Source organism: Somniosus microcephalus, chromosome 6 (assembly GCF_052327205.1).
Source record: "Somniosus microcephalus isolate GS21.2 chromosome 6, FLI_Smic_1.0, whole genome shotgun sequence".
Lineage (NCBI taxonomy): Eukaryota > Metazoa > Chordata > Chondrichthyes > Squaliformes > Somniosidae > Somniosus > Somniosus microcephalus.
In genome coordinates, this window is record NC_140992.1 from 209,272,803 (window position 1) to 209,333,750 (window position 60,948).

The window sequence follows — 60,948 nt, forward strand, 5'->3', positions numbered from 1 at the left end:
TTAAATAAAGGAAACTACGATGGTCTGAGGAGCGAGTTGGGTAGGATTGATTGGAGAATGTCACTCAAAGGGTTGACGGTGGATAGGCAATGGCAAACATTCAAAGACCAAATGGATGAACTACAGAATTTGTTCATCCCAGTTTGGCATAAAAATAAAACAAAAAAGGTGACTCAACCGTGGCTAACAATGGAAATTAGGAATAGCATAAGATCCAAGGAAAGGACATATAAATTGGCCAGAAAAAGCAATAATCCTGAGGATTGGGAGCAGTTTAGGATTCAACAAAGGAGGACAAAGGGATTAATTAAGAAGGGGAAAATAGAATATGAGAGTAAGCTTGCAGGGAACATAAAAACTGACTGTAAAAGCTTTTATAGATATGTGAAGAGAAAAAGATCGGTGAAGTCAAGCGTAGGTCCCTTGCAGTCAGAATCAGGGGAATTTATAACGGGGAACAAAGAAATGGCGGACCAACTAAATACATATTTTGGTTCTGTCTTCACAAAGGAGGACACAAATAACCTCCCAGAGATGCCGGGGAACATAGGGTCTGATGAAAGGGTGGAACTGAAAGAAATCAGTATTTGTAGGGAAATGGTGTTAGGGAAATTGATGGGACTGAAGACCGATAAATCCCCAGGGCCTGATAATCTACATCCTAGGGTACTTAAGGAAGTGGCCCTAGAAATAGTAGATGCATTGCTGATCATCTTCCAGAACTCGATAGACTCTGGAACAGTACCCATGGATTGGAGGGTAGCTAATGTTACCCCACTATTCAAAAAAGGTGGTAGAGAAAAAGCGGGGAATTATAGACCGGTATGCCTGACATCAGGAGTGGGGAAAATGCTGGAGTCCATTCTAAAAGATGTAATAGCAGAGCACTTGGAAAGCAGCGAGAGGATCGGACAAAGTCAACATGAATTTACAAAAGGTAAATCGTGCTTGACTAACCTACTGGAATTTTTTGAGGATGTAACTGGTAAAATAGATACGGGAGAACCAGTGGATGTGGTGTATTTGGACTTTCAGAAGGCTTTCGATAAGGTCCCGGATAAGAGATTAGCGTGCAAAATTAAGGCACATGGGATTGGGGGCAAGGTATTGACTTGGATAGAGAACTGGTTGGCAGACAGAAAGCAGAGAGTTGGAATAAACGGGTCTTTTTCCGAGTGGCAGGCAGTGACTGGTGGGGTACCGCAAGGATCGGTCCTAGGACCCCAGCTGTTCACAATATACATTAATGATCTGGACGAGGGAATTGGATGTAATATCTCCAAATTTGCAGACGACAGAAAGCTGGGTGGGAGGGTATGCTGTGAGGAGGATGTCATGAAACTCCAGTACGATTTGGACAGGTTGGGTGATTGGGCAGAAACATGGCAAATGCACTATAATGTGGATAAATGTGAGGTTATCCACTTTGGTGGCAAAAACAGGAAGGCAGATTATTATTTGAATGGCAATAGCTTGGGAGAAGGGGAAGTGCAAAGAGACCTGGGTGTTCATTGTGCACCAGTCGCTGCAGGTAAGCATGCAGATGCAGCAGGCGGTTAAAAAGGCAAATGGTATGTTGGCCTTCGTAGCAAGAGGGTTCGAGTACAGGAAGAAGGATGTCTTGCTACAGTTGTACAGGGCCTTGGTGAGACCTCACCCTCAGTATTGTGTGCAGTTTTGGTCGCCTTATCTGAGGAAGGATGTTCTTGCCATGGAAGGAGTGCAGCGAAGATTCACCAGGCTGATACCTGGGATGGCAGGAATGACGTACGAGGAGAGATTGTGTCGATTGGGCTTATACTCACTGGAGTTTAGAAGAATGAGAGGGGATCTCATCGAAACCTATAAAATTCTGTCAGGCCTGGACAGACTAGATGCAGGATGTTTCCGATGGCCGGGGAGTCCAGAACCAGGGGTCATAGTCTAAGGATAAGGGGTAAGCCATTTAGGACTGAAATGATGAGGAATTTCTTCACCCAGAGAGTGGTGAACCTGTGGAATTCTCTGCCACAGAGGGCGGTGGAGGCCAGTTCATTAAATATATTCAAGAAGGAGATGGATATATTTCTTAAGGCTAAAGGGATCAAGGGGTATGGGGAGAAGGCAGGGACAGGGTACTGAATTTGGATGATCAGCCATGATCTCGTTGAATGGCGGAGCAGGCTCGAAGGGCTGAATGGCCTACTCCTGCTCCTATCTTCTATGTTTCTATCCCGCTCGCCCAGACGTGGTGCAGCCACATCCACCATCAATCCTGCTAGACCCTGTATTGGTGCAGCCACGTTCACCATCAATCCAGCCCCTAAATCACACAATTTCTTGGAGATGCAAAAGAAAACTTGTGGCCAATTTAAGAGAAACTCTGGGAAAATCCTCTCTGCTACCCCCCCCCCCCCGCCCCCTCCCAGGTATTCAAGCAGCTCCAGGAGAGCACAGGAGCTCATGACTTTCACTACAAAGTTTTTTTTTAATTCGATCATCGGATGTGGGCGTCGCTGGCAAGGCCAGCATTTATTGGCCATCCCTAGTTGCTCTACTATTTGCACATAAATAACAGTGAACGCGGTTAGCCTCACCTTTACTTTGACAGGAAAATCTGGGTGTAGTATACATTAGAATTAGTGAATGTCTAGTGCGTTACATCTTCCATATAACACATGTTCATGCCTGCACCTATAGCACCACCTTGTGGTAAAGTGTTTCAGCAGCATGTGATAAACAAGCAAGTTGGAAACCCAAACTTACAAATGTGTTCGTGAGAATGGAAGGGTAGTTAACTCACAGTAAATGGACTTTAGCTTCGCAGTTACTGAGCATGAAAATAGTGAAATGTGTACCTTAGCACATGTACTGTATTAAACAGCCTCAAGAGCATGTAAACTACTTGAATAAAATAAAAATATGTACATATTAAAAAAAAAATTTCCTTTATAATGATGAACTATAAAAAGTTTTAACACTATTAAACTGATGCTCTTTCTCCCTAGCGTTTTTGGCAAAGCTGAATCCCACTGAACATCAACCTCCCACCCGTCAAACAGAATGCCACTAACAGAAAGAAATGGGCAGGCTGTTGAAACTAAAGCCAATATTGTATAATTCAAACAACTGTCACGATCTGAATTGACAGGGCCGTCTATTCCATGCAATGTCCACCAGTTGTGGAAATCTTCATGAATTGGTGGCCTTTGCATTTTTTAACTTCATGATCACCTAGGCACATACCAATGCATTGAACATGGGAAAGCAGTCACATCCTGGAATTGTGATAGCCTAATTTAAACAATCCCAAAAGACCTAGCAGGAGGACCAAATTTTTTCCTCTGTAGGCTCATATTATAAACTAGTAACATCAGAATGAAGAAAAAATGTGATTTGCATAGTTCTAAAGCAATTATCAGTTTAGAATGTAGGGATTTGCTTTTTGAAGGGTAAAGTTAACTGCACGATCAAGTGGAAAAGAGTAATGATAAAAAACTTGACAACAAAATGACTGATCTAGATCCATTCACGAATCTGCCTATTCGTACAAGAAGCCGGCTTACAAGATCCATAGATTATACCATGGAACATAGCCACATTACAAAAGTAATTATTAGCCTGCGCCCGTAGTTACAAGAATTACATTGCATACACACAAAACTATTATAGGGCAAAGTACATTAGGGTAGAATTATTTTTTTAAAGTATTTACCCTGTCCAATTGTACTCAATGACATACTTTCTCTTCACATTTCAAGTGTTTTGTGAATTTACAAAGTGACATTTTTCCATGCTCCCCTTACATCATGATATATTTCCCAGTTTTCTTAGCTATGCTGGAAATCTACTAGCCTGCCATCATTTTCTGCATTGGTTTAATTATGTGATCCTACCTTTACTATGGCCATCTGTTCATTCTACCTGAGGCCTGAAGGCCTGAGCTTCATCCCCTTACGCCCCCACCTCAATGAATTTCGAGCTCGGCACGATGTTGAGCTCTTTTTCCGCCGCCTTCATCTCCGTGCCCACTTCTCTGGCCAGGAGTCTTCCCACCGCACGGCTGACCCTTTCTCCCGCTTTCAGAATTCCCGTTCTACCTGGACCTCTCCCCCTGGCCTCTTACCCTCTAGATCTTTTCATCGCTAACTGCCGCCGTGACATCGGCCGTCTCCATTTCTCTGCTCCCCTCACTCACTCCAACCTACCTCCCTCTGAACTCGCAGCACTCCATTCTTAGATCCAACCCTGACATTGTCATTAAGCCTGCTGACAAGGGTGGTGCTGTTGTTTGGCACACCGACCTCTACCTAGCGGAAGCTGAACGCCAACTCTCCGACACCACCTCCTACCTCCACCTGGACTATGACCCCACTACCGAACTTCAAACCGTTTCCAAGACTGTCACTGACCTCATCTCCTCTGGAGATCTTCCCCCCGCAGCCACCAACCTCATAGTTCCCCAACCCCGCACAGCCCGCTTCTACCTCCTTCCCAAGATCCACAAACAGGACTGCCCTGGTAGACCCATCGTTTCAGCCTGTTCTTGCCCCACCGAACTTATCTCTTCCTATCTCAACTATCTTTTCTCCCCTTGTCCAGTCTCTTCCCACCTACATCCGCGACTCTTCGGACGCCCTCCGCCACTTTAACAGTTTCCTGGCACCAACCGCCTCCTTTTCACCATGGACATACAATCCCTCTACACCTCCATCCCCTACCAGGATGGCCTGAGGGCACTCCGCTTCTTCCTTGAACAGAAGCCCGACCAGTCCCCATCCACCACTACCCTCCTCCGCCTGGCTGAACTTGTTCTCACATTGAACAACTTCTCCTTTGACTCCACTCATTTCCTCCAAATCAAAGGTGTTGCTATGGGTACCTGCATGGGTCCTAGCTATGCCTGCCTTTTCGTGGGCTATGTGGAACACTCTTTGTTCCAGTCCTACTCGGGTCCCCTCCCTCACCTCTTTTTCCGGTACATTGATGACTGTATCGGTGCCGTTTCCTGCTCTCACCCTGAACTAGACAATTTCATCACTTTGCCTCCAATTCCCACCCTTCCCTCACCTTCACATGGTCCATCTCAGACTCTTCCCTTCCCTTCCCTTCCTCGACTGCTCCGTCTCCATCTCTGGGGATAGGTTATTGACCAACATTCACTACAAGCCCACTGACTCCCACAGCTACCTGGACTACACTTCCTCCCACCCCACCTCCTGTAAGGACTCTATTCCATTCTCCCAGTTTCTCCGTCCCCGCCGCATCTGCTCCGACAATGCCACCTTCCACACCAATGCTTCCGACATGTCCTTTTTCCTCAACGGAGGATTCCCCTCTACCGTGGTTGACACGGCCCTCGACTATGTCCGTTGTATCTCCTGCACTTCTGCCCTCACCCCTGCCCCTCCCTCCCGGAACCACGATAGGGCTCCCCTTGTCCTCACCTTTCACCCCACCAGCCTCCACATTAAACGGATCATCCCACCACCAAACATCTTCCCCTCCCCTTTCAGCATTCCGTAGGGACCGCTCCCTCCAAGACACCCTAGTCCACTCCTCCATCACCCCCAGCACCCCTTCCCCCGGCACCTTCCCGTGCAAGCGCAGGCGATGCAACACCTACCCTTACACCTCCCCCCTTCCCACTATCCAGGACCCCAAACACCCCTTCCAGATGAAACAGCAATTTACTTGTACTTCTTACAATCTAGTATACTGTATTCGCTGCTCACGATGTGGTCTCCTCTACATTGGGGAGACCAAATGCAGGTTGGGCGACCGCTTTGCGGAACACCTCTGTTCAATCCGTAAGACCGAGCTTCCAGTCGCCTGTCATTTTAATTCACCGCCCCATTCCCACTCAAACCTCACTGTACTCAGGCTCGTGCATTGTTCCACGGAAGCTCAGCGTAAGCTCGAGGAACAGCACCTCATCTTCCAATTAGGCACTTTATAGCCTTCCGCACTCAATATCGAGTTCAACAATTTCCGATCATAACCTCGGCCCCCATTACATTTTTACTTATTTTTTATCCACACCTTTGTTTTGGCCCTTTCCCCCCCCCCTTTTTTTCTCCCACATGGCAGCTGTCTCCCATTCTGCCAGCGCATTTCACACCTAATCTAGAGCCGTCTTTTGTCTCCACTAGTCCTATCACCATCTCGTCTCGTTTTGAATACCTCTTAATGTCTCTTCACTTCTCTTTTGTTCTTTCCCAGCCTGGCCTCTTAATCTATTTCATTTCCTGTGCTTTTCCAGTCTTGACAAAGGGTTGACCCGAAACGTTGACTCTATTTTCTCTCCATGGATGTTGCCTGGCCTGCGAAGTTTTTCCAGCATTTTCTGTTGTTGTTCGTTCTACCTGTTGATTTGCTTTTGCTTTTGAAGGATACCAAAAGGAATCCCTTTATTTTTGCACTTTGAGTGGGGGGGGGGGGGGGGGGGGTGGATGCTCACCCACCCCCCAAAAGAGGAAAAATACAGACACAAATCTATTATTATGCATCAGAGCTAAATAATCATACCAATTTTTTTTAATTTGTAACATTTTGGGGGAAAAAGCACATCATTCTAAAGATGGCAATTTACAAACTAAAATACTGTCTTCAATTGATTACACACTTTACATAAAATTGTCATTTGTTTCCAGAATCAATGAGACCATGTTTCCATCTATAACCAATAAGCTGAGAGTAGACTTCGTACAAAACTAAAATGGTCTCACACACACATCAGGTCAGTTCTTAAAATAGTGTCCCAGACTTTCATAGGTGCAACTATTGGAGCAGGGGGCAAAGAGCAATAACATGTTCATCTCCAAACTTTTGTAGGGCTTTTAAAAACTCTCTCTGTCGGGTAATGCAGCGGTAAGATCAACCAAGGCTTTAAACTTTTAACCAAATTCTGCTCTTTTGAGAAATCCAGGGTTTCTAGATCATCCTTTGTCTTCCAAAATCCTTCAACTTTTTTTTGACACAGCCCGTCTCACTCTCCATTGCTTCCAATCTCAGAACTGGACAGATGCTCTCCTTCGGTTTCTCTCCACCCCCAACTGTACATGGCTTCATTTTTAAACTGGTTAGGACGTGCCGCTCTCCACTTCTGGAGCAAGATGTCCACTTTGTTTGGCATTGATCAAGGACGCCCTCCTGAAGATCCTGAAAGTCAGATTATCAAAGCTTCCATGATTAACTGACAATTTGTATCATCTTGGCTCTTTCCAAAGCGAAGGGGCATCAACTATTGAGAACACTGGGTCCACTGTTGAAGACATTATGGAGGCTACAGGCTTCAAATTGGATCATTCAACTTGGAGACAGCAGGCAAGTTCCAGCTATCATTGCAGTTAAATATTGTAAATGTTTATTGAAGTACTTAACTATTCAAGATTATTTATTTTTTATTCTCAAGATATAACAGACAACTGATTGCCCATCAATTGCCCAGAGTCGTCATCTTAAACTGCTGCAATCTTGGTGCTACCACAATAGGATTACATAGTATATACAGCACAGATACAGGCCATTTGGCCCAACCAGTCCATGCCGGCACCATCTTAGGTGGGTAATTTCAGGCTTTTGACTTGGCAACCATGATATACATCCAAATCAGGATACGTAACTTGGATGATTCCTTACAGGTGATGGTGTTTCCTGGATATTGCTGCTCTTGTCCTTCTCTGGTAGAGATCACAATGCTGGAATCTGCTGTTGAAGCAAGCTTGGTGGGCTAATGCAATGCATCTTATAGCTAGTACATCTTGTAGACACAGTGCATCAATGCTGAAGGGGTGCGTTTCTCGTCCGTTTTCAGGGCCCAAAACAGGCACCATGAAGTTGAATTCTTCAGTGTGATGTTCTGCATCAGACATGCGAGCTGTGCCAAATTGTTCTCGCACAGAACAGTGGGAACCAGAGTGCAGACATGCTTAGAGGCTCTCTAAACCCCTACCCATGCTTTCTTTTAGGCCTTATCAGAAAGAGGTACTAGACCGCTGAGCCAAGATGGCAGCAGTCTGAGCTTCCATCAAAGCAGTCAAGAGCTGTCATCAGAGACTCCATCACCCTGGGGCCCCTTGCACTGATCATAAAGCTGACCAGTCTATGGTTGACTGCAGTGTCAACGCCGTGCGCAAAGCTAGCACACACAATGGTGCTGGACTCCTCTATGCTCTCAGACAGATGGCTGACAGGCAAGCAGGCCATTGCACCTAGAAGGTCCATATAGATTGCCAGCAGTCTTCAGATGAATGGTGGGCCCTTAATGTCATCATGTGTACATTCTGCAGCAGGATTTCTGCAGCAGGGTTTTGATAAGAGTTCTCCCTCCAACAAGTTGCCTGGGCCATCCTTGCCCTCTGCCCTCGCTCCTGCACACGAATGCTGGGATACATCAAAGGTGTCCATCCTCTTGCCGACACCCTCCACCAATGCAACGTCAGAAAACCAGAGGGCCCTTGCAGCTTCTCCTGTGCCTGCTATTGTCCACAATCCTGTTATAGTTACTTGGAGCCAAAGTGCGTCTCCCCTTTAAGATGTGCAGACTGCTTTTAAATAAGTCAGCAATGCACAATATTGATGACCCCCATTAGGTAGCTGCCAATGAACAATAGCGCTGGCAACCTACCTATTTTATTTTAATTAATTAACCAGAAGTATCAATTTGGGGCCTTAGTTGCATCCACATGATCGGGCACACACTCAGAGCACGGCACCCATTCTGCACTCGAAAATGCGCTTAATCCAATTTCTACCCCATTGAGTCCAGTGACAGGGTGTGGATCTCTTGGATAGTGCCAAGCTTCGTGTTCTTGTAGCTACACCCATCCAGGTGAATGAGTATTCCATCACACTCCTAACTTTGAAAGTATGGTCAGAGAAGCTGCTACCCAGACCGCTCAAATGCAACTTAGGCTGTATAGAAGGTAATGTCACCTAACTGAACAACCAATAGCAAATGGTCAGACTTTGGATCAACTAATGTAGCTTCAGGCATCACACGATTGATCCAATTTTGGGTCAAGACAGGATAAGAAAAATTATTTATATCTAAAAAGTGCCTTTCACCATCTCAGGAATCCCAGCCAAATAAGTGTCTCACTGGCATCAAAAGCCAATTCACCTATATGAGTAGAAACAAATGCACTGTGTGTGTCTCAGATTTAAATTTTTTGAAAAACAATCATAAATGAGAACTAAAACAAGACTTCTAAATAAGCAACAACATAAATATGGCTAACATTTAGTACCAATATTTCAATGTTTTACAATCCATTATGAAACTAGGTATAAAAATCACACAATAAATGCAAAGGCACCTATTCTGCCATTTTATATATAGCCAAAGAATTAATACAAAAGAAAATATCAAATGTCAATGAATGAATTTGCAAATGTAATGTAATTCCACTAAAATGAAAACACACAGGTGAAAGGCAGGTAAATGGTTTATTTACCAGCTGTACAGCACTACATTAATTAAATGCTTTACCCTAGCTTTCACAACCCCATTGAAAGAGTATTTTTTTTACATAGTTTCCTCATCAGCTTGACTCCCTTTCCTTCACTGAAACAGTACAGCTAAGTATAAAAAAAACCAAAATCAACCCAGAGTCAGAGCTAAAAAGGGGGCAGAAAGCAGATTTAATTGCAATTCATCTAGAACAGAAGAAATAATTTCATGTTGAGTCAGCAAATAAAGCTTACGTTTTCTGACATACTTTTGTGGCACAACTTTCTCATATCTGCAACAGCGCAAACTTCTTTTAAACTTCACATTACTTTATTTTGCAACACAAAGCACAAATGGGTATGCTCACTCTTCAAAACTCTGCCTCGTCCTCGTTTTAAAGGATTAGTTCCATTAGGCCCTCTTACAAATACATCAGATACATGAGGTTCAGAGAAGCAAAAAAAATATATAGTTAGGTGGGAGACAGCCAACCTATAGTGGAAATATAAGTAATTAAAATTTACAACATTAAAATCTGCAACTTTAAAGGGATTTGTAGTATGGTGTGAATGTGCTCATTACAATTGGACATTTTCTGCTCTGAACAGCTCAATTTGCAAATTAATTTTTACATGATTCTGCACATATTCACAAACACTGAAGAGTTTGACTCTTTGTGACAAATGTAATTTGTAAACGTCTCAAGCAGTGGTTAAAATGTTACTCTCCTGCACTTTGATACATAATCACTAGAAAAGATTAAAATGTAAAAAAGTTATCTACAACAAGCATGACCATTTTTGAGATGCCCTGTACAAAAAAAAAGCAAACACACAACAACCGTCAGTGTTACTATGGATGGTCAGTTGTAAAATAATTCACGTGGCTTGAACTTAATTTAACAGTAACACAATGATTTTCAATCAGTGATTTGCATTCTGAGACGCCCAACTATAGCGGAAGAAACCAAAAGTTGTGTATTACCATTTATAATTGGGTTGCACAAAGACATGACTATACTTCCAAAAATTCACAATTCTTTTGTATTTAAAGTTTACTACAAGTCAAATTTCCACCTGCTCAGCTCTTAAGTATAGCAGGGTTTTTATGGTAAAAATAGCCTATGTTCTTTGCAACATATATATATATCACAATGTTTCGTGCCACTGGGAAACATTCCTCTTATTATGCAAAAGAGCTACGGCACAGATACTGTACACAATTGTTATTTAAGGGCAGGAACTAGTTTACTGCTCTGTGTACATAAAGTGTACAAAGCATCTCATGGTATACCACTTCAGTACTGAGAAATCATTCAGAGAAAACATATTGGGTACAATTTATGTAACAAATAAAATAACAGAATTTCTGATTCATAAATAGCATTCTATGCTATAAAAAGGGAACCTAGTCTATACTCATTTTAGCTTCCTGAATGAGAAATTCTCTCTAGTACTCAGAAGGTTAAATGGTCTAAATCATTTCATATAAGCATGTGTCAAAGCAAAAATACATGTTATCTTATTCCACGGGGCCATATTATTAGCATGCCTGGCCTTCCTCCATCACCGGTCCATCATACTAAGGATCATCTCGGGTGTGATGTCTCCATTCTGAGCCTCAATTCCTGCTTGCACCTGCACATCTTCAGCCTCAGGCTCTTTCTTTATCTCAACAATTATGTTTTCAATAGTTGTAGTCCCTTCTTCTTGCAACTGTTGAACTGCTCCTGCTGAGATGAAAATGGAACAAGATCAAAGTCAAAAATAAACTGCAAGAAAAAAAATCAGAAATGTGCTTTTAAAGGAGGGGAATTTTATTCTGATCAAAAATGCTCCATTCCAACAGAGAACTGGCAAACAGGAAGCAAACAATATTATGTCAAGTGTGATTCTCTTTGAACTTTAAAAACAGACTTGGTAGTGCTACAGATTGCTAAAATGTCAGTTCACTCCGTTTGCCAAATTGCTAATATCAGCCAAGTGTTTGAGGGAGAGCCATCTCAGGTCTATTTCCTAGAATCCAGTGTCAGAACATTATTGTTGGTCTAAAAGCAAATTTCTACATCCATGTTATTTACATAGATAAGAAGTGACAGAGATTCAAGTACTGATCCCCCTGCATTACTCCACTCAACACCTTGCAAGTAGTCTGGTTTCCTATTTTTTTTAACCAATTTCTTATCTTGTATGTTCTACTCTGAATACCCATAATTTTTAGTTTATTGTAAGTCTCTCACGTTGGACCATGCCAAAGCTTTCTGAAGATGTAAAAATATAACCAGTTTCACTAATAACTTTGCGGACTTTACAAAAACAGTAGATCGTGTGTAAATCAGAACCTTCTCCGTCTAAATCCAAGCTGATTAATTCTTATTAAGCTATTGCTATACAATACTCCTCCAACCAACTCCTTAGAATGGTTTCCACTATTCTACCTACGACTGATTTTAAACCTGTTGATTACTTACTGCTGCACTAATTGCTGATGGCCCAGAAATTCCGTTCGCAGCCCTGCGATTTGGAAAAATCTGCGCCTGGACCGGAGGGCTCCCGGGAGGCGCAGAGTTCCGTTGCTGTGCCTCTTCAAACTGCCGGTGTGCAGGACACGCGTATCCCGGGGCGCAGGTAGTTCGCAGCGCCCCTGGGATCACGTGGGCCATGGGGAGCCAATCGGAGCAGGGAATCTCCATTCATAGATTTGACAGGAAGACCTGTCAAATCTATGAATAGAGGTCACCCCCAAAATATAAGTTAAAAAAAAAAAATCACATTTTTAAAATGACTATAAATTACATAAATTAACTATTTTAAACAAAAATTTAAATTTTTGAAAAAAATAATTAAAGTTTTTAACAGGGCTAAAAATAAACTTACCTTTCTTTAAAGTATTTTAAAATGATAAGTCAGTGGAAATTTTTTTTTTTTAAACTTTCTTCAACTCTTAGCCTGGTAAAAGCAGGCCTTGCGCAAAGCAGGCACAAGAATTGTAAGTGTTTTCTGCGGACGGAGGGTCTCCAAAAAACGGAACTCTCCACCCTCAGAGGCCCTGCTCCAGGGCAGGCGTCCAATCTGTCAAGCGCTTTCTTGCCAGATCGGAAATGCCGGTTTCCAGCGCATGCGCAATGCATGCCTGAAACCGGCATTTCCGATGTCCCTACGGGTGAGTACACAGCGCGTACTCACCCATAGGGATTGGGATTTCTGCCTCAATATATATTTTCAAGCTTAAACATGGTAAAAACAGTACGAGATTCCAGAATCATGTCTTATCAGAATGTTTATTTCAATTACATTCTACATTGCTTGTGTACATTTAAAGACATACTGGGAATCCCAGAATTAATGCTGTACAAATTGAGCCAAAGTATACCAAAATAGTCAAATGCAAAGCATTATACAAGATAAAGCAAAAGTCAAGGAGAGCTCTACCCCTAGCCCAGCTCAATGGATAACTGCACCAACTTGGTGTGGCACTGAGCCAAACAAACCAGGTCTATCTTGAGTAAACTGTTTCATCTGGGGCAGCAGTGGGGTGCTACAGTTGGCCTCAATGACCCTATGCTAGGAAGAACAAAATACAAAGACAGACAGTTAGCCATGGCTCCTGTTCCTGATATTACCCAACAATACTTACTGAAAGTACACAGTAAGCACTTAGTAAGGACAGGTTGTGGCTCATTGTGATGATCCTACTGTTGGAATCATGAGCTGAACCAATGGTGCACCAAAAATAGATTATTGGACTTTTGCATAGCATGCAAATATTTTTTTTATGAAATGGTACCCTACCAGTATTTTTATTTGATTGATTGGCTTTGCCAGGTGGTCTACCCCTTCGCTTTTTGGCTGGTGTAGGTATTGGGATGACTTCTGCAATAGGCTGCTCCTCTTCTTCCTCTTCCTCAGGTTTGCTCACAACTGGCTCATCCTCCTCTTCACCATCTAGTTCAGGTTCAGCATTATCCTCATCATCTACAAAAGTACAAAGTACACTGATGAAAACAAGAATGTATTCAAGCATCAGAACAAGACAGTTTACCCACCCATCATTAAAAATCCAATTTAGTATTGTGTGGTAAGGCAACTGATCCTGGCCTTATTAACACAGTTTATTTCTTTTGTTCTTTAATAATCTCTCCTTCAAGTCCTCTCACACAATGCTTTCCCTGTTATACTCAGTCTGACATTGCCACTTGCTGTGGGGAGAATAGCAGAAATGATCCCAAGTACTCTTGAACTTTTCACATTACAAGAGTCATTAAACCACATTAATTAAGCATTGAAAAATATTCAACTGTTTTGGGGTACAAATCCCACCCCAAACTTCGATTAAAAGAGCAAATATGGGTTAGCATTGTGAAATTCAAATTTCTACATTAACCAACTCATTACATAACCTTGGAAAATGGCTTTAATAGAAGGTCTGAAGTCCAGTGAATAGTGCAGAAGTTGCGAAGACCAAAACACAAAAAGCATAGAGAAAATATATAATGTGGCAAAAGATTAACTATTAATAGAGGAGAAAGACAAGCATTAAGAAAATATGAAACACAAAGTATTAAGACTAGATACTTCTTACTTTACCCTTCCCTCATATCCATCTTCCAAAATCATTAAAGTTCAAAATACTGTGGGGGCAGGGGTAAGTAAAGAATGACTGACACTTTGATGCCACTTTACCCAGCTATGACATCCCAGGAAAAGACATGACAGGAGCAGATTAATTAGTCCTTTGAGATGACTGCCATTTTGTTAGCCGTCAGGTCTTTTTAATCTCAATTCCATGACCTTTTACTATGTTGTTAAATATCCTTACTTCAATTATTTATCTCCTTTTTAACATCTCAACTAATTCTGCATCTATAACTTTCAGGGGCATTGCACTTCATATAGCCACATGTTTTTTTCTGGATTCAGTATTAACCACTTTAGATTGAATTTTTATTATGTCTCTTTGTTCTATTTATATCAGGTCCAGTGTTAAAACCTGCTACATTAATGACAGTACAGTACTACCTGTGACTGGGCAACATGAAGTTCCAGATGACAGTTAAGTCACTTGACCACTTCCAGAAAGTGTCAACGGCTTCAGGCGGATAAGCGTCTGCAGGAGGGCAGTGGGACACGATGGAGGAACTGCTATCAAAAGGCTGATGGACTAATCCTTAATCTAGCCAAACGCATCCACAATCCGCAAGTTGTGACACAGCTGAAGTACATAAGTCAATGAAAGAGCAACCATGGACAATCCTGTCAATAAGACGACCGAAGATGATGATTGTACTATCTACACTGTTAATTTCCCATTATTATTTTAAATATCTCAATCCTATCACCCTTAAATCTCAACTCCAGGGAATATAACCCAAATTAACCCAGTCTCTCATCGTAGCCAAGACCCTTCATCCCCATTAGCATCCTGGTTAGTCGTCACTAGAAATGCTCGAAAGCTACTACAGGAAACTCTCGATTTACCAGCACCTAAATAACCGGAAATCTCTTAACCGGCAAAATTCAGGAGTAGATTCAGGTAAGTTTTACTTCATATTAGTGGCCGTTCCTGGATCTGTGGCTGTGTAACTGGGGTTCCTGCACCTGTTGCTAAGCAACAGGGAAGCCTGGATCTGTTGGTGTACGGGGCTCTCGTACCTTTTACTATACCTCTCTGTAATCCGGACTTTTTGATAAACCGGCATCACGCTGGTCCCGAATAAAAAACGTTTCCTGTATATCATTCCGAAGGAGACACACCCAAAAACTGAATGCCTTACTCCAGATGACCAGAAGTCTGCAACTGCAATAGTACTTCCTTGATTTTATATTGTATATCTCTTTGGATTGCTTTTTGCCCGTGAGCTAACTTTTTTATTTTATAAATGATTTTGCTTTGGTTAAAAAGAGCTGACATGGGTAACAAAATGGTACATTCAAAACGTGCAAAAAGCATTATTTGGCTAAATTTGGAATACCAGTTACAAGTATGTTGCAAATTCTGCAGTCAATAGAGCACTGCTTGACAGCATGACATCATGTGGGAGAGATTTAAGGTATGTGAACGAGTGTTGCAATGTTACCCTGGAAAAGTCTCCAACCAATACCATGCAGTGTTTTGAAGTAGGAGGCAAAGCTGAAATCCGAAGTCATTTACAATAAGCAACTATAAAGCTTAGTGAAGGCTTACAATTTAACTGCCTTGTAGCTGGCAGAAGTGGGAAGACTTGCTGCAACTGCTGATATTCTAGTGGAACAGGGCAATGGCTCTGAATAAACAGTTATATTAGAAGAGGTTGGGAAGAAAATGAGCTAAACAGCAATAAAGTTGAAAGGCAACACACAAAAAGGTTCAAATAATCAAACCTAGACATATTTCAACAGCTTACTGCATCATCAGAATCAAGCCATTGGTTGTCTCTAATTAATTCTACCTCAATCACTTACACAGGCTGAGAATTATTGGCTCACTTATATTCAGGGTTCTCTCATCCTTCTGGAGTGAGAATACATGATACACTCTTGTGATGCAAACAGAAATAGCAGACGACCTTTTTCTGGCAGCTACTCATGCCATGCCATAGCTTGCACTGAATATAAAAAGGGCCTTCACATGAATGCGGTTTCCCAATTTGTTATGGATTTTGGAAAATCCCTATTCAAATGACCTAGATCGCTTCCTAGTGATGTTAGATTTTAGAGCAAAATTGTCCAGTCAAGTAACTGGTACGACTACTTATAAAGGAGTGCAGTATTACCACTATCAGAGGAGTCTCCTTTCTTGGACTGCATTTTCCGTTTCCTCCCACGTCCCTTGCTCTTCTTACGCTCTACAGCATCTCCTTCTTCCCCTCCTGGCCCACTGCAATTCTCAGCATGTTTCGTCATTGTATTCTGCAAAAAAACATAGCAAAAGGTATGTTTATACAGCAAATGCTTACACTGCAGGTTACATGGAACATCACTGGATTCCTAAGCCTTGGTAAACATACAAAATTGTATAATAGCATAGACATTCTAAACTTGTTGCGTTCCTGGCTCCTAGGTAGATCTGAAAACTAATACAAGTAAGCAATAAATGAGAGAAATAATGGCCCGGAAATTGCTGAAAACTTGCGCTGTAGTAATGGCACATCTATGACATAAGCCATTACTACAGCACAGAGATTCCAGGAAATTATGGTGCGAGTGATTCAGGAAGAGCAGGGGAGTACTCCCAGTGTCCTGGCCAATATTTATCCCTCAAATCAACATCACTAAAACAGATTATCTGGTCATTATCTCTGTGCTGTTTGTGGGATCTTGCTGTGTGCAAATTGGCTGCTACATTTCCTTATGTTGGAACAGTGACTAGACTTCAAAAGTACTTTATTGATTGTAAAGCACTTTGGGATGTCTTGAAAGGCGCTATATAAATGCAAGTCTTTCTTTCTTTACCAGATGGCTGGAATGTTTCCCGTTAAATGGAACTGAATTTTTGAGAGCCATTTAATGTTTGTATCCAGTTACTGATCTCTGGCTCGCCTAACAGTGTCAATCGCTAATTTAGAGTATCGATCTATTTAAAGTTACGATGACTTTGAGACATTGAAAAATAGGAGCATGGGGTAGGCCATTTGGCCCTTCGAGCCTGCTCCGCCATTCAATATGATCATGGCTGATCCTCTATCTCAATACCATATTCCCGCTCTCTCCCCATACCTTGATGCCATGCAGCTGCTCTGACATTAAAGGCAGTGATATCTGAGAAATTAATGATCCCCTACAAAACACAGGATGCGTGCTTTCAAATGAATTTACTTACCAATATCTGAAAACTATTACAATTTATAAGCCTTCAATTAGCTCAGGTACCTGCAACTACATATGCTGCCCATATTACACTGAGGAATAATATTTCCACAACTTTACAAAACAAAATAACCTAACAGATTCGTGGTAACTTTGCAAAACATGACTCACAGGTCAAGCATGTGCTTTTCTAAACCAGAATTTAAAAAATGATACTGTTCATATGATCAAAATCGGAATTGGTGGCAAATATTTCAACGGCGGCACCTCAAAATCCTTGCTCGGCCTATTTAATATGAGTTCTCCAGCAAGTTCTGGTGTAAATTCGCTACTGGAGGAATGATCCAACTAGTAATAGTTCGGGGCCAAATTCTGGGCCATGTAAAAAAAAAAAATTAGGCATAGAGTTACAGGAAACTTTGGTTTATCCGGAGGTTGTATGTCTGGAATACTCGATCGAACGGCAAAAATCAGGAGCCGTTTTCTGTAAGTTTTTTTAGATCTCGTTCTTTTTTTTCCCCCCCAGTCAGCCACTGCAAGGTCTGTAGCTATAGCAACAGCTTCAGCTACAGACGCTTGCAGCTGCAGCCGACTCTTTAGAAGCTGTTGCTAAGCAACAGTGTTTGTTGTCAGATACGGAGATGAAAACCTCCGTATGCTTCAACATTAACTTTGTATGTCCGGCAGTTTTGATAGATCGGCAACACGCCGGTCCAGTCAGTGCCGGATATCACAAAGTTTCCTGTATTGAACTTCATGCCTTGGTAATGAACTTATCATATCTTAGCATGTAAATAGAGTACTTTTACGCTGCTTTATATTATTCTGTGGCTGCTAGCTCCCATAACCAGGTCTCCTACAGACAGATGAAGCTAAAACAATTGGATTGTGTTAGACTGGCAGCCAGGAATACCAATTTTTCCTTGGTTTTTGGTGTCCACCACCAGTTTAACTGTACAAACAAAAATCTGTAAATGCTGGAAATACATAAGTCAAACAGCATAACTGAAACATTAACCTGTCTTTACTCTTTACTAATTCTGACTGATTGGCAGTGCATTGCCAGCATTTTCTGTTTTTGTTGCTGGTCCAACCATGCCTAGTAAAAGCACTCCACCAGCAGCAGATTGATCTAAGCACATCAAATAAATTGTTTTATGACATCAGTAGTTGAGGACATCACGATGCAATTACATTGTGCACACTTGGCAACCACTTTGTCACTGCCACTTTCTGCATGCATTTCCCCATTGCTGCCACTTTACTGGAAGACCAATAGCACGACTGAAAAGTGTGTTTTTTTTTTAAAACAAGAGTTGCACTTGAGCCATGATCCCAGGACCCAGTCTACAATATAAAAAGGCCCTACACACATACATTGTTGGAAAACAACATCAGGAGAAAAGTTTTATTCATCAATTCACGTTTCTGCCTTTGAAATTCAGCACAGCGCATGTCCCAGTGTTATTTTCTTACATAATCCATCATCAAAGATCAAGTGACACTATTCGTGCAGAGACCACTTCTTGGTATAACAGTGCTCCTTTGAAGTAGTTTGCAAGGCCTGAAGTAATTTGCGCGCTTTCACTAAAGAGTCTGGATCGGACAGCTGTGTGACTAGTTGTTCATCACAGCAGTCCTCCAAATAGACCAGAATATGTAATTTCTCAGGCTATGACACCACTTTCTGCAGTACTTGGGAACTGCATATGCAGACCAAGACATTTTCAACATTAAATGCACTATATAAATGCAAGTTGTTGCCAACTAATAAGCAGTTTCACCTGAATATAAAATATCAGGTACCTTACGAGTGAATGCTTTGCCACATTTTGTGCACACAAAAGTGGCAGGAATAAAACTAGGATCATGGTAGCGCCTGAAGTGCATGTCCAATAGTTGTTTCTGCCGAAAAGTCTTATCACACTGGTTGCAGGAATAAGGCTTCTCTCCAGTATGAGTTCGTTTGTGCATCACCATGTGACGTTCCTTTAGTAAGAAAAGGGAAAACAAAAAATTAAGTGAAGAAAGTAAGTAATATAGGAAGTACTGAAAATGAGAGCAGTGGAAGCAATTATTTTTGGCCCCTGCAATGAACTCCACTCCCTCACCACTGATTCGCTCCCCACTCCTGGTCACGCGCTCAGGCTGAAACAAATCATGAAATCTTGTTCAATACTTCAAACCCCACATTCTATCCACCACCAAGACTATTGCCACTTCCACCTTGAAACACATGACACAATCATCACTTCTAGATTATAGGCCCAGATATTCCGATCCCTACGGGTGGGTACGCGCCGTGTACCCACCCGCAGGGACATCGGAAATGTCGGTTTCAGGCATACACTGAAAACCGGCATTTCCGATCTGTCAAGAATGGTCTTGACAGATCCTTTGGCTGCCCCAGAGAAGGGCCTCTGCGGGCGGATAGTTCTGCTTTTTGGAGACCCTCTGCCCGCAGAAAACCCTTACAATTCTTACGCCTGGTAAAAGCAGGCGTAAGGCCTGCTTTTACCAGGATAAGAGTTAAAAAAAGTTTTTCAAAAAAATTTCACTGATTTATCATTTAAAAATACTTTTTAAAAAGTTTATTTTTAGCCCTTAAAAAACTAATTATTTTTTTCAAAAAAATTAATTTGTTTAAAATATTGTAATTTCAAGTCATTTTAAAAATGTGATTTAAAAAAAAAGTTTTACTGTTTTTTCATTGATCTCCATTCATATATTTGACAGGTCTTCCTGTCAAATGTATGAAGGGAGATTCCCTTCCGTGATTGGCTCCCCATGGTCCACGTGATCCCAAGGACGCTGTGAACTACATGCACTTCTGGGGTACGTGGGCCCTGCGCAATTCAAGTTTGGTGAGGCCCAGGAGCGGAAGTGTGCGCGTCCCGGGAGCCCTCAGGTAAGGGCGCAGATTTTTCCAGATCGAAGGCCTCCGCCCGTGGGAGGCCTGCGATCAGAAAATACGGGCCTGTATCTTCATCGTTCACCCTCCATAAACTCCAACGTGTGCAAAACTCAGCCATCCCTATCCAGTCCTGAATTCAGTCCCCCATCCTTGCTGACCTACATTCTACAAATTCAAAATCCTCATGTCTTCAAATCCCTTCAGACCTCCCCATCCTATTTTGGCAAACTCCTCTGACCCATGTCTCCTTCAGCACCCTGTGATCCTCAGATTTGTAGACCCTCCCCTGCGCCACGGTGGAGGAGCCATCAGCTGCATCAGCCCATTATCTGGAATACCATCCCCAAACTCCTCTGCCATTCCTTTTCTTTGCCCACTTTTAAAACTCTCTCAAAGCCCATCTCTTCAAACAAGGTTTAATCCCTCCCACTCCATTCCCTTATTCTAAAACACCATAGGATATTTTCTGCATAAAAATCACATAAGTTGTTACGGTGTTGGTTATCATTTTATTGATATATTATAAATAAGACCTCCTCCATTGTTTTTTTTAAAATTTATTAGTTCATGGGATGTGGAAGTCGCTGGCAAGGCCGGTATTTATTACCCATCCCTAATTGCCCTCAAGGTGGTGGTGGTGAGCCGCCTTCTTGAGCCGCTTGTGGTGGAAGTACAGTGCTGACTTTGTCGTAGAGGTTTGGTATAACTGAGTGGCTTGCTAGGCCATTTCAGAGGGCAGTTAAGAGTCAACCACATTGCTGTGGGTCTGGAGTCACATATAGGCCAGACCAGGTAAGGACGGCAGATTTCCTTCCTATTGTGGTTTTTATGACAATCCGGTATTTTCATGGTTACTAGCTTTTTATTCCAGATTTATTTAATTAACTGCTGCCGTGGTGGGATTTGAACTCACGTCTCTGGATCATTAATCCAGGCTTCTGGATTACTAGTTCAGTAACATAACCACTATGCCACTGTTAGCTCTGTGAATTCCTACATGCTCTGAAAGCAACTATAGATATTAAATACAGATGCTCCTAAACTTGACTAACTTGAGTAACAGTTTAAACTGTTGAAGGTAACTGAAAACCTAAAAAAGCATGATCTACAGAAATGTCTAGCAGGTCTTAAGAGTTCTTAATGACAACAGCATTTTCAAACAACCAAACTCTTAACTAGCAGACAATTTCCACACTGTATTGATCAAAGGAGATAGAAGCAAAGGAATACTGTGGTCCAGAGGCCATTGCATAAGGAAATCCTTTAAGTGTAAATTGCCTCCTCCCCTGCCTTCCTCTGGAAAAAAAGAGTGGTTATATCTACCCATCAGGAAAGTAACCACAGACCTCTGGCAACTCAATCAAAAGCACAAATGCTTCAGATGATATGGAGTCCCCCTGGGTGCTAGCTGAGGTAGAACTAGTTCAACCAGTGCCACAATAGAAGATAGTGCTTTGGCAGCTATCTTGACAATAGTAACCTATCAGATTAAGATGCAACAAACTTTCAGCAAAAGCCATATAGTGTATATTGCAGTCCCAAAAAATGCAGAATTTATTGAATATACTCCTCTACCACCATAGTAATGAGGTTTGTTCAACTGCAATACCTGTTTACATGCATAATCACAAAGTTCACATTTGAAACGTTTCTCGTTCTTGTGAGATTTCTGGTGCTGTATGAGGGCATATCGCTCATGAAAGACTGCATCACAATAACGGCACTTCTTGCCTGACTCAAGATAGGAATGCTGTTTTCTCAGATGAACACCTGGGAAGAAAAGGGAGGTTTAAAAGAGATTTAACTTGCATCTTACAGCACTATTTAACACAACAGGGGACTGAACGACACAATGGTGCCCTTTCAACTTCTGGATAGCCCTGACTGGTGGGATTAATGCATTCTATTTACAGACCACAAGGATCCCAAGTAAAGTTTTGTGGCATTGATACATGCACCCTGGAATCTACTGTGCATGTATTTATGGCACAAATCTTCCAAACTAGACACTAAATAATCAAAGATCATTGGTATAGGAATGGAAGTTTTACACTAATGCAGTGGAGAATTACTTTTCTTAAGCTGGGATATGCTATATTGCTGGGTAATGTAGAGGGAGCTTTACCCTGCATCTGATTTGAGCAAAATCTTGACTGTTTGAAGCTGACAACAGGTGGAACAAATTGAAAAGTGTGCTACTTCCACCATAAGCAGCCTTCTCATCAATGAGAATAAACAGTAAAGTTGAAATTCCATTTCTTAGCACAACAAATCGATTAAGCACTAGTCAATCAGAATTCAGGCCAAAGTTGTTTTCATGCAGTCAAGAAGCCTAGCGTTAATCTCAAAGCTTCATTATAACAGCATAGCACAAGAACAAGTACATTCTTCAATCGCAATTCACTACTTTTTAATGATCCAAGTATGCACTTAGTCTCCTAGCGTCACTGGTTTTGTTTTGTTTTTTTTAAAAAAGATCTTGCACCACCCATTCGGTCCCAACCTACTAAACCAATTTTTTAAATATTGAAGTGCAAGACTTCATTCACCACCCAATCCATACATTTTTTTCACTTTACTTGGGGTAAAGGGAGAGGTGGAGAAAAGAGAAATGAGAAACAAAAGTGAAAAGTAGGCTGAATGGGATGCCTGCGTCCTCTAACCTCTAGCTGGGAAAGCAACTTGCACCATGACACATACTTGAACCTGTGATATTACAGGTAGGAAGCAAAGGCACTAGATTCATTTCTCTAAATCCACAAGAATTAAGTGATTTACTGCTCAGATGGGGCAGAACTTGAGCTTTGTGGATGATTTTTCTGGCCCTGACTACTGTTTTCTTGTATATGGATATGCACAATATTGAAATTGTGGCCCAATTGTGTTAATATTTGCCACAAATTACACAGATGACAACGAGCGAGATGGCTTTGGTCTGCTGACATATCAGCAGTTTTGGAGCAGTAATTTCCCTAATTTGTATACATTTATATTTGAAGTTTTGAAGGTCTAACACTTACCCAGATCACTTTTTCTAGCAATAACAGTGTCACAATGTGGACAGTGAAATTTAGCCACATTCTCCGTATGTTTCTGTAAAATGTGCATCTTCATTGTTCCACTTTGAGTGAAGCGAGCATGGCAGATATAGCATTCGTAGGGCTTCTCACCTATTTAAGAAATTCACATTTTAGAATAGCCTGATGAGCACTAAACTACTATGGGTGCACCTTTTGATCAGTACAACTTAAAAAACCATTGAACAACAAAGCCTATAATTTTAAAGCAATTAGGAATTCATCCCCACAAAAGATTTGCTTCAATATTAACAAAATAAGCACACCAGCATTATTCAGAAATAAAAATAGTATCACCCCAGAAAATAAAGAAAAACAGCACTCTAAAATCCAATGTAAACACCACCTTTGTGCAGGTGTTAATAAGCTGCAAATATAGGAATCAGGTTCTGTAAAGAACGGGGATGTTGACCTCTCCCAGTTGCTTCCAGGTATTAAGCCAGACAGGTCAGAAAGGTTCAATCCCTGGTATGCCTTTTCTAAATAAACCACCCAGTGCCATCAAGAACATTAATTACAGTGTAATAAAGAACTAAACTATAAAAAAAAACAAGGAAACTTATAAACTCAAATAATGTTGTTGCTGGTACCCATGATGCACTCCAGTCCCTGCGGTGCTCACTGTTCACAGAAGGCCTCAAGCGTACTGGCGGACACCGCATGCTAATTCTCCAGGGCTACCCAGGTGTGGATCAGACCGCAGAAAAGAGCCAAGCAGTCAGAGTGACCACCCCCATGGGCCACGTCCAACATGCACCTGTAAATGGCTACTTCAATCCCTGGTGTATGATTGTTTCAGACAGATCATGGAGAGAAGCAACAAGAGCACTAGGAAGAAAGAATGCCATCTGGGAATCCCACTTGTAATCACTAATTTGAGTGTGTGGATATCAGTCAAGGGCAGGATCTGCCTAAACGGAGGCAGTCCTAATCAATGCCATTCATTGTTTAGGTTCTCACATATTCAACTGTTCACTGAATGAGCATGCATAAAGTTCCTCATTTAATATTTTAATTTAATACTTCTCTATCCTCTCATCAATAAGATATGGTATGCTGACTTTCAGAACCAAATGCATTCGAGTTACTTTTACATTGCTTTCCAGCCACCGGCTCCTATAGTGCAGCCACATCAAGATAAATCTGCCATAACTTTTTTTTAAACCACCAGCCAGGAAGACCAGTTTCATCACTGGGCTTTCCTGGCTGCTGTTGGTCTTTTGAGGCTTGTAAACACATCATGACATCACTACTCTGCACATGCATGTCGGCAAGTGTCAAGGACAGTCCTGTGCATGTGTCAAATGTTAGGCCTCCACAGTTCACCCAGTACAGATTCTGCTCATCACGCTCTCCAACACTCTGGATGTGGTATATCTCAGAATATGGTAACTGTTATCAAGAACAATTTTGTATAAAAATACAAATCTCTAAATAAGGACTGAACACAAACAGCACCTTAATCCAACCATTTGTTTTAAATTATCTCTAAAGAAACGTACACAATTGCAGCATGCTGGCTGCAGTGCAAACTATTTGGTATAAAATGCATTATTTACCACCGTATAGATGCTCTCAAATTCAAAAATACGTATTGGACTCAATTGAAAATAACAGAGTAAGCTGTAGATTACTGTACCAGAGTGGGTCCTCATGTGCCTTTTCAGCTTGTAGGTGTCCCTGCTGGCATAGCTACACAGGCTACATTGGAACGGGCGTTCTCCAGTATGAGAGCGAATGTGGCGCTTTAACTTACTAACCTGTAAAAATCAAATGAAAGGTTAGCCTTAATGCATGAGAATTTACATCTCAGTGTTGAGAATAATAAAAAGTTTTACAACGATGTATTATAAGTCTATCCCAATAAGTGTCCAGCACTTGAACAAGCTATTATCGAACGCCTTTTCTACTCCGTTCTACCAATTACTAGTTCTATCTATTGACTGAGTGGCAAAGCACAAATACAATGGCATCAACAAACTCTTTTTAAAATGCATTATTTTTAACATGGTCTTCTCTAGATATTTATCACAAATTAAACTCAATATTGACATGAATCTTGACCAGTGGTCTGACAAAGCATTTAAATAGGTTTTTAGAACATTAACTCAAATCCAAAAACATTTGCTTCTAAATATATGAGTTTCCGTTCATTTCACCCTACTTTTATTAAGTAGTCAGTTGCACTGCATTTTTAAGTATCCATTAAATATTGTACATGTTGGAATGTTAGATTATGTACTTCCTCTATAATCTTCCTCATTCTGTGATGCATCCCCCATACCAATGAATGCTTTTATCCAAATGGTGGGTAAAACCACAGAATAATGGCCAACCATCATGCAATCTACCCCAGTCTGCATTCCTGCAAGCCATTTTTCTAGAATAGTGCACTAGTTCTTTCAATAACAAGCAAAGAGTTGATGCAACAAAGCAAGTACACAAAACAGAAGTTTCAAGAAATAGAGAAGAACCAATGGGGTAGCAGCTCTAGATGTGCAGGCTAAACTAAAAGCAATGAATGGGAGGTCCACACTCAATTTAGTGTAACATTTTGTCGTTCATTCATTATGTACCTATAATGAATTATAAATGTACCTATAATGAATTATAAAAATGCAACACAGGAAAGAGACATTTTGAGGCTAGCTTTAAACAAAGTGCAAAGCACCTGTCGTGCTCCCATAATTCAATTCAATCTTTGAAATAACATCACTAACAGCTCAATTACAAAAAAGCCCTCAACATAATGCCCATAGGTTAAAGAAGTCTTCACCAATTCAAGTGGTTTACTATGAGCTAACAAAAATAAATCATAGTCCTCAGTCAGTCATCTATTTAGTGATAGATTTGCTAAATTAATGATTTCCTATCAAACAACTGCCTAGATTGATAGTCAGACTTGGTTCCACCTACACAGAAAGCTAAAGCCCTATAAAGTAAATTACACTTTCAAAAGATGAAGCAAGTGCAAAGATATGCAAAATTCTATATACTAATTAGCTTTAGCTTTCTATGCAAGTATGGACCAGGGAGGCTGTGAGGTTTGAACAGCATAAGTATCAAACTGGATTATGTCCTTAGGAGAAGACAGAGAACAAATACCTCCACACCCTGCTCATACACCAAAGACAGGACAATCCGAGCAGGAAGGGAGAGTTACAAAAGTGGCAAGCAACAGCAAGGTCAGAGTCATATTTGCAAACAGAATGTCTTTGGTCTTCTTCACTACTCTCGCCTCTCCAACTCCTTCACCACCTTAAAACACACCTCTTTGAACAACCATTCAGCCACCCCTTCTAATATGTCCTTCTTTGGCATGTGTCTATTTTTTTTGATTATGCTTCTGTGAAGATCCTTGCATGGTTTTCTATGTCAGAGGCACTACATAAATGCAAGTTGTTGTTTCAACAAAGATCAATGCAAGCTTCGAGAATTGTATCTCATCTTTCTGCTGGGTACTCCACAGCTTTCTGCTCTGAACATAGACTTTAGTAACATCAGATAACAACATATTTTTATATAACGCCATTAAAGTAGTAAAACGTCCCAAGGAGATTCACAGAAGCGTTATCAAACAAATTTTGACACCAAGCCACATAAGGAGATATTAGGGCAGATGAGAGAGGTTTGAGGCGGAGGTGTTTAGGGAGAAATTCCAGAGCTTAGGGCCTTGGCAGCTGAAGGCATGACCACCAATGGTGGAGTGATTAAAATCAGGAATGCCCAAGAGGCCAGAATTGGAGGAGCGTACACATCTGAGGGTTGTAGGGCTGGAGAAGGTTAGAAAGGGGGATGGGCAGGGCCCTGGAGGGATTTGAAAACAAGAATGAGAATTTTAAAATCGAGGCGTTGCTTAACCGAGAGCCAATGTAAGTCAGTGATCACAGGGGTGATGGGTGAACGGGACTTGGTTCAAGTTAGGATACAGGCATCAGAGTTTTGAACGACATCCAAGTTTACAGAGGGTGGAAGATGGGAGGCTGGACAGGATTGCTCTGGAATAGTCAAGTCTAGAGGTAACAAAGGCAGGGGTGAGGGTTTCAGCAGATGAGCTGAGGCAGTGGCAGAGTCGGGCAATGTTACAGAGGTGGAAATAGGCAGACTTAGTGATGGCACAGATGTGTGGTCGGAAGCTCATATCGGGGTCAAATAGGTTGCGAACAGTGTGGTTCAGCCTCAGACAGTTGTCAGAAAGAGGGTTGGAGTTGGTAACTAGAGAGTGGAGTTAGTGGTGGGGACTGAAGACAATGGCTTCAGTCTTCCCAATATTTAGTTGGAGGAAATTTCTACTCATCCAGTACCGGATGTCGGATAAGCAGTGACACAATTTAGAGAGTGGAGGGGTCGAGAGAGGTGGTACTGGGTGTCATCAGCGTACATGTGGAAATGGACGCTGTGTTTTCGGGTGATGTTACCGAGGGGCAGCATGTACAGGAAACTTTCGATTAACCGGCCCCTAAATAACCGGAACGCTCTATCCACCGGCAAAATTCAGGAGTCGGTTCAGGTAGCTTTTTTTACTTTTAGTTACTTTTTTTTAATTGATTTGTTGCTGTGCAAGGGTGTAGCTGAAGCTGTTGCTAAGCTACAGAGGCGCTTGCAACTTGTGCCGATTGTTTTGAAGCTGTTGCAGGTTTGTTGCTTTATACGGAGCTCTGAGCTCCGCATCTTTTACTATAGCGTTCGGTTATCCGGAATTGTTGATGAACCGGCAACACGTCGGTCCCGTCCGTGTCGGATACCAGAAAGTTTCCTGTGGATGGGAAATAGGAGGGGGCCACGGATAGATCCTTGGGGTACATGAGAGGCAACGGTGTGAGAGTGTGAAGAGAAGCCATTGCAGTTGATTCTCTGGCTACGACTGGATAAATAAGAATGGAACCAGGCGAGTGCAGTCCCACCCAACTGGACAATGGTGGAGAGGCGTTGAAGAGGATGGTGTGGTCAACCATGTCAAAGGCTGCAGACAGGTCGAGAAGGACAAGGAGGGATAGTTTACCATTGTTACATAGGGTGTCATTTGTGACTTTGATAAGAGCCGTTTCTGTACTGTGGCGGGGGCAGAAACCTGATGAGGGATTTGGGAGGTGACAGCACATTCAAGGACTTGGGAGAGGAAAGGGAGGTTGGAGATGGTGGTAGTATGAAAGGACGGAGGGTCATGGGTGGGCTTTTTGAGGAGAGGGGTGATGATGGCAGATTTGAAGGAGGGGGGACAGTACCTGAAGAGAACAGTCAACAATATCAGCTAACATAGGGGCCGGGAAGGTAAGTTGGAGGGATCACCAGTTTAGTGGGAATAGGGTCACAGGACTTCAAATAAACCTTTCATTTTCTTCACAAAAGTCAGTACTTGTGATGGGGCAGAGGATGAGTCAGCGGTGGGGGGTGCAAGCAAGTTCATATTTTGGTTGGAAATCCTTAGTCCAAGTACAGCACTATGGGTCGGGGGGTAAACCGTGTTATGGACCTGTACTTTATCTCTCCTTACGACTGACGGATCCAAAGTGTATCGATTGCATTATCAGTTTTTAGTATTAAATCTGTTGTACTTGCAACTTGTTTTTCCTCATTTTCTTGAGCTTTCCTTTGCATGAATCTCTCCCAAGTGTTTTCCATCACACACTATTTTCATTTTCTTTTGACCTTTTTATTTCTGCATTTTCTCACTCTCATTTGTCCATTACACCTTCCTTACTGACCTACATTGGCTTCCGTTCTCCAAGCACTTCCAATTTAACATTTTCACCCTGGTGTTAAAATTTCTCCATAACCTTGCCCATCCCCATATCTCTACTCCAGTGCAACAATCCCATCCCCAAACTCTCCATTCGTGACTCCCACCTCATGCGCCCCACCCCACCTTTGCCGTGACCACCGCTGGTCCTGGTTTCAGTTACCTAGACCCCACACTCTGGAATTTCCTCCCTAAATCATCCCACTCCTCCTGCAAGATCCCAGTAAAATCAACTAAAGCAAAATCTGACGAGATCTATAATGGGTGGGCAATCTGCTCCGCCATATTACTGCCCAGGCGGAGGAATTTACTCTGTATTGTCCAAGTGCTGACCGAGGCTGTTGGACAGTATTCAGACAGTGAGCAGTCTTCTTAGATAAGGTGCTGATCAAAGCTCTACAGCTTATGGAGAGTGCAATGTGGGAGGCTGGCCAGGAAAGCATTGGAATAGTCAAGTCTAGAGGTAACAAAGGCATGGATGAGGGTTTCAGCAGCAGATGGGCTGAGGCGGGGTGAAGATTGGCAATGTTAGAGGCGGAAGTAGGCGGTCCTGGTGATGGAGAGGATATGGGGTCAGCTCATAAAAGGAAGCAAAAGATGTACCCCACAATACAATTATGTGCCCCTACACTAACCTTTCCAAAACAAAATAATCGAGTCAGAATTCCTTGTGGATATCAAATGCCATTTCACATTCCAATGAATCTACCTCAATAATAAATTCAACTTAAAGCTGATGTTTGCTACCACTTCATAAAACTAATATAAAGTCTACTACTCTTCAATATTTCACTTCTTACCTCCACACTAGCATAGTCACACATAGAGCACTTGAATGGCTTCTCGTGGGTGTGTTTGTAACGACGATGCCTCACCAACTCTCCACTGGTCACAAATGCCATGTCACAATCAGGACACTTATGTGGTTTAGTACCTATAAAGATTACAAAGATCATAGTAACTCTCATTTCACATATTTTTCAATTTGGTGTTTAGTGGCACAGTCTAGTTTTATACCATATTAGATTCAAGTTTTAGGGACATACAAGTTATTAATCACATATCGTTTTAAATAAAGTTACTTTAAAAAAGGCCTACCATTTTTCACCAGTCAGAACATTTTTCCTGACTATTCATTTAAATTGACCAGTGATTTGAAAAATAAGTCTCGTGCAATTGCACTTTTAGTGTAATGGTAATTATTTACTCCAATTTGTATTTGAAACATTGTTATTCTTCCAAATAAAGAGCAATAATTAAACTACTAAGGAAGAATCAATCAACAAGTGCAAGATTAAAGTTGTGTCTCTTGGGGGATTCTGTCCACTTTGAATGAAAGGAAGTGTTCTGTTGAGCTAGGTTCAGCCAGATCCCTTTTTGTTTTACCCCAGATGGATAGCAGCACAAGGATGGGCGAGTGTGGGAGTGAATGCCAGTGGAGACAACAGGCCAGCAGCGGGCCTGAAGATTTTTGTGGGGGATGGCGGGGCATTCCTTTTCACTTCCGGCCCATGATACACACGAGGCAACTGTTTCTTCCACTGCTTTACATCCAGATGATCATGCTCAGGGTTGTTTCCGTAACAAAGTTCCTTTTATGTGAATAGGCTGTTAGCCTGACTCACAAATCCCTACCAGGAAAACCGGCTAGATGCGATGGGGGCCGCCACTCCACTCCCAATGGACGCAAGTATCCTGCTGGATCGCAATTCAGTATTCAAAGATTAGAACTCTAGTCTCTGCTCACGGGGCTGTCTAGAGTGGTGCTCAAACCCATAACCTTCTGACTCAGAACTAGGAACATAACACTGAATCAAGGTCGACTCCCCTGTGCCTCCTGGCTCCACAAAAATCCTCTTTAAAAATTTACCCTTTCAGAGCGGGCCCCAGCATCTCAAGAACCAACAGTTAGGCCTCAACGCCTAGAGAAAGTGGGATCAGCATGCAATGTTCATGCTCCAACCATTTCTATAAAATTGCAAACGAGATCCGACAACAGGTGTAGAATTTCCTCTGCCGGTCGTCCATTTTTCAAATGAGAAACATGCGGCTAGCAGTTGAAAATCTCCTCCCTGGTTCTTCTATATTTACGTTAATTTGAAGGATGGAGATATGTTGGATGTCCATTGGGTGGAAGGTCTCAATAGTATTTCACAGTCATCCCTTTTCTTGGGCCAAATGATATGTGGCATTTTGAAGGGCATAATCAATCCAATTTTATAACTTTCACCCATCAGTAAACTAGAATCTGCTAACTGCTAGTGAAAGATAAGGATGTCCAATGATTGGAAAAGAACTTAGTAATATAGCCACCACCCTTGTAACTAACCAATATAAACACCTTTCAAGACAGAATTTCATTCAGGGATTCTGCTTTAGATCATTGGAAATCTTCCAAACAAAACTTAGATGATTAAGAATAGCGCCAACATATCTCTCCATATCTGGATTATTGTGGGGAAAGAAAGAGAGCGAGAATTTCAAGTGCACTGTTAAGTCAGCCATCTTGCCTCTTACGAGCATTAACCATTTGAGCCAATACTTTAACATTTCCTGGAATCTTGACAAAATGTTGCTTTTGAGTTGCAGGCAGCAGTTTCAGCTAGTCCGCAACATCTTGCCATTCTGCTATCACAATTAAGTGTAATAAACACACAATATTGTGCCTTTTAAATACTGTAACTAGAGTTTATTTTAATGCGTTCCCATGAGACAATAACAGACTGTTCTATAGTTAGATAGAAGAAATGCAACTCATTTAATGTCAACCAGAGGTAGAACTGGCAGCATGAACATCAGACATGGCTACCAAATATGGTGCGGGGGGGGCAGGGGAAGTGATGATATAACACAATTATAATTCACTAGCCAGTTGTCATATACAAATGCACCCAGAATAATAGGTTCTGGTTATAGTGAAGATAATAGTTTGTGATGATTTATTTCCCATTTTGTTAAAATTATTAATTCATACCATGCACACAATTGCAATCTTTTGATTAAGCAAGAACAGGGAGAGAGAAAATTCTGGTTGAGGAGATCCGAGGTGCAGGTTTTGTGTTAAGTGAAAATTTTTAAGAGGATGGGAACCCTGTAAAATTTCCTTGGATGAATTATGTGAGTCTTTTTAAAACTTCTCATCCTATATTATTTTGTGTCTCATACCTTGGATCACACTCATTGCCAAGTCATAATTCGAGACAAGCTTTGAGTTTGTCCATCCTTGCCTTGAGATCTAGGTAGGTTTTTGCTAACGCGCCCAGGTAAATGAACAGCAAATCCCATTTGGTAATTAGTTTAGGTACTGGAATAACATGCCTCTATAACATCCCTCATCAATCTTCAAAAGTGGTATAAGATCTCACCAGGCCTTGATTAAAGTTTAGTCAGCCTCGGCTCAGTGGTTGCTTCAGTTAGAATGTTCAGGCCCCACTCCAAGGCTTGAGTACAACCTTGGCTGACACTCCAGCTCAGCAGAGGAAGTGCTGTACAATCTGAGGTGCTGTTTTTCCAGAGTTGGGGAGTCCTACTGGTGACCTGGCCAACATTTATCCTTCAACTAACTTCACAAACAGTTTAATTGGTCATTTATGTCTGCTATTTGTGGGACCAAGTTACGTGCAAATTGGTTACCACCTCTGCCAATATTACACTTCAAAAGTACTTCATTGGCTGTGAAGTGTGTTGAAAAGTCCCACGGTCATGTAAGGCACTATAGAAATGCACAATCAATAAACGGACAATAAAAAGTGAACAAAAAATGATATAATCTATCTTAAAAATGCTAACACTTCCTTGAGAGAACTTCCAATTGTCACAATTTTTGAGTAATGCTTGTGTGTCAACATTTCAATGTCAATATTCATCATGAGCATTCCCCATTTGTTTGCGTCAACAATGGGCTGTTACACCAAGCCTCCATCCAGTCGGTGGCATTGTGTCAGCTCCCGTTTGTCTCAACAGCAATGCTCCCTTTAAGCTGCGCAATGCTCTGGAGCTCCTGCACAGCCAGCTCACCGGCTTTTAAATGGAGAAACCGCGCGTGCGCTGAATTTTAAATGGCCCGCTAAGCCCGTTAAAGGGCCAAAACTCCTAAAAGCCCGTTAATGGGCAAAAAAAAAAATTAGAGGAAACATTGCTCAACAGCTTCGGTTTTAGTACCCACACCTCACAATCTCCTTTGTCCTACTACAGCTTCTCCTTTTGAACTTCGTGCAAGACCCTAATTTTTACAACCATTATTAGAAATTCTAATTTTTTGAAAAATTATCACATAGAAAAGATATAGATTAATGTCCTTCAAGGAAACTTATGCGCTCTTTATTTACACACCAACACAGTGGAGCTCATTTTCATTCCTCTGCCAGGCGGCTATGTGGCAGTAGCATACTGAAAATCACAGTGCACATCTCACTGCCCCGTTCCACCACCATTTGGTGGGGCCTTTCAGATACACGGCCCAGGCGCCCACTTCATTAGCCCATGCAGATCGGGGTCCTATGACATACGTAGGACCCAGATGCAATGTTGGGCTTCCCTTGGGCAGAGTGCGTTCTGCACAAACCCAGTGGAACTGTAAATAGAGTGGCCTCTCCAAAAATGGAAATGGCAAATATTCTTAGTGATTTTTGTGGAGCCAGGAGAATCTTGAGTGCACCTTCTAGCCCTACAGAAATTGCCCTGACCACTGCGCCTTTCCGTGCCACCCAACAGAATTCTGCTGGCTTGGCTCTCTGGAGGAGCTGCTGGATTTCCCGCCCCCAATTGGTGAACTGCCTGTCCACACTCCAAAAGCGTGGGAAGCTCACTGACAGTATGCTAATAAGGCCCGACCACAAAAATTGATTCTCGCTGGTGACACTGGGCAGGCAGCAGGCATGCTCTGCCCACACAAGCTGAAAATTGCCCCTAGTATGCATCTCAGGTGAGGTTTCAGTTTCTGCCTGTGCATGGAAAAAAAAAAAGTATAAATGTTGATTAGTACCGAATAAAATTAGTTAGAATGAAATATGATTCTGTGGCAAGAATTACAGGTAATCTTTGCAGTTACTGTACAAAAAATAAATTTAAGAACTTATTCATTTGAATTTTTTAAAATCCTTATATTCTCTGTAAGAAACCTTAAATATTGTGCTCAGAACACACAAAAAGGTATTCTGACATCTCAACTTTGTAATATCCTGGCATAGTACTACATATTCAATTGAAGCAGTTGTTATTGTTACCGGTGTGCGTGTTGAGATGGTTTCTCAGCAGTGTAACTGTTCGAAAAGCTCTCCCACAAAGGTGACACTTATGCGGCCGCTCATCAGTGTGGCTTTTCATGTGACGGTCTAGGTTAGAACGTCGGGGACAAGTATAGCTGCACAATTCACACTGGAATGTCTTCTTTACTCCTAAAATCAAATCAAACATAATTATATGAGAATTGAAACTTTATTTTCTGTTATAAGCATCACTGTGACCCACCTGTGAAACAGAAAATTGCTACACACATACAAGAAAACCTATTTAAAATGAATACTTCATAACTAGCTACTATCCACACCTTTCCCCTAACCCCCAATTTACTGCTCAAGGGGGAGCATAGGAAACCTACTCCTTTGTATCTGGCTGTGTACACTCAGGATACCTTGCCCCCTCATTCTCTCATCCTTCTATTTAGAAAAGAGACCGAATGCTGCCTGGTATCTCCACAAGCTTGCCGAAAATGGAAATACAGCATATGAAATCCACAGCAAGTTTAAAACCATATTTACTCAGTTCTTTTACCACCACAACCAGGCTCTTAGCAATGTCAATTCAGAAACTTTCCTGTATAATGATTCACAAATTGGGTCACTGTATATGATGATAGGTATCAGATTAAAGGGGATGTTAGTAATAGGACATGCAAAGAGGTTCCAGTGGAGGCAAGAGGATTGAATTTAATGACATTTTACAGCAGACAGGAAGTTCGACTTTTGTTAGTTTACCAAAGACAACTTAATGGGAATTACATTTTCTTATGGTTAACCACTATTAAAAATAAAGTAGGTAGTAAATGATTTCCTAAAAGGATTCCTGTAAACTACCTCCTGCCTGTTCCAGCATAGCAATACAAAATAATTTCAGCATGGTAATACAGTACAAAATTAATCACAGGAGTATCAGTCATGTTAGTCTTGTATCATTCTATCGCCAGCACTATTAGACATTCTATAGCCTAATCACATATCTCAAGTGATTCACATTTTCTACACAACCACCTCTTGCAGTAAACTGAAGTATCAGTGGATGATAGCAAATGAACACAGAACTATATATTGCAACATATGGTTCAAACATGTGGCACTGACTAATAAGGCAGTAACATCTTCTATTTGGAATTTGCTCAACAAGTAGGACAGAAATTTTTATAGCACGTTAAACTTAAACTGTATATTTTACTAGTGCACAGTAGAAACCAATACAAAAGAGAAATTTGCAAAAGTAAAGATTAATAATATTCTCTCACAGAAAACAAGAATGCGAAAATCCTCTGGTGACCCATCCCTCCCTCCTTAAGTTATGAAATATGGTTGCATGTGTATTGGAAGTTACTTACAGGACCGTTGAGAGCACACACTCATTTGCAGCTCTCTCTTCTTCAAAACACTTAACAGGTTAAAAGACCTGACTATTATTTATCGTTGGTGACATTAGCAAACACTTAACAGTTCAGCTGCTATTCTGCCAGAGGCATTAACCCATTACCTGCATTAAAATAGTGGACAGAGGAACATTACATGTTCATCTGCTATTACCAGTAGTAATTTCCAGCTTTGTTGAGGTTCAATCACATCACATCACTAAAATTCTGATCTTAGCACTACTGTGGAGAGGCAAAGTTGACAGGAGGATCTCCCCTGGGCTGCTCTCCTATCTTTGGTGGAGGTCAGAGCAAGTCACCCACCAGCTTGACTGGCATAGCCTAAAAGTCCGTGAAAATAAAGGGATTTCCCATCCTCACCTGTTTCAGAACCCACCAACCCCCCAAACAAATTATGTACTCAATTGTTCAGTTATAATTTAATAAAATACTTGGACAGTGTAGGAGACACAGCTTAAAACAGTGTTTTTGTGTAAATGCACTAATGGCACTGTCTCCTTATGTAATGTGGTCTGGTAAAAATGCGGTGGGAGATTTGGACTTGAAAACTTCAAGCTTTAGCACATAACCGTCTATTACACTTATTTTAGTTAGGGGTTTAAAAAAACAAAACCATAGCACAGTATAGCAGTTACGTCATCCCATCACAATTCCAACAGATGATGGGAAAGTGATAGTCTCCTCTCACTCCCTTTTCTCCACCCACAAATACTCATGAAAATTTCATTATTACAGGCTGAATTTTCCCCACAGTTTTATCAATTGGCATTAGACATATGTTAACAAGCATAGCCATATTTATGTCAGGTTGTGTTTCTGGAAACACAATAAATTGGTGTACTAACAACAGAATTATCATTTTCTGACTCCTAGATCTGCACTGGTCACCAGATCACCATAGAGTTGAATCATATTCATTGAGCAACATATTCAACTATAGCATTGGTATGCCCCCAGGCATGTACTACTGACACATTTCAGTCTGAAAATGGTATGTGCTGATCTTGAGGGCCGTGGGGGGGAAGGAGACTTATGAGGCAGAAAGTAACCGGTACAGTTTATTTGGAGGGAAGATGATTTGCATAAAAGATACAAGATATTTAAATATAAGACTTATGCGCACACCTCAACTTATGTACTGTATAGCTTTAAAAGGTCTTAAGTCACTATTCAGATGTGGCTCTCTGCCACATCTGCCAATCTCAGCCAGGGCATCAGTGAGGGCATAACAATTCACCTCAGTGCTTTATCGTGTCTCAGAAATATCTTAAAGCACTTCACATATAATGAATTACTTTGAAGCAAAATGACGGTTACATAGGCAAATACACTTGGGATATGAAAGGGAAGGGGGGGAAAAAAAACAGCTGCCATGTGCAGTCTGATCACTATCTAAACCTCGCCCCCCCCACCCGTGAACATTTCTGACTCATCCACAGCCACATTATCTGACTCAGTCATCATGGTAACTGACATTTAAGCAGAAAACAGTCAATTATAATGCAGAATTTTGTTGTAAAGTTTTACAGCTTACAAATGAGGACTATATCATTTGAAGTTTACTTCAGCAACTGACACGTGTCAGTGGTGGCCAAGTCAAGACTGGTCTCATTTCTGATAGCTCCAATGGTCAATCAGCCCACACTTACTGTACAGGCTAGCACAAGATTGGCCACTTTGGTAACACAGCAGTCACTGTACACGGAACAGTACCAAAACATGAATTACTGCTTTCTGGACAAATGAGATGTCGCGGGGGGGGGGTATAAGAGAGAAGGATGATTCTATTCACTATCCAGTGACCTAGTTATGTGGGGAAACATGACTAAAAAAGTGACCATTAAAGTTTCATTCATTTTAAAGCATCGTTTGCACTTTGCCATCTATGACTTGCTAATCTACATATTATTTTGGAGTACAAAACTGCAGTGTTACTATACCTTTCTTTTTAATCTTCATTGGTTTTGGAGGCTTCATGGTACCAACTGCCTTTTCCACATTAACCTCTGAAAGCAAACCCTCCTGCTGCTCCTCTTCAAAATCGTATACGGACAAGTCAACATCTTTGGAATCATCCACCTTGTAGCGCAGTTTGTTCTTTTTCTTTTTGACCTTTTTGACTGGTGGCTGATAATCAGGATCTTTCTGCCAAGCAGCAGAAGCATCCTCATCCTCCCGCACTTCTATTGCCCCATCTTCTACCGTCTCCACTTCACCATTGGCGCCTACTTTCACAACCTGAAAACCTTCTGGTAGGGGAAGGGTATGACAGATTACAGGATCCCCTTCCTGAAGTCCATCTTTGGGAGCTTCATGCTCATAGTTTCCTTGCAGTTCATCAATGCTACTTTGGGCTACCTGCACTAGCTGCAATTCCCCAAGGTTTATTGGTTGCTCTTCCATATTCACCACTTGCAGTGTAATAATCTGTGTGTCGTCGACAGTATCTGACTCGTGAACCGCACCGTCCATTGGTTGCTTCATTTGTAGTAGGGCAGATTCCAAAGGCTGCATCATCACCACTTGCATGTTGCTGTTTATGTTTTGTGCTACCTCAGCACCATCTGGCTCTTTCTGCTGCCCATCGGAATCTTCTGGTTGCCCACCTTCTCGTCGTCTTTGATAAGTTTTGTGCTCTTTGACCTTCGTAAACATTTCAGAGTCCTCCACAGCCACATTATCCGACTCGGTCGCCATGGCAACTGAAATATAAGCAGAAACCAGTTAACTATAATGCAGAATTTTGTTGTAAAGTTTTACAGCTTACGAATGAGGACCATGTCATTTAAAGTTCACTTTAGCAACTGACAAAGTACCAAGATATCTTTCCACTTGTGGATGCAACCAAATAGAAGCTTCTTACCTGCTTTTCAAATTATTCAATAAAATTGTATTAAAGAAAAAGCCATTTACTTGCAGCTGGAAAATTTTCCTGGGAGTTTAAATCATCTATTAGGAGTAATGCTTATAATCATTAGCAGAAACAATACTGGCATAATACAAGTATTCGTAGTAGCAGTATTCCCCTTCAGTGAAAGGAAGACTGGGAAGAGAACTACGAGGGGGAGAAAAAAGATGTATGGCAAGTTGCCATCTTAATAGGAACCATAACTGACAAGAACATAGAAAAGGAGGGAGAAAAGTTAGAAATGGGACAATTTTGTTTTAAACCCATAACTAACTTCATGAAAAAAACTATGGCCCATGTAGCTGTATTCGAGATAAAAAGCCTGGGATTGTGTGGTAAACCACTGTTTGTATTCCACTGTGTACATGCCTGGACATGCCTCGGCTGACTCCTCCCACAAGTCCTAGTATAAAGGTGACTGCTCCCCAGCCCTTTGTATTTCTGGACCGGTCGACCACTCGAGGCAGACCTTCATTCTTTTGTTAATAAAAGCCTTTAGTTACTCTCTTAACTCTCAGTCTTTTATGAGTAATTGATAGCGCATCAGATTGACAAATATTGCAGTAGATATTTGGTAAGTTTTTCTTAGTAATTAATGTTCAACCATAGAATGATACAGCACAGGAGGCCACCATTTGGCCCATTGTGCCTATGCTGGTTCTTTAGTAGAGCTATCCAATTAGTCCCACTCCCCTGCTCTTTCCCCATAGCCCTGTAATTTTTTTCCCCCTTCAAGTATTTATCCAATTCTCTTTTGAATGTTACTATTGAATCTGCTTCCACCATCCTTTCAGGCAGTGCATTCCAAATCACAACTCACTGTGTAAAAAAATGTTTCCCATGTCACCTCTGGTTCTTTTGCCAATCCCCTTAAATCTATGCCCTCTGGTTACCGACCCTTCTGCTACTGTCATAACGGCACAGAAGGAGGCCATTCGGCCCATCGAGTCCGTGCCGGCTCTCTGTAGAGCAATCCAGTCAGTCCAATTCCCCCGCTCTATCCCCGTAGCCCTGCAAGTGCCTATCCAGTCTCCCCTTGAAAACATCGAGTGCCTCCGCTTCCACCACTTCCGTCGGCAGCGAGTTCCAGGTCCTCGTCACTTGCTGCGTAAAAAAGTTTTTCCTCACATACCCCCTGTATCTCTTGCCCAAAACCTTAAATCTGTGTCCGCTAGTCCTTGTACCATCAACTAGTGGGAACAGCCTATCCAAACCCAACATAATCTTGTACATCTCTAATCATTCCTCAACCTCTTTTGCTCTAATGAAAACAAATCCAGCTTCTCCAAACTGCCCTTGTAGCCAAGATACCCCATCCCCGGAACCATTCTGGTAAATCTCCTCTGCACCCTCTCAAGGGCCTTCACATCCTTCCTAAAGTGTGGTGACCAGAACTGGACGCAATACTCCAGTTGTAGCCTAACTAGCGCTTTATAAAGGTTCAGCATAACTTCTCTACTTTTGTACTCAATACCTCTTCATGAAACCCAAGATCCCATATGCTTTGCTAACCACTATGTCCTGCCACCTACAGGCACCTCTGCACATTAACTCCCAGGTTCCTCTGTCCCTGCACACTCTTTAAAACTGTGCCATTAAGTGTATATTGCCTCTCCCTGTTCCTTCTGCTAAAATGCATCGCCTCACACTTCTCTATTAAATTCCATCTGCCACTTGTCTTCCCATTCTGCTAGTCTTTCTATGTCCTGTTGCAGTTGATTGGTATCATCCTCAGTTTGCAACACCCCAAAGTTTGGTGTCACTGGCAAATTTAGAAAATGTACTCCAATATCCAGGTCATTTATATATATCAAAAGAAGCAGTGGCCCCAGCACAGACTCTTGGTAACACCACAGTCTAGCATCCTCCAGTCTGAAAAACAGCCATTTACCACAACTCGATCTTTTCTATCCTTAATCCAATTCCTTATCCAAGCTGCCACTGACGCACCTATTCCATGAGCCTCAATTTTGTTAACCAGCCTTCTATGTGGTACTTTGTCAAACGCCTTCCTAAAATCCATGCAGAAAACATCTATTGCATTCCCTTCATCAATCCTCCCTGTTACTTCATCAAAAAATTCAATCAGTCAAACACGATCTGCCTTTTACAAATCTGTGTTGGCTCTCCTTAATTAGCTTAAACCTCTCCAAGTGCCTGTTAATTTTTTCCTTGATTATAGTTTCTAAAACTTTACCCAGCGCTGATGTTAAACTGACCGGCCTGTAGTTACTAGAATTGTCCTTAAACCCTTTCTTGAACAATGGTGTCACATTTGCCACTTTCCAATCCTCAAGCACCTCCCCCGCATCTAGGGAAGATTGGAAAATTATGGCTAGCCCTTCCACTATCTCCTCCCCCAATTCCCTTAGCAACCTGGGATGCAAGCCATCTGGACCAAGCGACTTATCCACTCTAAGCATACCCAGCCTTTCTAGTACATCCAGTCTATCAATTTTCACCCCTTCCATTGCTTCTACCGATATTTTGTCAGCATCCACCTCCTTAGTAAACACCAATACAAAGTACTCATTGAGTATTCTAGCCTTACCCTGCGCCTCTAAGCATATATCACCTTCTTTGTCCCTAATAGGCCCCACGCCGCCTCTTACTACCCGCTTACTGTTTACATGCCGGTAGAAGATTTTTGGGTTCCCTTTTATGCTGACCGCCATTCTACTCCCATATTCTCTCTTTGCCAATCTTATTTTCATCTTCCCTTCCCAACTTGTATTTGGTCTGGTTCTCCCTTGAAGAACTCACCTGACATGCATCATACACCCTCTTTTTTTGTTTCATCATCTTCTCTATCTCCCTCGTCATCCAAGGAGCTCTTGCTTTGGTTCCCTTATCCTTCATTCTTGTTGGAATGTACCCAGCCTGTACTTGGAACATCTCCTCCTTAAAGATCACCAATTGTTCCGTTACAGTTTTTCCTGTCAGTCTTTGGTTCCATTTTAGCCCTATTCCAGTTTAGAAGTTCCACTCTAGATTGTTCCATTGCTAATCCAAATCTTATTATATGATGATCACTCGTACCCAAGTGTTCGCCCACAGACACTTGGTCGACCTTGACCACCTCATTCCCCAGCACCAGATCCAGCAATGCCTCCTTCCTAGTTGGGCCAAGAACATACTGGTCAAGGAAATTCTCCTGAACACATTTCAGAAATTCCTCCCCCTCCTTTCCCTTTACCCTAGCATTAACTCAATTGATATTTGGGTATTTAAAGTCCCCCAATATCACCACTCTATAGCTCTTGCCTATCTCTGCGATTTCCCTGCAGATTTGCTCCTCTACCCCTCTCTCAATATTTGGAGGCCTATAGAATGCCCCCAATAGTGATCATACCCCTTTTGCTCCTCAACTCTAACCAAATGGATTCTGTCCTTGTCCCCTCAAGAACATCCTCCCTTTCCAACACTAAAGTGTCTTCCTTAATCAGCACTGCCACTCCACCTCCCTTTTTTCCTTCCCTATCTTTTCTGAACACCTTGTACCATTGAATATTAAGTGCCCATTCCTCACCATTTTTAAGCCACGTTTCCGTTATTGCCACAACATCATACTGCCACACAGCTAATTGTGCTTGTAGCTCACCAACCTTATTCGCCACACTTTGTGCGTTTACATACATGCATTCTAAACCCATTTTTGAATTTTTCGTAATCTTTCTTAGTCTGCTCCTATCTACTTCCACCTCTAGTACTACTTTCTTCTCTTGTACTATCTAACACACTCACACTTTTATGCACCTTATTCCTCTTTTCTACTCCAATATGTTGGTGCCCATCCCTCTGCCAAGCTAGTTTAACCCCCCCCCCCCAGAGAATATTGGTCCCGGCTCTGTTGAGGTGTAACCCGTCCAGCTTGTACAAGTCCCACCTTCCCCAGAAACAGTCCCAATGCCTCAGGAATCTAAAGCCCTCCCTCCTGCACCATCTCTCCAGCCACGCATTCAACTGTTCTATCCTCCGATTCCTGTACTCACTAGCACGTGGCACCAGGAGTAATCCAGAGATTACTACCTTTGAAGTCAACAACAACTTGTATTTATATAGCGCCTTTAACGTAGTAAAACGTCCCAAGGCGCTGCACATGGGTATTTTAAGACAACAAATTTGACACCGATCCACATAAGGATAAATTAGGGCAGGTGATCAAAAGCTTGGTCAAAGAGGTAGGTTTTAAGGAGCGTCTTAAAGGGGGAAAGAGGTGGAGAGGTTTAGGGAGGGAATTCCAGAGCTTAGGGCCTAGGCAACAGAAGGCACGACCGCCAAAAGTTGAGCGATTATAATCAGGGATGCTCAAGAGGGTAGAGTTAGAGGAGCGCAGATATCTCCGGGGGGGGGGGGGGGGTGGGACTGAAGGAGACTACAGAAATAGGAAGGGGCGAGGCCATGGAGGGATTTGAAAACAAGGATGAGAATTTTGAAATTGAGGCGCTGCTTAACCAGGAGCCAATGTAGGTCCTGCTTTTTAATCTCTTTCCTAGCTCCCTATAGTCTGCCTGCAGGACCTCATCCCTCTTTCTGCCCATGTCGTTGTTACTGATATGGACAACGACCTCTGGCTGTTCACCCTCCCCCCTCAGAGTGTCCTGCAGCCGCTCAGTGACATCCCTGACCCTGGCACCAAGGAGGCAACATATCCTGGAGTCACGCCTGCGTCCACAGAAACGCCTATCTGTTCCCCTTACTAATGAATCCCCTATCACTATTGCTCTTCCACTCTTCTTCCTCCGCCCCCGTGCAGCTGAGCCACCCGTGGTGCCGTGACATTGGTTCCTCTGGGGAGAGCAGCCAGAGCCACAGTTTCCAGAACTGTGAACTGGTTAGCGAGCAAGATGTACTCTGGGAAATTCCTGCCCTACCTGCCTGGTCCTCCTTCTCGGTCTGGTGGTCACCCATTCCCTCTCTGCCTGCACACTGAGGCTGCGGGGTGACCACTTCTAGAAACGTGCTTTCCAAGTATTTCTCAGCCTCACGGATGCACTGTAGTGACTCCAGCTGCCGCTCAAGCTCCAAAACCCGGAGCTCGAGTTGCTGCAGTTGGCGACACTTCCTGCACACGTGGTCATCCAGGCCGCAAGAAGTGTCCAGGATTTCCCACATGACACAGGATGTGCAAATTACGGGACTGAGCTGCCCTGCCATGCCTCCATTTTTACCAGAAATAAACTTAAGAAACATTCAACAGCTACCCACCAATCAGCACTTCCCTCGATTAGATAGGCTATGATTTAGTTAAATCTGAAACTAGAGTCTTAAATCTAAACAAAGCAAACTACATAGGTATGAGGGGTGAGCTGGCCAAGGTAGATTGGGAAACTACATTAAAAAGGTATGACAGTAGACAAGCAATGGCTAGCATTTAAAGAATACATAATTTACAACAAATACAGATTCCTTTAAGGCACAAAATCTCCACAGAAAAAGTGGTCCAACCATGGCTAACAAGAGAAGTTAAAGACAGTATTAGATCAAAGGAAGAGGCATTTAATGTTGCCAAAATGAGTAGCAAGTCTGAGGATTGGAGAATTCAGCAAAGGAAGACCAAGAAATTGATGAAGGGAAAATAGAATACGAGAGTAAACTAGCAAGAGACATAAAAACAGACTGTAAAAGCTTCTATAGGTATGTAAAAAGGAAAAGATTAGCAAAAGTAAATGTGGGTTCCTTACAGGCCGAGACAGGAGAAATTATAATGGGGAATAAGGAAATGGCAGAGAAATTAATCAAATACTTTGCGTCCATCTACGCGAACGACGCAAAAAACAAAATAGTGGAGAGCCAAGGCTCTAGCGAGGATGAGGAACTGAAAGAAATTAGTATTAGTAAAAAAAATACTGGAGAAATTAATGAGACTGAAAGCCGATAAATCCCCATGACCTGATGGCCTACATCCTAGGGTTTTGAAAGAGGTGGCTCTAGAGATAGTGGATGCATTGGTTGTCATTTTCAAAAATTCCATAGATTCTAGAACGGTTCCCGCAGATTGGAAGGTAGAGAATGTAACCCCATTATTTAAGAAAGCCTGACATCAGTAGTAGGGGAAATGCTAGAATCTATTATTAAGGACGTGGTAACAGTGCACTTAGAAAATAATAATAGGATTGGGCAGAGTCAACACGGATTTATGAAAGGGAAATCGAGTTTGACGAGTTTTTTTGAGGTTGTAACTAGCAGAATAGATAAGGGGGAGCCAGTGGAGGTGGTGTATTTGGATTTTCAGAAGGCATTCGATAAGGTGTCACACAAGAGGTTATTAAACAAAATTAGGGCTCATGGGATTTGGGGTAATATACTAGCATGGATTGAGCATTGGTTAACGGACAGAAAGAGAGTAGGAATAAACAGGTCATTTTCGGGTTGGCAGGCTGTAACTAGTGGGGTACCGCAAGGATCAGTGCTTGGGCCTCAGCTATTCACAATCTAGATCAATGATTTGGATGAGGGGAACAAATGTAATATATCCAAGTTTGATGATGATACAAAGCTGGATAGGAATGCAAGTTGTGAGGAGGATGCAAAGAGGCTTCAAGGGGATATGGGCAAGCTAAGTGAGTGGGCAAGAATATGGTAAATGGAATATAATGTGGAGAAATGTGAAGTTATCCACTTTGGTAGGAAAAAGAGAAAAGGGGACTATTTTTTAAAATGGTGAGAGATTGGGAAATGTTGGGTGTTCAGAGGGACCTGGGTGTCCTTGTACACAAATCACTGAAAGTTAACATGCAGGTACAGCAAGCAATTAGGAAAGCAAATGGTATATTGGCCTTTATTACAAAAGGATTCGAGTACAAGAGTAAAGACATCTTACTGCAATTATATAGGGCCCTGGTGAGACCACACCTGGAGTACGGAGTACAGTTTTGGTCTCCTTACCCAAGGAAGGATATACTTGCCAAAGAGGAAGTGCAACAAAAGTTCACCAGACGGATTCCTGGGGTGGGGGGGGGGATTGTCCTATGAGGAGAGATTGAGTAGAATAGGCCTATATTCTCTAGAGTTTAGAAGAATGAGAGGTGATCCCATTGCAACATACAAAATTCTTACAGGGCTTGATAGGGTAGATGCAAGGATGTTGCCCCTGGCTGGGGAGTCTAGAACCAGGGGTCACAATCTCAGAATAAGGGGTCGGCCATTTAGGACTGAGATGAGAAATTTCTTCACTCAGAGGGTGGCGAAGCTTTGGAATTCTCTACCACAGAGGGCTGTGGAGGCTCAGTCATTGAGTATATTCAAGACAGAGGTCGATAGATTTTTAGATATTAAGGGAATCAAGGGATATGGGGATAGTGCAGGAAAGTGTTGAGGTAGATGATCAGCCATGATCTTATTGAATGGCGCAGCTGGCTTGAGGGGCTGAATGACCTACTCCTGCTCCTATAACCAGGGGGCATAGTTCCAAGGTAAGGGGCAGGAGGTTTAGGGGGGATTTGAGGAAAAACTTTTTCACCCAGAGGGTGGTTGGAATCTGGAACTCACTGCCTGAAAGGGCAGTAAAGGCAGGAACCCTCAACATTCAAGAAGCATTTAGATGAGCACTTGAAATGCCATAGCATACAAGGCTACGGACCAAGTGCTGGAAAATGGGATTAGAATAGACAGGGCTTGATGGCCAGCGTGGACACGATGGGCCAAAGGGCCTCTTTCTGCACTGTATAACTCCATGACTCTATGACTCCATTTCTTACGATGCGGTCTCCTCTGCATTGGGGAGACCAAACACAGATTGGGTGACCGCTTTGCGGAACCCCCCCTCCGTTCAGTCCGTATGGGTGACCCTGAGCTTCCGGTCGCCTGTCACTTTAATTCACCGCTTCACTCCCACTCCGATCTCTCTGTCCTCGGGCTATTGCATTGTTCCAATGAAGCTCAACGTAAGCTCGAGGAACAGCACCTCATCTTTCGATTGGGCACTTTGCAGCCTGCCGGACTCAACATTGAGTTTAACAATTTCAGATAATTATTCCTGCCCCCATTTTTCATGCAGTATGATTTTTGCCATTCCCATTTGCAACATTTTAATCTTCCTGCCTCTTACAAAAAGTTATGAAGGGTCCCAGACCTGAAACGTTAACTCTGTTTCTCGCTCCACGGATGCTGCCTGGCCTGCTGAGTATTTCCAGCATTTTCTGTTGTTATTACACATCAACCCTCTCAATTACTTCATCAAAGGACTCGATCAAGTTAGTCAAACACAATTTGCCTTTAACAAATCCGTGCTTACTTTCAATTAATAATGTTGTCCCAGATTATTGTCTCTAAGCATCCCACCACTGACATTAGGCTGAATAGCATATAGTTACCAAGTTTATCCCTCTTCACCCCCCCTTTTTTTTTTTAAAAACAGGTATTACATCTGCAATCCTCCAGTCCTCTGGAACCGCCCTCAATCCTCCAGTCCTTTGGAACCACCCTCAAAGAGGATTGGAAGATTGTGGCCAGAGCCCCCGCAATTTCCACCCGGACCGGATGACTTACCTACTTTGAGGACTGCCAACCTTTTAAGTACCCCCTCTTTAGCTATTTTTACCCTATCCAATTATCACTACTGCCTCCTCCTTTACTGCTACATTTGCAGCATCCTCTTCTCTAGTGAAGACAGTACTCATTTAGTACCTCAGCCATGCCCTCTGCTTCACAAGATGATCTGTGTTTTGGTCCCTAATCAACTCCACCCTTTCTCTGACTACCCTTTTACTATTTATATGTTTATACAAGACTTTTGGGTTCCCTTTTATGTTAGCCGCTAATCTATTCTCATACTCTCTGTCCCTCATTCCTTTTCTCGGTCTCCTCTGTACTTTCTATATTCAGCTTGGTTCGCTACTGTATTATGAACCTTACATTTGCCATAAGCCTCCTTTTTTTCTGTCTCATTTTAACTTCTATATCTTTAGTCATCCAGGGAGCTCTAGCTTTGAATATCCTTCCTTTCCCCCTCATTGGAATGTGTCTATTCTGTACCCAAACCATCTCCTCTTGGAAGGCATCCCTTGTTCAATTGCTGTCTTGCTTACCAATTTTGATTCCAATCCACCAGGGCCAGATCCCATTACAACTCAATGAAGTTAGCCCCCCTCCAGTTAATAACATACACACTTTAATTTTTGAATCTACACGGGTTGGTCAAATTCAAAAGATATGGCCTGCTTATATAGCAAAATTTCTTTCCCCAGAGATTAGGCAAAAAAAATACTTGCAACTTTGAAGCTCCTCACCAAATGGAAAGTGTTATATAATGATCATAAAATTTTAAATTACATAAAATGAAAGTTGCTTAAAAAAAATGGAGATTCAAAAACACAACTTGCAACTCACAGCGAGAGCAGCCCTAGGTGGAGACTGAGCATGGCCCAGACTCACCGGCAGCAAAGGCAGCGAGAGCGGCCCTGGGTGGAGACTGAGCGCGGAGACTGAGTGCAGTTTAAACAGAGTGCTGCGAGTTGGGTGAGTCAGGGAGTTAAGTGAGGAGTGGAAGGAGGAGCTCCCTTGCTTCGCCTTTGTTTTTCCTAACTTATCACCCTGTAGGAATTGGTTCTTACTGTACACCAAGGAAAGAGTCCAAGAGTGGGAGCAGTCAAACAACTGCAAAACCGCAAAAGTGACGTCACAACCAGGGAAGGAGCTGATTGGTAAGTAGGACCTGGTGAGTATTTCTACAGTCCAGTCATTAAAGTCAAAGTAAGGTCTCTAGTTTAGAGTAAGTAGTGTTTAAAAGGTACATAAGGTCCCTAATGTATTTAATATTCTTTAATTTAAAGGAAGTAAAGGGAGTAAATTAAGTAAGGACATGGCAGGACAGCTCGGCTGCGTGGAGTGCTCCTCCTGTGCGATGTGGGAAGTCAGGGACACTTTAGGTGTCCAGGGCGAACACATGTGCAGGAAGTGTCTCCAGCTGCAGCTACTCAATCCGCATTTCAGAGCTGGAGCTGCGGCTGGAGTCACTGTGGAGCATCCGCGAAGCTGAGATCTTCGTGGATAGCACGTTTAACGAGGTGGTCATTTAGATCAAAACTGCCGTATAAACCAGCGCTAATGTTAAAACATAGAGCTTTTCAGCTCCGTTTGAATCAACAAACCCTGTTGCTTAGCAACAGCTTCAAAACAGTCAGCTGCAGCTGCAAGCGTCTCTAGCTGAAGCTGTTGCTTAGCTACAGACCTTGCAGAGCCTGACTGGGGAAAAAAAAAAGCAACGAGAAGTAAAAAAAACTTATAGAAAACAGCTCCTAAATTTTGCCGGTAGATAGAGCTTTCCGGACTTTTAACCTCTGGTTAAACGAAAGTTTCCTGCATAGAGGAAAAAACAAGTCAGCCTGGAAGGCAGAGCAAATATGTAACGGCACAAGGGAGTATGGCAAGGCTGGATGGCATTTATTTTAATGCAAGGAGTCTTGCGAGTAAGGCAGATGAATTGAAGGGGTTGATGAACACATGGGAGTATGATATTGTTGCTATCACAGAGACATGGTTGAGGGAGGGGCAGGACTGGCAGCTCAATACTCCGGGGTATAGAATCTTCAGGCGAGACAGAGGGGGGTGTAAAAGAGGGGGTGTCGCAATATTAATCAAGGAGTCATTTACTGCTGTAAGGAGGGATGATATCTTAGCAGGTTCCTCTAATGAGGCCATATGGGTAGAACTTAATAACAAAAAGGGGGCAAGCACTTTGCTGGGAGTGTACTATAGGCCCCCAAACAGTCAGGGGGAGATAGAGGAACAGATATGTAGGCAAATCTCAGAAGTGTAGAAATAATAGGGTAATAATAGTGGATTTCAACTTCCCCAATATTAACTGGTATAGCCAGAGTGTGAAAGGCTGAGGGTGCGGAATTCTTAAAGTGCATCCAGGAGAGCTTTTTGAGCCAGCATGTAGAAAGTCCTACAAGAGAGGGGGCGGTACTGGACCTAATTCTAGGGAATGTAACCGGGCAAGTGGTAGATGCGTCAGTAGGAGAGCATTTTGGTGACAGTGACCATAATTCGGTGAGATTTAAGGTAGTCATGGAAAAGGACAAAGATGGACCGGAAATAAAGGTTCTAAACTGGGGGCAGGCCGACTTTAATATAAGGCAGGAATTGGCCAAAGTGGACTGGGATCAGCTACTTGTAGGAAAATCTACATCAGAGCAATGGGAGTCTTTCAGAAAGGAAATAGAGAGAGATTACAACGCCAACATATTCCTGTAAAGGTCAAGGGTGGGACCAACAATCCCAGGGAACCTTGGATGTCAAGGGATATACAAGAATGGATTTGGAATAAAAAGGGAGGCTTTTGGCAGATACAAAGGACTAAAAACAATGGAAGCCCGAGAGGAGTATAGAAAGTGCAGGGGGGTACTTAATAAAAAACATTAGGAGAGTGAAGAGGGGGCATGAAAAAACACTGGCGGGCAAAATAAAGGAAAATCCCAAGGTGTTTTATAAGTATATTATGGGCAGGAGGATAACCAGGGAAACAGTAGGGCCGATTAGGGACCAAAGTGGCAATCTGTGTGTAGAGCCGGAAGATATAGGTGAAGTTTTAAATGAATATTTTTCATCTGTGTTCACTATGGAGAATGGTGATGTAGGCATAGAAATCAGGCAGGGGGATTGTGATATACTTGAACAAATTAGTATTGAGAGGGAGGAGGTTTTAGTGGGCTTAAAAGTGGATAAATCCCCAGGCCCTAACGGGATGTATCCCAGGCTGCTGTGAGGCAAAGGAGGGGCTCTGACAGAAATTTTAAGAACCTCTCTGGCCACAGGGGAGGTACCAGAGGACTGGAGAACAGCTAACATAGTACCATTATTCAAGAAGGGTAGTAGGGATAAACCAGGGAATTACAGGCCAGTGAGCCTAACATCAGTGGTAGGGAAATTATCGGAAAAAATTCTGAGGGACAGAATTAGTCTCCACTTGGAGAGGCAGGGATTAATCAGGGATAGTCAGCATGGCTTTGTCAGGGGTGACTAGGTGTGTGGATGAGGGTAGTGCAGTTGATGTAGTCTACATGGACTTCAGTAAGGCTTTTGACAAGGTCCCACATGGGAGACTGGTCAAGAAGGTAAGAGCCCATGGGATCCAGGGCAATTTGGCACATTGGATCCAAAATTGGTTTAGTGGCAGGAGGCAGAGGGTGATGGTCGAAGGTTGTTTGGGTGACTGGAAGCCTGTGTCCAGTGGTGTACCGCAGGGATCGGTGCTGGGTCCTTTGCTGTTTGTAGTGTACATTAATGATTTAGATATGAATGTAGGAGGTATGATCAGTAAGTTCGCAGATGACACGAAAATTGGTGGGAGTGGTAAATAGCGAGGAGGGAAGCCTCAGGCTACAGGACGAAAAAGACGGGATGGTTAGATGGGCAGAACAGTGGCAAATGGAATTTAACCCTGAAAAGTGTGAGGTGATGCATTTTGGGAGGACAAACAAGGCAAGGGAATATACAAAGAATGGTAGGATCCTAGGAAGGACAGATGATCAGAGGGACCTTGGTGTGCATGTACATAGATCCCTGAAGGCAGCAGGACAAGTAGATAAGGTGGCTAAAAAGGCATATGGGATACTTATATTCTATGCCTCGGCTAATGAAGGCAAGAGCAGGGAGGTTATGATGGAGCTGTACAAAACGCTAGATAGGCCACAGCTGCAATACTGTGTGTAGTTCTGGTTGCCACACTATAGGAAGGATGTGATTGCATTAGAGAGGGTGCAGAGGAGATTCACCAGGATGTTACCTGGGCTGGAGCGTTTCGGCTATGAGGATAGACTGGAGAAGGTGGGCTTGTTCTCCTTAGAGCAGAGAAGGTTGAAAGGAGATTTGATAGGTGTTCAAAATCATGAGGGGTCTAGATAGAGAGAAACTGTTCCCATTGGCGGAAGGGTCGAGAAACAAGGACACAGATTTAAGGTGATTGGCAGAAGAACCAAAGGCGACGTGAGGAAAAACTATTTTTACGCAGTGAGTGGTTATGATCTGGAATTCACTGCCTGAAAGGGTGGTGGAGGCAGATTCAATTGTGGCTTTCAAAAGAGAATTGGATAAGTACCTTAAGGAAAAATGTGCAGAACTACGGGGAAAGGGCAGGGGAATGGGACTAGCTGAAGTGTTCTTGCAGAGGGCCGGCACAGGCTCGACAGGCCGAATGGCCTCCTTCTGTGCTGTAACCATTCTATGATTTACCTTTATGCAAAATCATTTTGCTGTAAATATTTCCCATTGGTTCATTCATTTTATTAACTAAATGGAAATCATACACGAGAGCTATCTGGAAAAAAAAGTAACTCCACATTATCAATGTTTAGTATCCATCCAGCAGTTGCCACTGTTTGTCCTACCAATCAAAATAAATTCTGCATTTAAACCTGGCGATTGCAAAAATTGGAACTAAAAACTTGGTTTATAAACACTTGCTTTCCCCTGCCCCCCACAATATACTACATACTTTCTGAAGGTCACTCATGAGAATGCAATGGTTCCACTTCCTCTTCATATTCACAAGTCAGTTCTGATGAAGGCCATTCTGTCCATTTGATTACCAGAATACCAACCATTCCCTTTTTGCCACTACACCAGGTAGTTGTTTCTTAAATGAGTTTGATGTCCTGGCCTCAACCATCAATTGTGGCAACATATTCCAGCTGATGACCATTCACTCTAAAGAAATACTTCCTGGTATCTGTCCTAAATTTACCCTTCACAACTTTGAATTTGTGCATTATTGTCTTGCTGCACTATTATCTTTGAAAGTATTGTTTTGGATTTACTTTTTCTATCCTATTAACATTCTCATATACCACAACAAGGTCCTCTCAGTAATAATTCTGCTCAATTCAGCTTAACCCTTTGCTTCACAGCTCATCCCTCTAACAATAGTAATCAACCTCATTACTCTCCTCTGCACCGGGATGAGGTCCTAAAAGCTGAATATAGGGAGTTAGGAGGTAAATTAAAAAATAGGACCTCAAAAGGTAGTAATCTCAGGATTGCTACCAGTGCCACGTGCTAGTCAGAGTAGAAATAGAAGGATATTTCAGATGAATGCGTGGCTAGAGGAATGGTGCAAGGGGGAGGGATTCAAATTCCTGGGACATTGGAACCGGTTCTGGGGGAGGTGGGGCCAGTACAAACTGAACGGTTTGCACCTGGGCAGGACCGGGACCGATGTCCTTGGGGGAGTATTTGCTAGTGCTGTTGGGGAGGGTTTAAACTAAAATGGCAGGGGGTTGGGAACCTGTGCAGGGAGACAGGGGAAAGGGAAACAAGGATAGAAGCAAAAGACAGGAAGGAGAAAAGCAAACGTGGCAGACAGAGAATCAAGGGTTTAAATCAAACATGGCCACAGTAAATAATAATTCTAAAAGGTCTAAGAGTGTTAAAAAAACAAGCCTGAAGGCTTTGTGTCTTAATGCAAGGAGCATTCGTAATAAGGTGGATGAATTAGCTGCGCAAATAAATGTAATCGGATATATGATTGGGATTACGGAAACATGGCTCCAGGGTGACCAAGGCTGGGAACTCAACATCCAGGGGTTTTCAATATTCAGGAAAGACAAGCAAAAAGGAAAAGGTGGGGTAGCATTGCTGGTTAAAGAGATTAACACAATAGTAAGGAAGGATATTAGCTCTGATGATGTGGAATCTGTATGGGTAGAGCTGAGAAATACCATGGGGCAGAAAACATTAGTTGGAGTTATATACAGACCCCCAAACAGTAATGCTAAGGTTGGGGATGGCATTAAACGGGAAATTAGAGACGCGTGCAATAAAGGCACCGCAGTTATCATGGGTGTCTTTAATCTACATATAGATTGGGCTAACCAAATTAGCAACAATACTGTGGAGGAGGAATTCCTGGAGCGTATACAGGATGGTTTCCTGGACCAATATGACGAGGAACCAACTAGAGATCAGGCCATCTTAGACTGGGTATTATGTAATGAGAAAGGATTAATTAGCAATCTTGTTGTGCGAGGCCCCTTGGGGCGGAGCGATCATAATATGATCGAATTCTTCATTAAGATGGAGAGAAGTATTTGACTCAGAGACTAGGGTCCTGAATTTAAATAAAGGAAACTACGATGGTATGAGGCGCGAGTTGGGTACAATGGATTGGGGAAAATGGGGAATTATAGACCGGTAAGCCTGACATCGGTAGTGGGGAAAATGCTAGGGTCCATTATAAAAGATGCAATAGCAGATCACTTGGAAAACAGTGACAGGATCGGACAAAGTCAACATGGATTTACAAAAGGTAAATCGTGCTTGACGAATCTACTGGAATTTTTTGAGGATGTAACTGGTAAAATAGATAAGGAAGAACCAGTGGATGTGGTGTATTTGGACTTTCAGAAGGCTTTCGATAAGGTCCCGCATAAGAGATTAGCGTGTAAAGTTAAAGCACAAGGGATTGGGGGCAAGGTACTGACTTGGATAGAGAACTGGTTGGCAGACAGGAAGCAAAGAGTTGGAATAAATGGGTCTTTTTCCGAGTGGCAGGCAGTGACTAGTGGGGTACCACAGGGATCAGTGCTAGGACCCCAGCTATTCACAATATATATTGATGATCTAGACGAGGGAACTAGATGTAATATCTCCAAGTTTGCAGACGACACAAAGCTGGGTGAGCGTGTGTGTGTGCTGTGAGGAGGATGCAGAGAAACTTCAGAATGATTTGGACAGGTTGCGTGATTGGGCAGATGCAGTATAATGTGGATAAATGCAAGGTTTTGGTGGCAAAAACAGGAAGGCAGTTTATTATCTGAACGGCAATAGATTGGGAGAAGGGGAAGTGCAACGAGACCTGGGTGTCCTTGTGCACCAGTCGCTGAAGGTAAGCATGCAGGTGGTTAAGAAGGCAAATGGTATGTTGGCCTTCGTAGCGAGAGGGTTTTAGTACAAGAACAAGGATGTCTTGCTGCAGTTGTACAGGGCCTTGGTGAGACCACACCTTGAGTATTGTGTGCAGTTTTGGTCACCTTATCTGAGGAAGGGTGTTCTTGCCATGGATGGAGTGCAGCGAAGATTCACCAGACTGATACCTGGGATGGCAGGAATGACATATGAGGAGAGATTGGGTCGATTGGGCTTATACTCGCTGGAGTTTAGAAGAATGAGCGGGGATCTCATTGAAACTTATAAAATTCTAACAGGACTAGACAGATTGATGCAGGAAGGATGTTCCCGATGGTGGGGGAGTCCAGAACCAGGGGTCACAGTCTAAAGATAAGGGGTAAGCCATTTAGGACAGAGATGAGGAGGAATTTCTTCACCCAGAGAGTGGTGAACCTGTGGAATTCTCTACCACAGAAGGCAGTTGAGGCCAATTCATTAAATATATTCAAGAAGGAGTTAGATATATTTCTTAAGGCTAAAGTGATCAAGGGATATGGGGAGAAGGCATGGACAGGGTACTGAGTTTGGATGATCAGCCATGATCTCATTGAATGGCGGAGCAGGCTCGATGGGCCGAATGGCCTACTCCTGCTCCTATCTTCTATGTTTCTATGCACTGCCATTAGGAATTGGTTGCCCACTTTTAAGTTGCAACCAAAACTGTTTGCAGTTGCAAAACTGTAGTTTCAACACAACTCTTGGGATTTGACCCAACTCCCTCTTCACTTTGTTTATTTCAGCCTCATGTTGCTTGTGCATGGTTGGTGACAAGTAAGCCAATCCCTAGGTATGTCACGATTTCCCTCTCGGCAAGTTCTATCCCAGCCATATACTACGGGTGCCTATTCCACCCCCAGCCCCCCAATATATGCAGTACTTTCTTTGGAATGTATTTGCCACCAATTATCTCAAGCACAAAAACTTATTGGAGTCCATTTGTAAAAGCTAAAATCTTGGCTGCCTCCTTAGTCCATAGTCATTCCCCCAAACTTATTCATTCTCTCGCTCAAGCTTAGTGTCAAGTGCAAATTTAGCCATCTTGTACACAGCCTGCAAATTATTAAATATATACAGCAGTCAGGTGTTCAACTCTTGCTCAGCCAGTCCAGCTGATCATGCAGGTCTTTCACCCACATGCAGTTCTCAGCTGGACACTTGATTTCAGTCCACCATATCCTAAGATAGTTTTTTAAAATAATTTAATCTCCTCTAATACTTGAGTTCAGCAAAATCAAGGATTTACTGAGTCGAATTCGCACTTACCTGTCCAATTCTAGACCATTATATCACTTTAAAAAAATTAAATAGCAAAATGTGCATTCACCTACCCTGGAGGTTTATTAAAGTATACTATGTCTTAATCACTAGTCAGCAATTCTACTGTAACACGCTGTACCATTTCCCATCAATTGTTGATCACTTGCATGAAATCATTATCCTGTCGAAGCAAGTACACGGATCACATTAAAGCCCCCTCCCCCAAGCATTTAACAAAAAGTAACAGAATTATAGGAAGACTGAGTGGCAGATTTGATCAGCATATTGCCCATGCACCTCTGCAACTGGGGTTGAAATCTAACTAGTGATCACTCTCTGCTGGCTCCTTTGTGAAATGGATCCAAGCAGCCTCAAATCAGTCTTGTGTAAGTGAATCGACAGCACAAAGCTGCCCATTATTTGACAGAAATTGGTAATCTCAGTCAGAGTCCACAAGAATGGACAGCAGAAAAATGCACAATGGTGCAGTACAAAAAGTTCACCTGAGGTTCAGGTTAAGGCAAATTCCTTGGTATAGCAAAATAAAACTTGCACTGCACCTGGCCTGGAAAGGCTTGATGCAGATACTGAGCAGGAAAAAAAGTATTCCATTCCTTAGCTTGAATATCTTCACCTTAATGAGCACATAAATCACTTAACATAGGCACCCTCCCATGAATACAAGATTACCATCTCAGGTTGCTCTTGCAGCTTGTGGCATAATCTGGTCCCATGGATGTGGTTATAGCTTTATAATCATTCCCAGGTATCCATTATTTATCAAGTAATTTTCTTTAAATTTCAAGCATAGAAGCACTCCTGCTACTATGCCATCAGATTAAAATTGGGTAACGTCTATAAACTGTGCTTTCCTGACCACCAACAGTCTGACCCAATTTTGCATACAGATAGTTACATCAGATGTACTAAACAGGATTATTATTAAACCAGTTCCTTCAGCTGACATGGGAGGAGATTTAACCATACAGGTTCAAGATACTCCAAGTTCCTTTTAAGTGCAAGGAAAAAACTTGCCAAATAAATTCTTCAAAAAAATTTGCAAATAATTGCAGAACTTCCTCAAACCCACTCCAAGTTAAATACAGTAAGATGCTGTACTAAACCTGCAGGCAGTGCCATCTGTGATCAGGCCAAATTGAACTGATAGATGGACACAGTATGCCACTAATATTGTCCACAAATTTTAAAGGGAGCATTACAGCATAGCAAATTTGACAACAATTAAAAAGCAGCTGCAAAAATTACATTTTGCTCGTTTCCAGTTAGCAGTCAAACTAGTTTTAATTCTACCACCACTATATTATGACGTATGTTTAAGCAAGTCCAAAATAATGATCCAGATCTTCTTCAGTAGCGTTTGTTTCTAAAGTCATGGCTGTGCACTGAAAGTGCAAGTTGCTAAAAAAAAGTCAGCAGATCCTACCTATACGCACCACTAGAAATTTTCCCAAAGTGGGTGGAACATCCACTTGAGACATCAAAAAGCAACCTTGAGGAGTTACAGATGTTCTGTTGACAGCACAACAGTGGCCGTCTTTTACACTCAAATTCAGTTGAAGTGCCATCGGTCTGATTTGAGAGAACTGCAGTCATGTTTTCGTATTTTTTTAAGTCATTATTACAGCAATGCAGCTAGCTATCTCAAGATTTGGATTTGGCTAGGTCTTTCATATTTGTAATAGTTGACAGTACAAATATTTAAGGTAAATGCAAGTTTTAAATAATTTTAAAATAGTTATGACCACCGGACTCAGTTCTAAGTCCATTTGAAATTTGGATTGATTTCTACATAATGACAGTTTACTATAATTTTTTTTATTAATGTAAATATATTTACAAGCCAATCTCATTATTTTCTCTTTTTGAAGAGCTAGGAAGCTAGATTACGGTAGATTTGCTTAGGTTAGGCTTAATACCGAGGACAGAGTCAGGCCACATTCTATATACTACTTCCTTTTCAGAGACAGTTCTGATATAATGTATCTGCAATTAAGGGAGTCGTCGTTTCTTTCACCGGTTGGATTTATTTAAAAAGTTTCGTGGAGGGCAGTTAGTTTTCATTTTTTATTTGCTTGTGTGCGGGAAAAGAAAAAAAAATCCTGCGGCCGAATCGGCTGCCATCGCCAGTTAGATTAAAGATCGCAAAGCTTCATTAAAATGTGTCCGGTTTGCTTAAAATGGCGACGAGATGGAGGGCGATAGCATATGTTTCGATTCGGCTGCCCCGGCTTTCCCCCCCCACCATCTCCGTTAGAAAAAAGCCGCCAGTGCCACCGATCAGCCCGGTTATAGAGGGAGCTCTTTTCAATTTACTGCCACCGAGCGGGCCCTTGTAATCGACACACAGAGAGGGAGGGAGAAACTGGTGGCGGGACTGGGGAAAGGCGCTCCTGGAGCGGCTGCAGCCCGAGAGCCGAGCCGAGCCGAGCCGCAAACAAAGGAGAAAGGCCTCGCCTCACGCACGCTAAAAAAAGCAGCCCCGGGAGGAAAAGCCGCCCCCAGCGGGCCCTTGGACGGCGGGGTGATTTTTTTTTGGCGGCTTTAATATTCGCCGTTTGGGGTTGCTTTAGCTGCAGGATTACAAGTTTTTTCCGAGTATTTTTCTGTCTGAATATAACGATAGAGGGAGACAAACACACCCAGCGCCGACAAGCCCCATCGTGACACCTAGAGGCGGCACAAAGGACCTGCATTCGGCCCCTTTAGCCGCTTTCACTTACATTTTCACCGTCTTTTCTTACAGAAAAAGTCCCTTTCGGTGTCTCTCGGTGCCTGCGTGAGGTCCCTGGCTGCCCGAAACGCCCTGAAAGCGCGGCGCCAATCTGTTAAAACGTTCCCATTAGAGCAGGGAACAGAAAATGGCGGAGTCCGGCGTTACTGCGCATGCTCGGCACTTCCACAACTGTGGGGACGCGCGCGGGGCACTGTGGGTAGGGTGAAAAAACCGCGCGAACTTTTTTTTTTCAAAAAAAACGGTTTAAACGGTCACCAACGGAAACGAGGGTTCTGCGGCGAGGCCAAGAGCAGACACCTCGCCGGACGTGACGTCTACAAGGACATCATGGCGCCTCCTTCTGCATGATTCAGCAATTGCAAGGCCCAGTAATTTCCTAATCGAACCTGTTGTACCTGCTGCTGCAATAGACCTGTCAAGTTTGCTCCTATGGTGTGATGTGTATCTTATGTAAATGTGTAGGTTTAAAAAAAATCTGCAATAAAAACAAAAGCTGCTGGAAATGCAAAAAAAGGCCCGTCAACATCTGAAAAGACATGGTATGATCCTTGCACAGAACTATTGAAGGGTCTCTACCCAAAACATTAATTTGGGTTGCCAAATCAGGTTGGCCATGCTCCGCGAGGTTTCATCACATGACCTCCAACCGCCCCACATCCCAGACAAACAGCCTTTATTCCCATCTGCAATGTTCTAATGAATAAACTGGTGAAATGGGCAGACATATGCCAGATGAAATTTAACGCAGAAAAGTGTGAAGTGATGCATTTTGGTAGGAAGAATGAGGAGAGGCAATATAAACTAAATGATACAATTTTAAAGGAGGTGTAGGAACAGAGAGACCTGGGGGTTTATGTACACAAATATTTGAAGGTGGCAGAACTAGTTGAGAAGGTTGTTAAAAATGCATAGGGGATCCTTGTCTTTATAAACAGAGGCATGGGGGCGATTTTCCCACTGGAGGCGGGTTTCAGTTTGGGTGGGTTTGAAACTCGCCTCCACTGATAGGTTTCAAAAATTTGTGATTTTCCCATGATTGGCCACTTAATTTCAGAGGTGTGGGGTGCCCTTGCTCAATTAGTGTTTTGGGACTGAAACTAGCCTCTGTTGACAGCACTTTTCCAGTCTGATTTTATGGCTTCTTGCTCCCTTGGCTCATTCCACAGCATTTCTGCATCTCCTGCACCACCTTTAACATCTTTTGAGAAACCATTATGTCCAATTCCAAGGCAAGGGCCTACCCAAGACTCTCGGATGAGGCACTGCAAATGTTGTTTGAGGGGGTGACAGCTAGCATGTTTGCCTTTCTCTTTTTTATGTAACTCTCATTCCTTAAAGTCTCTTTGAAGGTGATGGCTCTGCAGCTACTGGACACCCAACGACATCAAGTCAACCAATACTTGCACTATATAGACTTGTTTATTCAGTTCATCCTACTTGGAATCTGCCTCCTCGTTATTTGCTACTGTTAAAAAGGTGTAGAACCCCACCCTCCAGTAATTATTTTTGTAATTTCAGGCAGGGAAATTATATCTGGTAGTAAACATCACTTACAACAGAGACAGATTAATGGAGGCTCCAGTTATTATGCCATATCCAATGTGATACTGAGCCATTCACAGCAGGGAGGCCCAAAATTTGGATCTTGCTTTGTGCTATTAGTTGATCTCAGCCAGGATGCCATAAAGGACATTACAAATGTTTTCAACATAATTGAACTAGGGAAGGTAAATTCAGGCAGGGTTCACATTCCTAATTGCTATTCAATTACCTTTGCTGGAAAGTGCATAATCAATGGATTGGCTGTGATGTACTTTAAGGATGCATGGAATACCAGTATTCACTGCATGAATAAGGATCTCTTGGGCAATATACATGTGGCTCTTGGTGACTGGAACTAAATCCCAGCATGTGTCCACACCTTCAAGAAAGGATGGAAGAAAATGGGAAACAAAATAGATTAATTATAAAGATAAACCCAGCAGAGATTGAAACAAACAAATTAACCAGCTTTAAAGAAATAAAAACAAAGACAAATGAACAAGAGCATTCATTACAGGCGTTACAGTTCTAAGTTTTGTGTAATACAGTGGTGCAGTGATTTTGTTTTATAATTTTTCTACATCAGTATTGGCCCCATCCCTCTTCTCCAGAAGATGTTTGAGTCCTTGCTGGGGGACAGTTCCACAGGCACATGACATCCTCTATTTCTTCACCCAAATGGCCATTATTCATGTATGAGCTTTAACAGTGAGTAGCAGCAGTTGGTTTGACTGCGGGGGCAGGGGGACATCACAGCCAAGCCGATTCATCCTTTACCCAATATCCACACACGTACACTCAGAGCAGGGGTGTATGTCTCAGAGACATGGACCATGTAAGCGTCAGAGACATGGATCATGTACAGCAGGCACCTCAAAGCACTGGAGAGGTACCACCAATGCTGCCTCCGCAAGATCCTGCAAATCCACTGGCAGGATAGGCGCACCAACGTCAGTGTTCTTGCTCAGGCCAACATCCCCAGCATCGAAGCTTTGACTACGCTCAATCAGCTCCGATGG

General features: G+C 42.4%; 1 protein-coding gene across 3 annotated transcripts; it reads right to left on the reverse strand.

Annotated features, from left to right (window-relative positions):
• Window positions 1-9,410: 9,410 nt before the first annotated feature.
• Window positions 9,411-58,550, reverse strand: ctcf (CCCTC-binding factor (zinc finger protein)). 3 transcript variants are annotated; one of them, XM_085991332.1, is made up of 11 exons: window positions 58,374-58,549; window positions 37,520-38,281; window positions 34,174-34,344; window positions 29,749-29,882; window positions 24,848-24,968; window positions 23,152-23,301; window positions 21,741-21,901; window positions 19,024-19,206; window positions 16,185-16,320; window positions 13,225-13,407; window positions 9,411-11,162 (listed from the first exon to the last, which is right to left on the reverse strand). In XM_085991332.1, the coding sequence occupies exons 2-11, from the start codon at window positions 38,274-38,276 to the stop codon at window positions 10,999-11,001; spliced, it is 2,160 nt and encodes a 719-aa protein (XP_085847458.1). In that variant the 5' UTR covers window positions 38,277-38,281; window positions 58,374-58,549; the 3' UTR covers window positions 9,411-10,998. The 3 variants fall into 3 exon arrangements, with proteins under 3 accessions (XP_085847458.1, XP_085847457.1, XP_085847459.1); XM_085991331.1 differs by having other exon boundaries at window positions 9,411-11,165; window positions 58,374-58,546; XM_085991333.1 differs by lacking the exon at window positions 19,024-19,206 and having other exon boundaries at window positions 9,411-11,165; window positions 58,374-58,550.
• Between the last annotated feature and the right edge of the window lie 2,398 nt (window positions 58,551-60,948).

Bases quoted from the DNA above. Each gene is read 5' to 3' on its own strand.
- ctcf (XM_085991331.1), bottom strand. From the start codon at position 38,276: ATGGCGACCGAGTCGGATAATGTGGCTGTGGAGGACTCTGAAATGTTT. The intron at 19,207-21,740 runs GTATTGCAGTTG...TTCTTACTAAAG, and splicing joins GTGATTATGCATGTAAACAG to GAACGTCACATGGTGATGCA. The intron at 13,408-16,184 runs GTAATACTGCAC...GTACTTTTGTAG, and splicing joins AGGAGACTCCTCTGATAGTG to ATGATGAGGATAATGCTGAA.